The sequence below is a fragment of the Acipenser ruthenus genome, chromosome 54, assembly GCF_902713425.1.
Source record: "Acipenser ruthenus chromosome 54, fAciRut3.2 maternal haplotype, whole genome shotgun sequence".
Lineage (NCBI taxonomy): Eukaryota > Metazoa > Chordata > Actinopteri > Acipenseriformes > Acipenseridae > Acipenser > Acipenser ruthenus.
In genome coordinates this window covers 8,199,562-8,271,650 of record NC_081242.1, presented here as the reverse complement: position 1 = coordinate 8,271,650, position 72,089 = coordinate 8,199,562, and the positions used below count along the sequence as shown (strand labels likewise).

At 38.5% G+C, this 72,089-nt stretch overlaps 3 protein-coding genes across 5 annotated transcripts; 1 reads left to right on the top strand and 2 right to left on the bottom strand.

The window, feature by feature from the left end:
• The first annotated feature begins 4,335 nt into the window (after positions 1–4,335).
• Positions 4,336–15,133, top strand: LOC117969051 (uncharacterized). The gene is made up of 3 exons (XM_059016952.1): positions 4,336–4,424; positions 5,015–5,075; positions 11,706–15,133. The coding sequence occupies exon 3, from the start codon at positions 11,723–11,725 to the stop codon at positions 13,781–13,783; it is 2,061 nt and encodes a 686-aa protein (XP_058872935.1). The 5' UTR covers positions 4,336–4,424; positions 5,015–5,075; positions 11,706–11,722; the 3' UTR covers positions 13,784–15,133.
• Positions 15,134–21,865: 6,732 nt separating this feature from the next.
• LOC131723312 (uncharacterized) lies at positions 21,866–32,323 on the bottom strand. 2 transcript variants are annotated; one of them, XM_059016927.1, is made up of 2 exons: positions 30,689–32,323; positions 21,866–24,508 (listed from the first exon to the last, which is right to left on the bottom strand). In XM_059016927.1, exon 2 carries the CDS (start codon positions 24,285–24,287, stop codon positions 22,650–22,652), a length of 1,638 nt encoding a protein of 545 aa, XP_058872910.1. In that variant the 5' UTR covers positions 24,288–24,508; positions 30,689–32,323; the 3' UTR covers positions 21,866–22,649. The 2 variants fall into 2 exon arrangements, with proteins under 2 accessions (XP_058872910.1, XP_058872909.1); XM_059016926.1 differs by lacking the exon at positions 30,689–32,323 and adding an exon at positions 25,234–28,311.
• Positions 32,324–43,912: 11,589 nt separating this feature from the next.
• LOC131723319 (uncharacterized) lies at positions 43,913–48,092 on the bottom strand. Of its 2 annotated transcripts, none has more exons than XM_059016942.1 (4): positions 47,961–48,092; positions 46,366–46,484; positions 45,209–45,687; positions 43,913–44,999 (listed from the first exon to the last, which is right to left on the bottom strand). In XM_059016942.1, the coding sequence occupies exons 2-4, from the start codon at positions 46,461–46,463 to the stop codon at positions 44,491–44,493; spliced, it is 1,086 nt and encodes a 361-aa protein (XP_058872925.1). In that variant the 5' UTR covers positions 46,464–46,484; positions 47,961–48,092; the 3' UTR covers positions 43,913–44,490. The 2 variants fall into 2 exon arrangements, with proteins under 2 accessions (XP_058872925.1, XP_058872926.1); XM_059016943.1 differs by having other exon boundaries at positions 46,366–46,499; positions 47,961–48,090.
• Positions 48,093–72,089: the final 23,997 nt, after the last annotated feature.

The window sequence follows — 72,089 nt, the reverse complement described above, 5'->3', positions numbered from 1 at the left end:
GCCATTTTCTATACTTTTGAGGCATAAGCAATTAGGAAATAACACTTACTACCCAGGAACAAAAAAAAAAAAAAAACATTTGTTACACAGTGTAATCAGTTTTGGCACAGTGTTCATGACTTGTGGTAATTCTTATCTTCCTTAGTCAACTGGAACCAACCCTGTGGTATCTTTGACACTGTTGTTTACCAACTTCTCTCATTGGTTGAGTTTTAGTTGCTATGGGGTGTCTATCAGGTCCCACAAAGTTGATTCCCCTAATACATGAATAACAATCCATATATGGTAATATTAACTGAGTAACTGGGGGGAAAAGAGGAATTATCACTGTCTCAAAGTGTTCTTTGTATGTCTATCATTTGAGACAGTGTCCTATTTTCATGTCGCTGACTCATGCACTCTTCTTTAGACAAGGCTACTGCTCCTTGGCCACATTCCAGCATGTTAGTTCAACATTGTAAATTTAATACCATGTTAACATCAAACTTCATATAATATCATAATTCAGGTTATATAAATCACAGAGATCACCCAAACACATTAGATTAGAACTCTTCGTGCGATTATTCTATTACATTGCGATTATTCTATTACAGTACAAACCAATATGTTTAACTTTTTAATGCAAGATATTTACATGAAATAATGACATTTTAAAAGGAACTCCAATTATAAATGTCTGCTAATTTATCTAAACTAAAACCACCTAATATAATTTGGTTCAAATACGTTATTTGGTTTATTCTTTAATTTGTCAATTTTTGGACATGTTTATAGAGCAAGTACTTTTTCAAACCTGACTTTTTGTAACTCACATTTTCATCTACACAAAAGAAGCCCTGCTGCTTTCACCACAGACTGCATCCCCCATTGCAATTGTTACATAACAGTAATCCTTGAGAATAAAAAATGCTGCACATAATTTACTGCAACACATTTGCAAAAAAAGAACATTCTATACCCCAACAAAAATAGTAACCCTGTCAGGTGTGGCAGAAATACCTGGGTTATGCTTTGTGAACAGTTACTGTATTTTGGATTGTTACTGTTTCATTCATCTAGATGACAAAGATGGAAATAAGACTCCCACTGCACAGCAGTTGGAGCCATTTTGTGTTTTATGAGCTGCAGACTCTTGTTTTTTCTGCTTCTTCAGTACAGTTTATACAAGGACCTGCAGTCAGTAAAACCTAAAATGGACCAAACAGGTATGCATTAGGGGTCTTATTTCCACCTCTGATCAGATGTATAAATATATTTTATTATATCTCCAGTTTGAACATATTTTCATGAAATGACACAAATTGAAACTAGCAGAAACCTATCTGCACAGTTCAAAACGGTTTGGCTGTTTGCAAACAAAAGCAACAGTTTGGCCAGGTATATGTACAAAAACACATTTCTGCTGTATAACACAACTGTCCACTGCAACAAGATGGCCCAACTCAGGAGAAACTGGGAAAATGTGACTTAATCCTATGTTTAATGCATTATCAGAACATTAAAGGTTAAATATTCAGATTAAATTGTGCCTCTATATGGGGTAAAATACAGAGTTCTCCAGTTTATTCAGTTTATTTTATTTATGCAGTATTCACCTGTCTACCAGGATTGGCCCTTATAGGTACTGTTTCATTTTCAAGCCTATCCAGGAAAACAGATATCAAGCACCTATTACAATGACATGATAGCAATTTTCTCTTTAAAGGGTTCTGCTCTAACTAAAAATAATAACATTATTTTTAAAAAGAACTGTGTGCAGTAGCCACATTTTGTTAAAGCTGACTTCAGTCACTTTTTTGCCCTTTAGAATAACAATAATCTGTGGATCTCATGAAGAATCTGAACTCCAGTTGGAACAAGTGAAGATAATGACCCACAATTTGTCACAGTTGAATTATATGACCTCTCAAAACAATGACCCAGCTAATTACACAGTGTAACAATTTTTTTTTTTTTTTGGTTCCTGGGTAGTAAGTGTTATTTCCTAATTGCTTATGCATCAAAAGTATAGAAAATGGCTATTATTCCCCACAAACTTTGCTTTTGTGACCAGGACAGTGATATTTTGAAATGTACAGCAGTGTGGAGTAGTGGTTAGGGCTCTGGACTCTTGACCGGAGGGTTGTGGGTTCAATCCCCAGTGGGGGACACTGCTGTTGTACTCTTGAGCAAGGTACTTTACCTAGATTGCTCCAGTAAAAACCCAACTGTATAAATGGGCAATTGTATGTAAAAATAATGTGAAATAATGTGTTATCTTGTAACAATTGTAAGTCGCCCTGGATAAGGGCGTCTGCTAAGAAATGAATAATAATAATAATAATAATAATAATAATAACAAAAATTGTGTTACATAGTGTTATACACATGAAGATTCTGAAGAATGTGACTGAGGGAAAGATTTTTCATGAGATCCTAATCTATTACAAAGTTCCAACTTGCCTTCCAGTGAAAAACATGGCAGTTTAATTTTTGAGTATTGTTGTATAGTTGTGCTTCAGATTTTAAATAAATGCACACAAGCCATTGTGCCATATTGGGACAAACAATGACTCAAAATTAATGCACATATGGTAAATACATAAACAATAAAATGTAATAAAAGTGATAGGAAATGTTTTTTTTGTGGTCAATAGACATGAGCAGCCAAACAAATATATTTAACAAATATGACCTGATTATTGGGTAAAATAAAATGTTAACAATTTGAATACTCTTAAGTATCTGACTAAAACCGAATTGTGGTTTGTCACACTTGTACTTTGCTTGAACAAAAGTTATTGTATTTCTTGCTCTTATTGTATTACTTGTATTGTAACACTTGAAATGTATTTGCTTACGATTGTAAGTCGCCCTGGATAAGGGCGTCTGCTAAGAAATAAATAATAAATAATAATAATAATAATAAAACAACTAATACCTTGTTTCCATGGACAGCCAACTCGAGTGCACTCGAGCTGAAATGACTTCTTCCAGAACTCATTGATGGACAACTTGGGTTGGTTAGTTACAATGACTTTCCGAGTTACTCGAGTTATCATGTGAGCTTGGCAGGTTTATTTACCAGAAATAATTGGGGTGAGCAGGTGTAACAACCCTGTCCTTAGCAAAAAGGTAATTTTATAATTCCCAATTGAAAGAATACAATTACTTCCTGGAGCCAATACATACATGTTAGCACCAGCAGAAAGATTAACTGATAGTAGGTCCGCTCAGTTGGACAGTTTTTAAAGTAAATACAAATACTACTAAACTGTAATATATATATATATATATATATATATATATATATATATATATATATATATATATAAATAACAACAGTTAACGTATGCGCCAAAAGATCAAAACAGTAATTTAAGTTAAAATAATAAAATAAATCGACCCCTTTTGGGTGTAATGTAAAATCAAAACTCTGTTTCAGTCATAAACCTTTACCTTAAGTGAGCTTACAACTACTTCCATACAAATCCACTTTCAATGGCTTAGCCTTGATGCAAGGGCTAGGAGTAACATTATTTAGTGGACTGCATAAGAAAATAGATTTTAACGCTTTGGTTGCTGCACTTTAAAATATTGTCTATTCACACTTATCAGCCCTGAAAACATCTTGTACTAAGAAAATCATATTTCTCATAACAAAAATATTTCTACACAACGACTCTTGCTTTAAGAAATTGTTTCTTGTCATAAGAAATTACTGTTGGAATTAAGTTCAGTTTCTCACACCAAGAAAAATAAATATGTTCCTCTTGTGTAAATTGGCAGAAACAAGCCTTTGTTCTTTTTACAAGATTTTATTTTTAAAAAAAAACAAGAAGCTCAAGAAATTACTTTGTGTGTGTATATATATATATATATACTCTTGACCGGAGGGTTGTGGGTTCAATCCCCAGTGGGGGACACTGCTGTTATACCCTTGAGCAAGGTACTTTACCTAAATTGCTCCAGTAAAAACCCAACTGTATAAATGGGTAATTGTATGTAAAAATAATGTGATATCTGTATATTATTATTATTATTATTTATTTCTTAGCAGACTTACAATCGCAAGCAAATACAAATACATTCAAGTGTTACAATACAAGTCATACAATAAGAGCAAGAAATACAATAATTTTTGTATAATGTGAAATAATGTATAATGTGATATCTTGTAACAATTGTAAGTCGCCCTGGATAAGGGCGTCTGCTAAGAAATAAATAATAATAAATAATATATATATATATATATATATATATATATATATATATATATATATATATATATATATATATATATATATATATATAAGCTATTTCAAGAGTTGAGAAGGGCAGTTCGGTTTCTGATTGGCTACACTCCTTGATGTCGTCATAGGCACTGCTATATAACAGCACACCGTGCCTTAAGGTTTTCAGTTGAGACACTTTCTTGAAAGGTAAGTTGCTTTTTCTATCTTTGATCTCATCTTTAATTGAAAGTAGACGAATATGTACAATGTCTAAAAACATTGAATGCAAAAAACTTAAAATATTTGTATATACTGTATTTTTTTTTGTTTGTTTGTTTGTTTGTGTGTTTGTTTGTTTTTAATGTTTTTTAGAAGTCCTTCACAAATAGGCTGTTCAAGTTTGCTTATACTTGTCATGCAACAATAGTTACAAAATGTAACGTTAAATAGTATATGTGTTTAATATATAACATGCAAATAGCTGGGTTATAGTATTTGTGCACGTGTACCTGTATGTTCCATTCACAATATAATGCTTCGGTAACATTTAACACCAGAACTACTGAAGGTCCCCCGTATTAAAATTCTTAATGAAGTATTATTAGTGCACGTGACCCCCGCTCGAGTTGCAATTACATTATAAAACAAAAAACAGATAAGCATACTAAACCAAATCAATGCAAAATGCCGTTTATTAAAAATGTTTGAAATGTGGAATATAAAAAGCAACTAGTAGGTAACTTGTTATTTTTCTACATAATGTATTCATTTGTAGTCTCGTTGTTTATTCACTCCAGAAATACAGTAAACCCCGGAGAGTTTCGCAATTGAACAAGCAGAGTCGACATTCAAGCTAAGGTACAGTTGTTGAGTGATTTCAGTAAATTACATTCTGATAGAAACTTCTTAAACTGTTTGACTTTTATTTGCGACTTGCTTACTGCTGGAATGGAAAATGACATTACTCGAGTATTTACTTGAGATTCGTGTGCATTATTATTATCACTTTAATACGACTTTGTGTGCAATAAATCATAAACACACCTTACAGTTGCAGACATAAGGATTGACACCCTGTATTTGAAACAAGATAATAAATGTGTAATAAATATTTTGTGTTAGAAACAAACATCAATTATTATTTATTTCTTAGCCGACGCCCTTATCCAGGGCGACTTACAATTGTTACAAGATATCACATTATTTTTACATACAATTACCCATTTATACAGTTGGGTTTTTACTAGAGCAATCTAAGTAAAGTACTTTGCTCAAGGGTAGAGCAGCAGTATCCCCTAGCTGGGATTAAACCCACGACCCTCCAGTCAAGAGTCCAGAGCCCTAACCACTACTCCACACTGCTGCCCCATCAATTCCTCTGCTGCCTGTGTGGTTGGGGCTGAGAGAAGTTTAAGGGTCTCCTAATATTTCCCCCCTTTAAAACACATTATAGATCTGCTTTTATATTTGAAAAACTATATAAAATAGGTAGTAAAAGAAAAACAAGATAAATCAATGATTTAAAAGAATCAAGTGATTTAAATCAGTGATTTAACCCTAATAATAATAATAATAATAATAATAATAATAATAATACATTATTTTGTAAAAAAAAAACTACTGTACAATAGTAAATAATTTTACTATTGTTTGTATAAAGAAGTGATTTAGAGAAAAAATGTGCACAACAGGCAGTTCTTCTCCACACTGTAAGAAGTAAAGGCTCCAGTAAGAACCTTTCAGGGTTCCTGGGGCTGCCACTGTGGAGGAATCCTTTAAGGTGCTTCCAATAACCTTTTTACAGGGGTCCTACCTATTCTATTGCAGACTTTTTATTTGTCATGTAAGCTATGAAACATGTATTGAAAATTGCAGTTTATAAACAATGTTATAAACCACAATTTACTTGACCTGAAGTAGGGATGCAACGAATCCAGGATTTGGTTTTGGATTCGGCCCGAATACCAACTTTTTGAGCAGGGTTATCGTATATCTGCCCAGACGCACATCCATTTTAGTGTGTGCAGTTCTTATTTAAATAAAAGACACGAATCTGATATTGAACGTCACTGTTGTTTTTAACAAGAACATGATGTTTGATGAACTCTGTCGCAGCTACCAACTCCATATTACTGGAGGCGCACTCACTAAACACGTCATGCAGCTGCTGAATACAAACATTCCCTCGCATGCAACAGCACAGTCACATCACACTTTTCATGGAGTAAAATTATGCAGTACACCTGTAATATATAGTAACGTTAAACTGTTGTAGACTTTTGTGCTTTGTCTATCAAACGTGTTCTAGAGATCATACTGAGATAATAATAATAATAATAATAATAATAATAATAATAATAATAATAATAATAATCGGTGCACAGAAATGTATATATATTTTTGTAACTTTACAACTGTCAAATGTGCAATACGTTGTTGAACAATATGCTTTAGTAAATTAAATTACGTTATTGTAATGTGCCAATACAAGTTGATTTATTTGGGAACTGCTGTGTTTTATTAAAATTATTATTTATTATTATTATTTATTTCTTAGCAGACGCCCTTATCCAGGGCGACTTACAATCGTAAGCAAATACATTTCAAGTGTTACAATACAAGTAATACAATAAGAGCAAGAAATACAATAACTTTTGTTCAAGCAAAGTACAAGTGTGACAAACCACAATTCAATAATACAGCAGATAATAGTGATAGTTACATCAGGATATGATTAAATAGTGATAGTTACATCAGGATATGATTAAATACAAAATACTACAGGTTAAACACTTGGCAGATTACAGTATTCTGAAGTACAGGATTAAATGCAGTAAAATAGGGGGCAGATAAGAGCAAAATAAAGCACATTTAAATGAAGGGTGATAGTGTCCCAGGATACAAACAGAGGAGTTCTACAGGTGCTGTTTGAAGAGGAGAGTCTTAAGGAGGCGCCGGAATATGGTCAGGGACTGGGCAGTCCTGACATCTGTAGGAAGGTCATTCCACCACTGCGGAGCAAGGGTGGAGAAGGAGTGGGCTCTGGAGGCAGGGGAGCGTAGCAGAGGTAGAGCTAGTCTTCTAGTGCAGGCGGAGCGGAGAGGTCGAGTGGGGGTGTAGGGAGAGATGAGGGTCTGGAGGTAGCTGGGTGCAGTCTGGTCAAATATTTTTAAAACTGTTTCGTAGCCTATTTGATATGTGTCACGCACACGGTGCATTTAAATCAACGTGGGTTTTATTTCACTGGGATTCAGGTCACTCATCATAGTAATTTCTTCCTCATAGCTCTCAGATAGTGTTGTCAACAGGCTCCAGAACCTTGGGACACTAGGTTTTTTAACTCACCTCTCTAAACTGCAGTGTATTCGACGTGTGAGCAGTTAAGTTATTTAATTGTTTAATTTGGTGGCGATTCTATCCCGAGAGCCTCGTAACAATTAATCAAATTGCTTTATTTATTTTTTTATAAGGTGTGGTTGGGGCTGAGAGAAGTTTAAGGGTCTCCTAATATTCCCCCCTTTAAAACACATTATAGATCTGCTTTTATATTTGAAAAACTATATAAAATAGGTAGTAAAAGAAAAACAAGATAAATCAATGATTTAAAAGAATCAAGTGATTTAAATCAGTGATTTAACCCTAATAATAATAATAATAATAATAATAATAATAATAATAATAATAATAATACATTATTTTGTAAAAAAAAAATCTACTGTACAATAGTAAATAATTTTACTATTGTTTGTATAAAGAAGTGATTTAGAGAAAAAATGTGCACAACAGGCAGTTCTTCTCCACACTGTAAGAAGTAAAGGCTCCAGTGAGAACCTTTCAGGGTTCCTGGGGCTGCCACTGTGGAGGAATCCTTTAAGATGCTTCCAATAACCTTTTTACAGGGGTCCTACCTATTCTATTGCAGACTTTTTATTTGTCATGTAAGCTATGAAACATGTATTGAAAATTGCAGTTTATAAACAATGTTATAAACCACAATTTACTTGATCTGAAGTAGGGATGCAACGAATCCAGGATTTGGTTTTGGATTCGGCCCGAATACCAACTTTTTGAGCAGGGTTATCGTATATCTGCCCAGACGCACATCCATTTTAGTGTGTGCAGTTCTTATTTAAATAAAAGACACAAATCTGATATTGAACGTCACTGTTGTTTTTAACAAGAACATGATGTTTGATGAACTCTGTCGCAGCTACCAACTCCATATTACTGGAGGCGCACTCACTAAACACGTCATGCAGCTGCTGAATACAAACATTCCCTCGCATGCAACAGCACAGTCACATCACACTTTTCATTGAGTAAAATTATGCAGTACACCTGTAATATATAGTAACGTTAAACTGTTGTAGACTTTTGTGCTTTGTCTATCAAACGTGTTCTAGAGATCATACTGAGATAATAATAATAATAATAATAATAATAATAATAATAATAATAATAATAATAATAATAATAATAATCGGTGCACAGAAATGTATATATATTTTTGTAACTTTACAACTGTCAAATGTGCAATACGTTGTTGAACAATATGCTTTAGTAAATTAAATTACGTTATTGTAATGTGCCAATACAAGTTGATTTATTTGGGAACTGCTGTGTTTTATTAAAATTATTATTTATTATTATTATTTATTTCTTAGCAGACGCCCTTATCCAGGGCGACTTACAATCGTAAGCAAATACATTTCAAGTGTTACAATACAAGTAATACAATAAGAGCAAGAAATACAATAACTTTTGTTCAAGCAAAGTACAAGTGTGACAAACCACAATTCAATAATACAGCAGATAATAGTGATAGTTACATCAGGATATGATTAAATAGTGATAGTTACATCAGGATATGATTAAATACAAAATACTACAGGTTAAACACTTGGCAGATTACAGTATTCTGAAGTACAGGATTAAATGCAGTAAAATAGGGGGCAGATAAGAGCAAAATAAAGCACATTTAAATGAAGGGTGATAGTGTCCCAGGATACAAACAGAGGAGTTCTACAGGTGCTGTTTGAAGAGGTGAGTCTTAAGGAGGCGCCGGAATGTGGTCAGGGACTGGGCAGTCCTGACATCTGTAGGAAGGTCATTCCACCACTGCGGAGCAAGGGTGGAGAAGGAGCGGGCTCTGGAGGCAGGGGAGCGTAGCGGAGGTAGAGCTAGTCTTCTAGTGCAGGCGGAGCGGAGAGGTCGAGTGGGGGTGTAGGGAGAGATGAGGGTCTGGAGGTAGCTGGGTGCAGTCTGGTCAAATATTTTTAAAACTATTTCGTAGCCTATTTGATATGTGTCACACACACGGTGCATTTAAATCAACGTGGGTTTTATTTCACTGGGATTCAGGACACTCATTATAGTAATTTCTTCCTCACAGCTCTCAGATAGTGTTGTCAACAGGCTCCAGAACCTCGGGACACTAGGTTTTTTAACTCACCTCTCTAAACTGCAGTGTATTCGACGTGTGAGCAGTTAAGTTATTTAATTGTTCAATTTGGTGGCGATTCTATCCCGAGAGCCTTGTAACAATTAATCAAATTGCTTTGTTTATTTTTTTATACAGTAAACAATTTCTATCAAAATAGTGCAACACCATTATTATAGATAACTTTGCACTCTTTCATTTAACCTTGTGACAGCAGGTAAAGTTTTTATTTGTTTAATATGTCTTGCTTCACACGGTCCTGCCCAGTCAGAGACTCAGAAAGCCAATCAGCTGCTGTATAGGAATTATTGATGGAAACGATCCTCACAGGCAGGTGTGTGCTTTTGGTAACAATTAAGTAAAACAATTCAATTAATTTAGCGACAGTTTGCACAATTCACACTCACTTTACTGAATACGTTGCAGTTTAGAGGTGATTTACAAAACCTGACTTCCTTAAAGTGTCCCGAGATTCTGGAGCCCGTTGGCAACCCTACACTCAGATCAGACGACACAGGTTGAAATGTCATTAAAGAAAATACTGGGTTATGGCAAAGATGCAGCTCTCCTTTCTTGTAAAGGTAAACTGTTCTGTCTTTTGATGTTTCTGTTGTGGGGGAGGGGGCTAGTGGTAAATTGTGTACGTTTCTAACTGAAATCTTATTCAGGGATATATTTCCATTCGCGAATAAAAATACTATTAACTAAAAGGCTCAAAACTATAGATGTGTGTGTCCCTTGTTAGTAGCTGCCAGTCTGTTTTTCAGTCAACAGTTTCCTTCAGTTTTCTTGACAGATTCTGTAGATTTGGTGTTCGGTTCGGTATTCGGCTGAATCCCAAAAACTTGGATTCGGTGCATCCCTAATCTGAAGGATTCTAAAATGAGCCCTTTGCAGTATGTTATTAGACTGAGGAATGAGAGGTTCCCAAACAAACCCTTACTGAGAAAAAAAAGAATCGGCAATAGATCCCTATGGCTTCCTCAAGGAACCCTCAAAGAACCTGCACTTTTTAGAGTGCACTCCCAAACCACACCTAGATATATTTTGTACTTCCATGCATGTCCCCACTCTCTAAGGTTGATTGATTTCAAGGGAGTCAGCAGTGGGGAGATTGAGGGAAGTCAAGAGCAAGAGGCTTCAGTGCTGTGCAAAGGGGGGTTATTTTGATTGATTTTAACTTAAGTACTTACTCAGGATGTGCCCTATAGCCCGGAGGTCGCTGGTTCGAATCCGGGCTATGCCATCTCCACTCCAGGTGCACAATTGACCAAGCACCACCTGGGCGGTGAGGGCTCAAGTCGGCTGGGTAATTCCTGTCTCACCATGCACCAGCGACGCCTGTGGGTGGCCGAGCTCCTGTGAGCCAGATGTGCTGTCACTGGATCTAGTGCAGTCCTCAGACGCGATGGGTCTGGTTGGCTTCACTGTCGACTTGCTGTGTGAAAGAAAACAGGCGGCTTGACAGCACACGTTTCGGAGGACGCTTGAGTGCGCTTGTCCTTGCCTCTCCCGAATCACTGCGGGGGTTGCCGGGGGAAACAAGGTCTTAAAAACATTTAGATATTCCAAACTGGGAAGAAAATGGGGATAAAATAATTGGCAATTCCAAAAAAAGGATTACAGAACAGCTTAAAAATCCAATGCAGATTCAACTCTATCCCATCCGCAGCGCTGTGTTAAATGTAATGCTCTGAAATACATTGTCCGAAACTGTTCTACAGTAAGAAAATGTTAGCGCTAATCATGATTATTCATAATTATAATTTAGAATGTATTGATTTATATTTTCAAAGTTATCTTTACCTACACCTTTGAGATTTATAACAAATGCTCTTTTTTATTCTTTGTCAAATATTTGGAATTTGGTATTTTTCAACAGATATACAGGGTAAAAATAATTATTCTAAATGAAAATTATAACTAATTTGATCAAAAAATGTTAATGTTTTTTTTTAGACTTGCACAACTGGAAATTACTATTTGAGATGGATTTTTATTGCAGAGCTTTTGGGGTTTATACTAAATTGATCTGTTCTCTATTACAGAAATAAAAACTTCAAAAATGGATATTACAGTGAAAAATGCCGTTCTGAAGATTTCCAAGGCTGAAGCCGTGAGGAAAGAAACTGAACTGCTGATGAAACCTTACGCTAACTGGGAAGAATACCTGATGCCCGGTCCACTCTCTATAGCTATTTTAGGAGAGCTTATCTTTATTTCTTCCAATACAGATTTCTCTATAAATAAAAATCCGCCAAAGGGTGGGTTCAAGTACATCAAATACCCTGATTCGTTCCGAGCCTCTCTCATGCAGGTCAGCAATTCAGGGTGGATCGCCTTCAACGAGGCCCACAAGAACATGGACCAAATCCGACTCCACTCCAACAATGTACCAAGCTACATGAAAATGACAGTGAAGACACTTCTTCAAGACAATAATCAAATCGTCCAGGCGTTACTCCCAGGTCAACTTGAAAACATAAGAACAATCGCCGATGAGTGCACAAGGCTTGCAGAGTCAACAGAGAAGAAATTCACTGATGTTATTCTCCTCATCCAGGAAATATTAGAGGCCTGCTTGAACTCAAAGCAGTGTTACGAAGAAGACGTCAAGGAGGTCCAGTTGAAATTGGAGGAAGCAAAGTTGAAGAAAGAGTCGGCAGAGAAAGCCAAAGCAATGGCAGAAAAAAATTTTGGTAAGATGGACAAGCAACTGGATGAAGTCCATAAACAGTTCACATCAGCGATGGAGTCCATGCCCAATGGTTGGGAAATGATAGGCATGACCTTTGTGGAAGGATTGACAAATACGCTTAATGAAGCTGTGTCTGGTTTTTTGGCAGTATCTTCAGGACCTTCCAAAATGGTGTCTTTAGTAAAAGATTCTATTGGACAGAAGTCAGCAGAATCTAACCCCTTTGCAGCTAACAATGTTTATTCCAAATCAGGGCAACTCCTGAAACTGGCAGAGCAGATCAACAGCTTTGTGGACAAAGACAAGATCAAATGGAGTGAAGTGTATGACCAAAAGACAAGCTCTGCAAAATCCTCCTGGTTGAAGAAGCAGCTCCAAAACATTGAAAGTTCACTTAAAAGTGAAGAAAACTGTCAGGCTAAAGAGAAGTCATTAGTGGTTTGTAAGGATGCCATGTCTATCTGTGACCTCATGACAGAATTCGCACCCAAAAACAACTGTAAACCAGAACAGGAGAAGGATCTCATTACCAAGATCCAGAACCTGAAAGCACAGACTGAGCAGCTTGACTCCGAGAGCAAGGCTTTCACAAATTCTTCAAGCTTTTCTGCCACTCCACCACAAATGGCCCAAAACACACAAAGTGGTGGCAAAAAAAGTGCTGCCCAAATGGCAACAGACAACGCCCGTTTCCGTATAGAGCAAAGCCGAGCCCAGCTGGAGAAAGTCCAAGAGATGTACCAGAAAAGTATGGAAAACCTTGAGAAGAACAACAAGGAACTGTCAGAGATTCTGGTCACAATGAGACGCTGCGAGATTAAGGAAATTGACTTCAATACAGCTGTGAAGATGCTGGTGAAGGGCCTTGATGCAATGGGACGGGTGAAGGAGCAATGGGAAAAAATGGTCCGGTTCTTCCAGATGATCTCCAATTTAATCAACACCTGCCTCAACACGTCTCTGAAGAGGTTTATCTCTACTGCTGATAACATTCAAGGTATACAAGGCTATTCCTCCAACGCCTTTATAAAAGACATGATTTACACCCAGGCTTTCAATGCTTCTAACATTGCCAACCTGGTCTACATGATCTCAGGAACCTACACAGAGGTCTCCAGCAAGTATCTCATGGACCGAGTCAGCAGCCTTGGGAAGCTCATGGCCTTAGACCCCAAAAACCCCACCTTTGAAAGCGAGCGTGCAAATCTGGCAAATGACTGTGACTCTGCACAGAATGAAATCTATAAACTTGTGTTGAAGAAGAAAGAGGAGTTTGAAAGGGACTCAAAGAAGAGAGTTGATATGATTGATCAGGAGCTACTGGCAGTGTTGCCCCCAGCTTCGGATGAAGAGATTAAGAAAATCAAAGACAACGTCCAAACAGGGATGAAGGAGATCACTGCTGCAGAGGAGGATCAGTTTGGATAAAGAGGGTATTTTCAACTGTGCAAAATATAGACAAGCTTGGCATTCTAATTCACATGAATTAGTTTCCATTATACATCTTAGTTATACTTGACACATTAGTTATATAGCTTAGTTATAATTGTACTTTTTATTTTATGCCATGCATTCAGGTCTTCTTCACAACAGCAAATCATATATTCACTAAATGTTATATTTTGGGCAGCAGTGTGGAGTAGTGGTTAGGGCTCTGGACTCTTGAACGGAGGGTCGTGGGTTCAATCCCCAGTGGGGGACAGTGTTGCTGTACCCTTGAGCAAGGTACTTTACCTAGATTGCTCCAGTAAAAAAACAACTGTATAAATGGGTAATTGTATGGAAAAATAATGTGATATCTTGTAACAATTGTAAGTCGCCCTGGATAAGAGCGTCTGCTAAGAAATTAATAATAATAATAATTTTGGAATATAAATGTTATGTTTTATATATGAGACCATCTGGCTCTCCTAAGCTTGTCAAGTTCCCAGTTGCTGATTGATCTCAAAACTTTGTCAGTAGTAGTTTTAGGGTCTCCCTATCAACCTCTATTTAACCTCCCATCTCTGCAACTGCATCCAGCAAAACGCTCCAATAAAAAAATAATTTTGCGATTCCGAAAAATAAAGAAAAGAGGAATGTCTGCAACTAGGAGCACCACTGGAAAGGAGACTAGGCTGTCCAACCACATCAAGAAAAGTGACCGCTCTGCATTAAGAGGACGTCTGCCTACAGAATAGAGCCTGGACTTTGTAGCGAACCTTTGTTTGCCATCATATCCACTCTACAACTGAAATAGTATTTCTGAAATTTAACTAAAGAGATCAAAAGATTATCAACTGTACCCGGGTGGAAAACACAGTAAATGCACGTTAAAGATCAAAGTAAAAGGGTGTCGCCATTAGCTGTTTTTTATGATCAAAAGGGGTAAGGCTTGATAAAATGTATAAGTAATACAAAGACCTGATAGAGGATATAATAAGCTGTGGTGTTTTCTTCAAGAATAAATAAAGGTTGGGGGTATTAAATTGATTTGCCGTGGTTCCAATTAAGTAGGTATCATTTTTACAACCCATTGAGAGTCAAGTATGATTCTGTAATATGTTATCCTGCTGACTGGAATTCACTGAATTATATTCTGATGTTTATTGACTCATATTTACTCAAACTGCAATATTATAAGATGACTGATGAAAGCTGGTGTTTATATGCTGTTGGGATTGACACTAAAGGTTGAGTGTTTTACAGATTGATGTACTGATCTGTGCAGTTTTGATATTTCATTCTTTTATATCTGTGTAGTGTTCTAAAAACTGATTAAAAAATCCCTAAAAGATACTTCAGTGTTGCGTGATTACTGCTCACCTGTTCTTCTCAGGAGCTTGATTTTGATTGGTCTGTTTGTGTTTGTGTGTGTGTGTGTGTGTGTGTGTGTAATCATTTGTGTGTCTTAATTGAAATAATAAAATACAGAAACCTCTCCCCTATCTTTGAAACTCACAACAAAAAGCAATCCATTGAAACCACCTCACACAAACCTGCAACTCTACACTCTACACTAGGAAAACTGGGTGCCTCCTGTTCTTCTGTTTCTAGGATATGCATTGTAAATCAGTGTTGTGTGACCTAATAATAATGTTCTTTATTATATCTGTATTTAAATCCTCCTGCACTTTAATTTGCCTTAACTGTTAACTCTATCTAGTATTTATTAATTGCGCCTGTTTTTAGTCTACGACACTCAGCAGTCATATCTGACCCTGATGTAACTACTGCCATTATCTGCTCTTACTTGAACTGCCCCTCAATTGAATGAGCTCAAACTGCAGTTTAATGATAGACACATGCATGCATAACATATCTATTGACTGTTTATTGATGCATAATTAAACGTAAGCACAAGATTAATTGCATATGAATTAAATACTTATGACATTTAAAATACAACATTACCATTTTTTGTTTTGATACGCTGCTGCTGTTTCAATGTCATGTAATTCTCTGTAAACTTTTGGGTCTACCCCACATATGTGGTTTATATCAGACCTAACCTGAACGGAAGTCCTGCCCTTTTAAAATATGCTCGAAATATTTTTAAAAAGCCCTGAAGCAGATTCTCCCTTGAACCCCAAGTGTGAAAAACAAGTATAATACCACCTGCTATGTAGCTCTGTAATTCTATCAGGCAGGGACAGAATTGTGCCTGAATTTTATAATATATATATATATATATATATATATATATATATATATATAAAGAAATATTTTTAATAATATGCCCACTTCCATTTTTAAGAGTGGCATAATAAAGCTGTCAACATTGAATATTCTCTGTCCCAAATAGCATCATGAATGAGAGATCAGGTTGTCGGTAAACAGGTAAGGTTTGGCGGTGGTGACGTTCTGCTTTACCTTTCAAAAACATATAGGATGGAATGAATCTACTTTGAAAGATGTTGTGCTGTTACTGGCAGCAGGGAGTCAGACAGCGGAGCAGAACGAACGAGTAAGTCTCTTGTTTAATATTTTTTTTAGTTTTCTTTCATTTTGTTTTGTCTCCCGTGTTTTGTGAGTCGTAGTTAATTTTAATTTTTTAAAAATTTTATTTACATGTTGAAGTGCTAATTTTATACGTGATTCTGTCCAGATAGTGCAGCTCTAGTAGTTTGGGAAAGCGTGTAAGCTGACGCAGAGGCTTTGATCAGATTGTATATAAATATAATGTAACGAGCATGCAGGTGTAACTTGTAGTGTAGGTAGGGTTCCCTGGAGTGCCTCCTTATGACTGTGTGATCCACAGACAAGAGTTATTCCTTGAGCCCAGGTACAATGCAGCACTTCCTTGTGTATTTGTATGGTTTCCAATTGCCCCCTGCATGCTACAGGGAGGAGTTGTTTGGTATTAACCCCTTCTAATATTGCATGTCCAATATATTGATATTTATATATTTAGTATCTTTGCATGGTGTATAAGTTGTCCTTAATGTGGCATACATTTAAGGGATGCACCTTTGAGCAGGGTTCGGATACGGCCGAATACATAGGATCCCTCTAGTGTATGCAGTTCTTCTTTAAATAAGAGAAACGATATTGAACGTAGCCTTTGTATTTAATAACAAGAACACGTCTGATTGTTTCCAACCATGTACCACTCTTAATGAGAAGTGTAATCGCTGCTATATGTTGGTCTAATACCCCATGCTTTTAAATACACTGTGGCAATTGGACGGCTTTATTTAATTCCACCTCCCCTTGTTTTTAGGAAAACTTTAATGCATTTTACAGTGGCGGTGTTGGGACTTCTGTTGGGTGCCACTGGGTGACTGCTACACACACACACTAAACACATCATGCAGCTACTGAATTCAAACATACCCATATGCAACAGCACATTCACATCACGTTTACAGCTGTCGGATGTGCAAGCCGTTGTTGAACAATATGCTTTAGTAAATAAAGTTTTACGTTACTGTAATGTGCCAATAGAGGTTGAACCATTTGGGAACTGCTGTGTTATTAATTATTTTTAAACTATTTTGTTGCCTATTTGATATGTGTTACATGAATTGCTTGAGCAGTTTATTAAATGTATTTAATTGTGGTTTGCGATCCTATCCGGAGAGCCTTGTAACAACGATTAATCGTATTGCTTGAATTTTATTTTTTATACAGTAAACAATATCTATCAAAATAGTGCAACACCATTATTATAGATAACTTTGCACTCTTTGATTTACCCTTGTGGCAGCAGGTAAAGTTTCTATTTGTTTAATATTTCTTGCTTCACACGGTCCTGCCCAGTCAGAGACTCAGAAAGCCAATCAGCTGCTGTATAGGAATGATTGATGGAAACGATCCTCGCAGGCAGGTGTGTGTTTTTGGTAACAATTAAGTAAAACAATTCAATTAATTTAGCAACAGCTCGCACAATTCACACTCACTTTACTGAATACGTTGCAGTTTAGAGGTGATTTACAAAACCTGACTTCCTTAAAGTGTCCCGAGATTCTGGAGTCTGTTGGCAACCCTACACTCAGATCAGGTGACACTGTATTTCCATGACATTACCTTTTTGTCCACAGAATCCTAATTAGCAGCTAGTTTTCATGCTGTTGATGAAAGTGTGTGGGATGGAGAAACCCAGTGTATTCACAGGATGCATTAACTAGATAAGAACAGCAGTGAAAGTAAACTTACTGGTAGATCAGCCACCCACCTTGTTCAGGAAATCAAAACTTCTGAAAACTACACATGATCACTACCTAAGGTGTGTTTTATCATTTTAATTCATTTGTAAACATGTCCAGGGATTACATGTGGCACCGAAACAGTTCATTTCTAAAGAACACCACTTGCAATGGAAGTTTATTGACATGACCACAGAATATAACTGCTTTACAAACTGTATGTCAAAGCATGTGGCCTATAACACACATGAGCGCAATATACCAGCTGAGAGGTCAATGTAATTTGCTATTGCTGAGATATGAGGTCTTCCATAATTGTACGGATAGATTCTCTAAAGACTCTCGTGCATGGTTAATGGATTGGTTTTCATAGCTATGATACACAAAGCAGAGCCCTTTTTTAATGGCCTAAACTGTGATGTTCTGTAGACCTGCATCTTCGCCTATCATTAACAGAGCCGGTAGCAAAGCCTGCTGTCACTCACACTACACATTTATAAAGACTGTAAACTCTGTTTAGGGAGTACAAGGTTTAATCTGAGATTTCACTGTAAATTGTCTATATATATATATATATATATATATATATATATATATAAAACAGATAAACAAAACCGTTGACACCATACTACACATCTACTAGAATATTATTAAACTGCGCTTTCTTTTCAGCGATGTATGCTAGCTTTCTATTTTCGTCATACAATGAAAGAATCTGACAGATTTACAATTCCTTTTTCATGAATTAAATGACCTTCATATTACTGAGACTAGACTGCTGCTGGCTTCTTATAGCTGAATTCCTTAAACAATGTTTAAAGCTTAATGAGTGGTCCATTAGTCATGATACATTCACGTAGAGACAGAAACACCATTCTCATGAAGAGCTCTGCCTATCCTGACCTGGAATGTGGGGAAAAAGAAAATCACTTTTTAACAAAGGTCTATGCAAAATCAGGTGTCTAGCCTTTAAGACACAGGGCAGAAGTCTGGCACAGACTATCATGCACCTGACAAAGATATCCAGTCTTCACAAGAGGCCATCCTTCTTGTAATTAGATTACTGCTCATCACACAAAGAAGCTGGTTTGAATTGCTCTACATTAGACTGCACCAGCAGGTTCCTACCATGTGGCTGGCCTGCGTGCTTTCTCTGGATTCATTGCAGCACCACGGCTTCTCTATAGTGGGATTCCACTGTATTTCAGCCCTCCAGACCCCAAGAAACCCTTCCTACATCCAGTGCAAGGATACCATCTCTCTCCTGTGTGAATATGCTGGTGGCCTGTCAATGTTCCTGACTGAATGAAACACTTCCCTCCTTCATTACAGCAATGCAATTTCTCTCTTGTACAAATCTGCTGGTGTCTTTACAGGTCTGTTGACCAAAAGAGAATTCTTCATGGATTCAGTCCAATGGTATGGGCCTGTACTCAGAGAGGCACTCACACAATTGCAGGTAGTGTTCACTCACCCTCCAGCACACAGTGTCACTCCACCTACACTCCATTAGGCAGGGTGAAGAGGCTCTGCCACTTCCAGTTGTGGTGTTCAGGGCTGGGTCTGTTACCCCGTTTTATCCCCCATCACATACTCTTGGAAAAAAGGCATGTGCTACCAATGTGTAACAGCTGGGTGAGATTTGTATTCTTCCTTTAACTTGGACGAATGTTGTGGTTTCTGCATTTGGTAACTGATAAAGCCCGAGGCAGAAGGGTGCGGCATTTTAACAGTGCGGTATTACTAGTCTGCACCCAGACTCACAGGAGCGGTATGCAGTACGCGGTACAGTACAGTTACCAGTTACTATGTACCCGAATATAATTCACATATATGGCCAAAAGTTTTGCATCACCTAAAAGAATATTAATAATGACAACAAAAAAAACCCTTATATGAACATAATTTCAATATTTTATTTAACATCATGCAATCTAAGAAACTACTGGAAATTACAATAGTAGTACAGTATTTCATTTTAGTTTTAACAATGTCACATTTTTTCAATTTCTGGGAAAATACAAAGCGAAATGTAATTTCAATGTGTCAGTAACAATATTAATTCTATAGGGCGTGATGCAAAATTTATAACCTACTAAATAAAAGCACTGGTTTGTTTTTCAACATTGTGTTTCTCTCACCTATAAGCAGGTGTATGAAATGAGAGATCTGAGCTGAGCAAAGAAATGTACAATATGTTGCTCACAGCGAATACCCTACTACTGAGGTGTTAGAAAATATATCCTTTTACAGCCAGTTATTTAGTAAAAATAGTAGTGAACTACAGAAATAATAAAAAAGGCAGGAACGATGTATAAAATACTGACTTGCCTGTCCTTGTATGAAATATGGGAGGGATCAAACACTTCAGGGTGCTTGGGCAGCTCTGTAGTCTACAGTTTATAATCTGTCCAACACCATATGAAAGCAATGGCAGCGATACAGGGTCAAAATGCCTCACGTGCCGCACCGTGCCTGTCTGTCCTGTCACTAAATGTTGTACTCAGTCTTCACAGTTATTACTGCCGAAATTTTAAATGTTGCCATACTCTCTGCATTGGTAGTAAATGCATAACGTTTTAATAAAATTGTTAAACTATGTGTGAAGAGCTAATGATTATATACTTCTGATTTTCAATATAAACTCCACAGTCCTGAACGGACAGTCCGACACTTCTTCCAGACAGTAGTATTAGGTGGCTCCAAGTCACATTCAACATTTGTCCTCTAAACTATCCAGCACATCCAGTTCACACTCATTCAGGGACGTTTCAGAAAACAGGTCACAGTCTCTCTCTCATGTGAATCTGCAGGTGTTTTTTAAGGTGTTGTAACTGTTTGAAACTCTTCCCACATGCAGTGCAGCCGTATGGTTTCTCTCCGGTGTGAATTCGCAGGTGTAATGTCAGCGTTCCAAGCTGAGTGAAACTCTTCCCACATTCAGTGCAGCGATACGGCTTCTCTCCTGTGTGAATTCGCTGGTGTCTTTTCAGATCTCCTGAAGTACTGAAACTCATTCCACATGCATTACAATGATACGGCTTCTCTCCGGTGTGAATTCGGTGGTGTCTTTTCAGCTCCGTTGACGTACTGAAACGCTTCCCACAATCAGGGCAGCGATACAGTTTTTGTCCAGTTTGAATTTGCTGCCGTCTTTCAAAGTGGTCAGAACCCCCCTCTTCAATGGGGTCAGATTCAAGTTCAAGAACCTCTTCTTTAATGATGACCGACTCAATTCCAGGGATCTCTTCATTAACGTGGACAGGATCCAGTCCAGGTTTCTCCTCCTCCCCTTCAATAGATGTCAGCTCTGGAGCCTGCTTTGGACTCCTGCACCATTCCTGGTCAAAGAGCTCCTCTTGAATGGGAACTGATTCTGCCTTCGACCCTTCCTCAGCATGAGGGAGAGCATTTCTCTCTCCAGGATCTGTGTCAAAGAAAAAAATAATTTTCACAGTTATGAACAACCTCCATTGCCAAGCTGTTCTTCTACTAAACCTCACAACTCTCCACTATACTGGACTGCATGGCACCCAATTGTATCAGTACTTGCATCATCTTATACTTGCACTGAACTGCTCCACACTTTGACGTATTCCACTACTGCTCTTAATTATACCTATTTTCTGTGTTTTGTACTTTTATTTTACTCTTAAAGCTATCCATATTCACGTTGTTTGTAACTGCTCTTATATGAAATCGTTCTTATCCATTTATTATACTTACAACTTAATGGAATTTACTCTTATAAACAAAATTTAAGATGAACTGCTCTTAGTTGAATTCCCTCAAATGTAATTATTTACTGCTGTGGTGGAATTTTCTGCATACAACCGAGCAGGCACCGGTCCCGTACCGAGAGAACGATTGAGACAGAGACAAGTCGGAGCAACTCACATTTATTAGTCTGCAGACTGGAGCATTCAACAAAGTAACACAGACTCTGCAAGCAACCGCAAAGAAAGCTCAAAAATACACTTAGTCAAACAGTTCCTTATATAATCAGTTTTTGCACAGAGTTCATGACTTGTGGTAATTCTTATCTCCCTTATTCAGCTCAAACCAACCCTGTGGTTTTCTTGTTACTGTTGTCTACCGACCTCTCTGATTGGTTGATTTTTTCTAGTTGCTAGGGAGAGAGTGTTTGTGAGGTCCCACAAGGTTGATTCCCCGAACATGAGAATACTAAGTGACTGATGAGAAAAGAGGAATTATCGCTGTCCCAAAATATTATCTTTTGAGACAGTGTCCTTTTTCTCATGTCGCTGACTCATGCACTTCTCGGAAAACAGGGCCGCTGACCCTTGGCAATATTCCAGTGTGTTAGTTCAACATTTGTAATTTTAATATTTTGTTAACACCAAACTTCATATAATATCATTATTCAGGTTATACAAGTCACAGAAATCATCAAAACACATTGAATTAAAACTCTTAATAATCAAAACACAGTGAATTAAAACTCTTAGTATGATTAGTCTATCATTCTGCTATCACATTAAAACTCTTAGTATGATTAGTCTATCATTCTGCTATCACATTAAAACTCTTAGTATGATTAGTCTATTTCTGCTATCACATTAAAACTCTTAGTATGATTAGTCTATTTCTGCTATCACATCCCCTCCTTTTGTAAATATTATTACAACTATTGTTAGATAGAATAATTATACAACATCATCATCCATGTCCCTGAAAGGGTCATTATCTTCATTACGCAAGTTCTCAGTAGTAAGCAATGGCATAGTTAGAGCATTATCCAAAATTTTAGTACAAAGCTTTTTCACACAAGTGATTAATATTATTAATGCAATTATCACAACCAGCCCATATATTATCCAGTGAAACAGGTTTGTTCCCCAGAACCCAAATATAGATTGGATCCAGGAGAACGGGTCCCAACCAGTATCATGAGCATGCTCATTGACCAAACGTTCCCGGAGTGTAGACAAATGCTGTACTACTTCGGTTAAATTTGTATCTCCGTCTGGTATGTATGTGCAACAGTGTTCCCCCACTAGGTGGCAGACTCCCCCCTGTTCTGCTAACAACATATCCAATACCATTCGATTTTGCATTACCATAATTCTGATGGCTCTTATCTCAGGCTGCATTATCTGGAAACCTTCAGTAGTTAGGTTAGTCAATGTTTCTAGCTCATACGCTACTTTATCAATTTCATGCGCATTTTGACTCACCCCAAACCATGGGAATAATGCCCCCGCTAGTTTATCCCCTTTTCCAGATCTGCGAGAATCAAGAGGAACATCGTTGGGGGAGAAAAACTGACTCCGCTTAACTCTTTTGTGTACCTTATGTGATTCATTCACCTTGAACACTTTCATAGTGGTATTGAGGGTTACGAAAGCACAACACCCGAACCAATGCTTTGGCAGGCTAAGATAAACCGCCTGTCCACATACCCAATAGTGATTCATGAACGTTCCTGCCCCATTCTCACCAGGGCCCAATTTTATGGGATAGGCTTGTATTAAAGTATCACCAATTTGAAGGGAATCACTCATCTTCGTTTTCTTTAGGAGATCAGTGGTTGACTGTTTTACGTAATGTACGTAAGTTACACAGTTTGACAAACCCATATATCTACCTTCAGCTGTGTTCCCCCTACACCAGCAGAGCGTTCTGTTGGTGAAGGGAGCAGTTCTTGGCATCACTTGGGCCATTGGAGTGGGCTGTGGTGTCTTTCTACTTATCAATTTATCACACCAACTAATATGTATCAAGAGACTACTGTTGTCATAGCAACTTGTATCAAGTGTGGGGTCGAACATAGACAATAGGCTTTTTGAGTTATCGGAACCGGAGGAGAGGCAGGATGAGGTTATGCTATGCACAATCAATTTACAATTATCGCGGTCTGATCCTCCTTCTGCAGTAACAGTTACGACGGCCATAGCAGGGCCCAATACACTGGTTGGGACTTCCACAGGATATAAGGGAAAAGGCTCCTCCGCTGAGTGAGACATAATGGAGCATACATAACAGGGTTCAGTAATGTTCAACGTGTTCCGTACAGAGTGATTAAGCATAGCCCACCACCCATTGTCGGCATGTTTCCTGCCATGTTCATTGCTCCAAACATGGAGTGTCCTTTTTGTTCTGTTCATCCCAGGTTGGCTATCATTACCGTTAATACTGTGGCTACTGTCTCCCGGGAGTTCAGTTATCATGAAAATAAGGAGTACACACAGAATGCCACTGAGCAAAGACACAGTCATGAGTCGAAAACCCCAATCATTCCAGGGCCACGGTCTGTGTGGTCGGGGCTCCAATAGCCGGTACATCCTCAGGATCGTGGGGTACCTTCCTGCAATGGCTGGCGTGTATCCACGTTGGTCTTTCTGCAACCTTGACTGCCGTTGGTGTTGTTAGTAGCACCTGGAACGGGCCTCCCCAGCGCTGTTGGTGCCAGTACCTTCTCCGGAGGTCCTTGATCACTACCCAGTCCCCGGGGCGAATGCTGTGTCCGGGTCCTTCAGCTGGATCCGGCAGGGCAGCTCGCACCCTAAAGAAGAAATCCTTAAGCACATTGTTAAGCGCAACACAGTAATTTACCATTTCGTCGTCACATCCCTGGAGCGTCAGCTGATGCCTGGTAAGAGGTAAGTGATTAGGCATACACATTACTCTTCCTGTCAAAACCTCATGTGGACTCAGACCATGTGCAGCATGAGAGCGTCCCCTCATGTACATCAAAGCCAGAGGGAGAATGGTGCCCCAGGCCAACCCAGTTTCAGCACAAAGTTTAGTTAGCTTGCTTTTTAATGTTTGGTTAGCTCTCTCTACAGCGCCCCCGCTTTGTGGACGGTAGGCACAGTGTCTCTTTAAGTCAATGTGGAAGGAGTCCCCGAGGCAATCAATGATTTCGTTCACAAAATGTGAGCCGTTGTCTGAGCTCAACTTCATTGGTACCCCGTAGCGAGGTATTATTTCTTTGATCAACACACGAGCTACTGCTAGAGCAGAAGCATGTTTTACAGGGAATGCCTCCACCCACCTTGAGAACATATCAATGAGAACCAGACAATACTTCTTCCCTTGCCAGGGTGTCAATTCAATAAAATCCATCATCACGTGATCAAAAGGCTGACTAGGTTTTGGATGGGCTGCCATGGGGACACCAGTCCCTTTCCCCATGTTGTTTTGCATACATATTACACACTTCGAACAGTACTGTTCAGCAAAAGCAGTAAACCCCAAACAATACCAGAATTTATATACATAATTTACCACCCCTCCTTTTGACACGTGGTCAAGGCCGTGTGCCCATTTACACATTAGGGGATAACAGGCTCTGGGTAGTATAGGCTTCCCGTTTGGCCCCAGCCAGAGCCCGGCCTCTATTCTACCCCCCTCCTTCTTCCACTTTCTTTTCTCCTTCTCATCTGCCGAAGCCTGGAGATCTATAATATCCTGTAAAGAGAAAGGCTGATCAACAACAGATGAGTTACACAGATACACAGATTCGCCCGGATCGCCAGATTGTGCAGCAGCCTTTGCTGCGGCATCTGCCCGTGCGTTTCCTAGGGAAACAATGTCAGTGGAGTTAGTGTGCGCTGCGCATTTTACCACGGCTATTTCCCTAGGTCGTTGTATAGCTTCCAGGAGGTTTTTTACCAATTCACCATTGTTAATCGGCTTGCCTGAGGCTGTAAGGAAGTCCCGTAGTTTCCACAAGGCCCCATAATCATGTACGACTCCAAAGGCATAACGGCTGTCAGTGTAGATAGTCACTGTCTGTTCTTCAGAGAGGAGGCACGCCCTGGTGAGTGCCACTAGTTCAGCGGCCTGAGCAGACCAATGGGAGGGCAACCTTTTTGCTTCTATAGTACAACTGTCAGTTACCACTGCGTAGGCCACCAGCCCTTCTCCCTTGTTATTCCGCTGTGCAGATCCATCAACATAGAGAACAAGGTCAGGGTTCTCTAAAGGCTCATCTCTTAGATCTGGTCTTGGTGTGCACGCGATTTCTATTATTTGCTGACAATCATGAGGTTCCCCATCGTCACTATTTGGCAATAATGTGGCAGGATTTAGATTGGTACACCTTTGAATGGTTACATTTGGCATAGTTAGTAACACGTTTTGATAGTGTAGGAGCCGGGCTGGAGTTAAATGTGCGGTTTTGCATTGATTTAATAGAGCGGAGACCGCATGGGGGACCTGCACTATCAATTCTGACATTTGCACTAAATCTACACAACAGCTAACCGCTTCCGACGCAGCAGCCACAGCTCGAATGCAGGCAACCTTGCCTCTAACCACAGAATCCATGCGCTTTGAATAATACCCCACCGGTCGCTGTTTATCCCCATGTCTCTGAGTGAGCACAGCTGACATAAATCCGTCCTTTTCAGACACATACAAGTTAAAGGGTTTTTCGTGGTTAGGGATCCCTAGGCAGGGGTTTGCAGTCAGTCCTTGTTTCAGTTCTTCAAATGCCTGTAAACTGTCAGTAGTCCAAGTAATTGTGTCAGTCATTTTCATTTGGTTAGTATGTATCAAATCCTGCAAAGGCTGTGCCTTAGTGGCATAGTCAAGTATCCAAGCCCTGCAATACCCAGTCATCCCCAGAAACGTCATCATTTGTTTCTTGGTAACCGGCTGCGGTATCTTTAGTATTGCCTCAACTCTGTCTTTACACAGGGACTTCCCCTCAGCAGACAGCAGATGGCCCAGATAAGTTACCTCTCTTTTACAGAGCTGCAGCTTTTGCCTGTTAACTTTGTGCCCCTCTCTTGCAAGAAAACACAACAAAGCCCTAGTATCGATCTCGCTTGCTTCAACGGATTCAGAACACAGCAGTAAATCATCGACGTACTGTATTAACGTACCCCCTCGGGGGGGTATGAATCCTGCTAAATTTGCCTGCATCGCTGCACTAAACACGGCCGGTGATTCTGTATAGCCCTGTGGCATTCGAGTCCAAGTCCACTGTTTGCCTTCAAATACAAACGCAAACCACTCTTGTGACCCTTTTTCAATTGGAACACTATAAAATGCATTTGCTAAATCAATCACAGAAAACCATTTGGCAGACGGCGGAACACCAGAGAGACAAGTGATCGGGTTAGGTACGATAGGGGTTCTTTGGTGTACTGCCAAATTAATTAGACGTAAATCCTGTACAAATCGCCACTCCCCATTTGCCTTTCTAACTGGGAGGATTGGCGAGTTGCAACGGGCTCCGGTTGCGGGTACTATAGCCCCCCTTTTTACTAATTCCTCATGTAGAGGTCGAATGCCATCAATGGCTTCCCTCCCTAGAGGATATTGTTTTTGTTTGGGTCGATGGGTGCTTTTTGGTTTAACCACCAGGGGCTCACAGTCTTTTATGAGGCCAAAATCATTCTTGCTGGTGGGCCACAGCTGTTGGGGGATGTCCTTCAACCAGTCCGGCTCACCCCCCTCACCCATCATCATTAGGTGTTGAGGATCTGGAGCAGCCGATAATTCAAGCATCACCCGGTGACAAACCCAAGTCCCCCTTTTTAACATCCGGTATGCTTGCCCAGATGGGGAAAACTCGCCTTTTGGCACCGTGACCCAGTCCCCCAGCTGCGACAGTTTGAGCACCCAGGGACCCAAATCCTTCCATGCACACCCAGGTCGCTTTGCAAGTGATACATGTGGAGCGCCTGTTTTTACTTCATACACCTTTTGTTGCTCTGAGGTTAAGATAATTGAGAGTGCGGCAAAATCTTCCGACCAATATAGATATTGCGTTTCTAAATATTCTACATATGCTGGGGTGGTTTCAGTGGTTTCAAACCACGTATTTTCAAATTCAAAATCCCTTTGTCCATTTGAATAGAGTGCAGTACAGTGCATTCGTGACGCAGGCATTCTCTCTGGCTCGTGTCCCCATATCTCAACAGTGAGCTGTTCTAGCTGTGCAGTTCGCTTCCCTGGCAACAAATCCCATGCATAAAGCCAATCAGATTGGTGAGTGCAATCTGTGTACATTATAGGTATGTCAACAATAATACCTCCTGGGTTACACTCTATCTTTATGCAGAGGGCTGTCAGTAAATCTCTACCACACAGGTTCACTGGACATAATTGAGAGCATATGAATGAATGCGTCACAACCTTTTTATTGCATTTGACATTGACTGGCTTCGTGAGCACTTCCCTATTAGCTTGGCCTGAGGCTCCTATTGTTAGTACAGAGTCGTCAGACAATGCCAAATGCGGTGCATCTTCCTTTTTTATTACTGATCTTGCAGCTCCTGTATCTATCAAAAAGGTTATTTCTTTACCTTCTACTTCTAATACTACTTCTGGGCTTGTCTGTTTTTTAAACATTAAAGGGCATATTAACTGTGTTTGGCTATCCTGTAATTGTCTCCCTGCCGTTCCTGCCTTATGTCAATTCTGTTTGTTTCCCTCAGTCCCCTGAGGGCAATCTCTTGCCCTATGTCCTAACTTTCCACAAGTAAAACATTCACCGTTATTGTAACCTTGACCCACTGGGCCCCTACCTTGCCATGGCTGCTGTCCCTTTCCACCTCCTCGTCTGCCCGCCCCTCTTCCTCTTTGTCCGCCTGCTTGTGCTTGATAGTACTGTAATTGCACTCCTTGTAGTTTCTTCTGTTCCTTTTCTTTTTCTTCTTTCTTTTTCTGTACTTTTGCCAGTTGTTGTCGGTTTTGATGCACGATGTGCGTTAAAAGGTGTTCCAACTCTCTTGTTTCCCAGCCAATACAGGACTGGGCTACAGATCCTCTGAGATCGGGTTTAATACCATTCATGATAACAGTTTTCAGCATTTCATTAAAGTGGGCATCTGTTGGTTTTAGTCCACTGTGATCTCGATAACATTTTAACAAGCGGGCATAGTAATCATCCCATGATTCGTCGTTCCCTTGTTTGCAATTATGTATCATAGTCCAGTCTGGTAATACGGGCCATTTTTTTATGATCCGCTCTAACAGTTCTTTTAATTGTCGATCATATGCCCCGTCATTAGGGCCATCTGGGTACAACAATCTTGTATCAAAAGTCCCGCTAACAGCCGGCCAGTCCAATCCCAGTTTGCGGCGCAACACCTGCCCTATTTCAGCTGCGCTAGGTCGGTACATTTGAACCAGTGCCTGTACCTGGGTTTCAAACTGACCAGAGTCTTTGCGATGGTCTGGCAAGTCTTTTGCTATTTCCTTCATTTCCCCCACATCCCAGTCTCTTTGTACAGAAATAGTTGGGGTCCAGTTCCCTGCCCCTCCATCTCCTTGTGGTGGTCTGGGCTGTGGGTTAGGATAGGTTACTAAAGGAAACGCCTCGACCTCTTTTTTTTCCTTCTTCTTTTCTTTTGATCTTGTCTTGATTGGTGACGGTTTCTCTTCCTCCTTGCTGGGGCTGGTCGGAGTTGAGGATTCGCCTTCTGATCTGGAACTGGTCGTCACAGTACTACTTGATTCCTCAGACTCACTCTCACTCTCTTCTCGGTGTTCAGGCAGGGGCGGTGCAGAGGGGGAAGTGTGGCTGCAATAGGGAGGGGGTGCCAGGCGTTCTAGCTTCTTGTTCCTACTTGTTTTCTTATCCTGCACTGTCTGCATCATAAGCTCCTTTTTCCCTTTCTCCTGTTTTTCTAACTCTTCCTCCGCCATCCTCTCCCATTTCCTAAAGCTCTCCCAATCTATCCTCCCCTTTCTCTTTTTCTTTCGTTTCTCCCACTGTTGTAACTCATTCTTGCAAGTGGCTAACTTAGTTACACTCAATGTTCCTCCCAAGGGGAAGCTGGATTTAGCGTACCATAAGTCACTCTGTCCCAGGGGACCTGATCCCCATCTGTCATGTAATTTTTTCTGACATCCTGTCAGACTTTTACAGTCGACATTGGTCGCCCTACTCTTTGCCGCACCCATTATCTCACCTACAGATCCTACTATTTTCAGACACGCACTTTCTAATTTTATATTGTTTTGCCAAACTGTAAACCCTCCAATTTTAACACAAATTGCACACTTACTGTAATATTTTTTTTTAGGAAATGAATCTACTATTCGTCCAGTCCACTGACATGAACTTTTTCCTATGGTTAGTTTATACAGTATACACTTAAACACCTGGACCTCAGTCCTCTGCCAAATATTCTCTATACTATACGTATTCTTCTTACACTTTACTACGTTATATCCTGACATATACCCAACAGCCACACACACAAATGCTCGAGCGTGGCCACAGGAGAGAGAAAGAGAGAAAAAAGAAAGAAAAGAAAGAGATTACACGAGATTACTTCACAATACACAACAAGTTATTCACAACTCACAGTAAGACGTCTATTCAATTTGGTTCCTTTCCCTGTACTAGTACAAGCCACTGTGGCTTTCTACGTTAGATCACAACCTGCGCATCCCGTGCAGTGCTATGACAGTTCTCTCATAATCTGTCTCACCGTCGTGGGGGTTAGTGATCACAGCCTCACAGTGCTCCGACTACTTGGTCTCCTGTGTAGCGCCAGCAACAGTTTCCGTAAACTGCTCTGCTCACAGGGTCAGCCTTGTAGTTCTCTGGGGTCTGCCCTGACTACTTGGTCTCCTGTGTATCGCACAGGGTCAGCCTTGTAGTTCTCTGGGGGGCCTGCCCTGACTACTTGGTCTCCCGTGTTTCACACGGGGTCAGCCTTGTAGTTCTCTGGGGTATTTCCTAATCAAATCGCTGGTCCAGATTGTCTCTACTCACCGCCTCAGCAGGGCTGTTTTGTTCGGGATCCTTTATCCGCCTCACTGACGCCCCCAGCCAGATTTGGAGCGGACTCCGCCAACCCTCTCAGTTGCGGGCGTCCTGACCCAAGTTTAAGGATTAGGTCTCACCGGTGATTTACTCCGTTTCCCGGGACGATCAGCGGACGGAGTTTAGGATCCCCTCCTCGTCGCCATATATGTGGTGGAATTTTCTGCATACAACCGAGCAGGCACCGGTCCCGTACTGAGAGAACGATTGAGACAGAGACAAGTCGGAGCAACTCACATTTTATTAGTCTGCAGACTGGAGCATTCAACAAAGTAACACAGACTCTGCAAGCAACCGCAAAGAAAGCTCAAAAATACACTTAGTCAAACAGTTCCTTATATAATCAGTTTTTGCACAGAGTTCATGACTTGTGGTAATTCTTATCTCCCTTATTCAGCTCAAACCAACCTTGTGGTTTTCTTGTTACTGTTGTCTACCGACCTCTCTGATTGGTTGATTTTTCTAGTTGCTAGGGAGAGAGTGTTTGTGAGGTCCCACAAGGTTGATTCCCCGAACATGAGAATACTAAGTGACTGATGAGAAAAGAGGAATTATCGCTGTCCCAAAATATTATCTTTTGAGACAGTGTCCTTTTTCTCATGTCGCTGACTCATGCACTTCTCGGAAAACAGGGCTGCTGACCCTTGGCAATATTCCAGTGTGTTAGTTCAACATCTGTAAATTTAATATTTTGTTAACACCAAACTTCATATAATATCATTATTCAGGTTATACAAGTCACAGAAATCATCAAAACACATTGAATTAAAACTCTTAATAATCAAAACACAGTGAATTAAAACTCTTAGTATGATTAGTCTATCATTCTGCTATCACATTAAAACTCTTAGTATGATTAGTCTATTTCTGCTATCACATTAAAACTCTTAGTATGATTAGTCTATTTCTGCTATCACACATGATCATAATCATGATCATGATCAGCAAGCATGTTCCCTCGAGACACGGAACCCAGGCGAACCCCCGTGCAGCTCCGCGGGGATGAGCAGGTGTTCACCCCGAGCTCGTGGAACTCCAGCGCGGCCACATAACACTCGTGCACCGCGGGGAACAGGGGACCTGCATTTAATTGATGTTCCCTCGGGACATGCACACTGAAGTGAATATAGAAAGTCTGCATTTCTCAGCGTCGCTCTCTCTTTTTACACCTGCGCTTGCGCATTGAAGTGAAATCGAAAGACTGCATTTCCCAGCGTCGCTCTCTCGTGTTACAGCTGCGCTTGCGCATTGAAGTGAAATCGAAAGACTGCATTTCCCAGCGTCGCTCTCTCTTTTTACACCTGCGCTTGCGCATTGAAGTGAAATCGAAAGACTGCATTTCCCAGCGTCGCTCTCTCGTCTTAGAGCTGCGCTTGCGCATTGAAGTGAAATCGAAAGACTGCATTTCCCAGCGTCGCTCTCGCGTGTTACAGCTGCGCTTGCGCATTGAAGTGAATACAGTGTCAGCGTGCGTTCACGGAGATAATTCTGCGCAGATCTTGTGCAGAATGTGACCAATTTATCCAATGACCTTCTATGAACTGGTCAGATTCTGCACTCAAAAATGTCACGTATATACGTGACAAAGTAACACGTATTTACGAGAAATTAAATTATGACGTAACTACGTGTTCAAAAATATCACGTATATACGTGACAACAAGAAAAACGTAATTATTATTATTGTTATTATTTATTAGCCGACTCACTTGTCCAGGGTAATGTCGGTTTACGGATCGAAAACAGTATAGTACAAAACAATTAATAAAAAAAAAAAAACTGGTTCAACCTGGATTTGAACCCAGGACCTCTCGCACCCAAAGCGAGAATCATACCCCTAGACCAACGAGCCAGCTGTCGGTTTTAGCCGGCGGCCGACGCGTGTGTGATACAGTCTCTGGCAGCAAAATAAGCGCAGCATGACCAGAGTCCCGTTCCGTCTGCCGGCGCGGAATGCAGCTGACACCTCAGAGGAGGGGGGCTTAATACTCGCCAACGCAACCACCTTTATTTTTTGGCATTCTTATAGTGCTGCTTTTTTTTTTTAAATTCGCAGCACGAAAACTAGGATTCACATGTGTTTCACGTAACACTTTTTCAATTCATTCATCTGGTCACAGTGTTTTACCGCTACAGCAGGACCCGGCAATGCTTTTAATGCAATCGGCATTAAAAGCTGCCACGTCAGTGAACTGCACGAGTACTCTCGCTCTCATTTCAGACAAGGGGGTTTGAATTGCCTTCTAGTCGCTCTCGCTCACGCCGGGCGCCGTGGCGTGTGTCTGTAATCCCAGCTACAGGGGCAGGTTGAGGCTGGCGGATCGCTTGAGCACGGGAGCTCTGTGCTGCAACTGGCTGTGCCGATCGGGAGTCCGCACTTAGCACGGCATCGACATGGCATATCTGGGGGAGCTCGTGAATGCCAGGTCGTCTAAGGAGGGGTGAACCGGCCCAGGTCGGGAACGGAGCAGGTCAAAACCCCCGTGTCGCACCAGTAGTGGGACTGCTTCTGTGAGCGGACGTTGCAGTGCATCCTTTGCAAAACAACGAAACCCAGCCTCCTTTTTTTCTATTTATTTTTTTGAAGTACATGCTGACTAACTGATCCATTCCTAACATATCAAAACGAAATCCCACCTAAACTACTTTCCTCATTTATAGCGACCGCTTCTCGATGCCCATAGAAATGCTAGCCGCCAGTTAAAGAAGTCAGACGGCCCAAACAGGCAACAGCACACAGCTCGGAGACACGGCAAAATTACAGTGCTCTCGACAGGTACACCCAATAGAAAAACGTCTCCCATCTAACAGAACAGCTAGGTCTGCACTTCTTTGGAAACTCGGGGGACCAAAACAGTGGCAGACACTGGCTCGTTGGTCTATTATTATTTATTTCTTAGCAGACGCCCTTATCCAGGGCGACTTACAATCGCAAGCAAATACAAAATACATTCAAGTGTTACAATACAAGTAATAAAATAAGAGCAAGAAATACAATCATTTTTGTTCAAGTGTGACAAGCCACAATTCAATAATACAGCAGATAATAGTGATAGTTACATCAGGATATGATTAAATAGTGATAGTTACATCAGGATGTGATTAAATACAAAGTACTACAGGTTAAACACTTGGCAGATTACAGTATTCTGAAGTACAGGACTAAATGCAGTAAAATAGGGGGCAGATAAGAGCAAAATAAAGCACATTTGAATGAAGGGTGATAGTGTCCCAGGATACAAACAGAGGAGTTCTACAGGTGCTCTTTGAAGAGGTGAGTCTTAAGGAGGCGCCGGAATGTGGTCAGGGACTGGGCAGTCCTGACATCTGTAGGAAGGTCATTCCACCACTGCGGAGCAAGGGTGGAGAAGGAGCGGGCTCTGGAGGCAGGGGAGTGTAGCGGAGGTAGAGCCAGTCTTCTAGTGCAGGCGGAGCGGAGAGGTCGAGTGGGGGTGTAGGGAGAGATGAGGGTCTGGAGGTAGCTGGGTGCAGTCTGGTCAAGGCATCTGTAGGCGAGTACAAGAGTCTTGAACTGGATGCGAGCGGTGATCGGGAGCCAGTGGAGCGAGCGGAGTAGTGGAGTAGCGTGGGCGAAGCGAGGCAGAGAGAACACCAGGCGGGCAGCAGAGTTCTGGATGAGCTGGAGCGGACGGGTGGCGGACGCAGGGAGGCCAGCCAGGAGGGAGTTGCAGTAGTCTAGGCGGGAGAGTACCAGGGCCTGGACCAGGAGCTGGGTAGCATAGTTTCGGGTGCGAGAGGTTCCCCGGTTCAAATCCCGGATGAGCCCGTTTTTAATTCTTTTGTATTACACTTTTCCAATTACTACGCATTGCCGGTACGCACGCTCAAATTCCATGAACAACAACATCACAGCGACTAAGGGCTGATTGCACAGTGGTTAAACGAGGACTGCAGTCTTTGTTGAGTCTGCAAAGCAACTGCTTATGCATTAAACACAATTCTGACGTAACAGACTATAAAACCATTCAGCATCGAGTTTCTGTAGTTTATACAGCACTGTTTATTTTGGTAACGCATCTGCTTGTATTGTTTTGGTGTGTGGTCTAAAACAACCACAAAACTAGTGTAACAGATGGGCATTTTGTAGGTACAGTTGTTTGTGTACATGTACAATCTAGCACTAGAACGGGTTAATTCATCTTTTCACACTGCACTAGGTGCTGCTAATAGTGAAGCGGGATGTGGGGCTGCTCAATGCCTTGCTCACTGGGTGTGCTTCTATTCTTTTAAACAAAGTAAGGAGAGGAGAGGAGAGGGGGAGGAGAGAGTAAAGAGGAGAGGAGAGAGAGGGGAGAGGGGAGAGGGGGAGGAGAAGAGGGGGGAGAGGGGAGAGGTGGAGAGGGCAGCAGCAGTATTCCTCAGTCCAGGAAGGACAGCTCCATGCACTCCCCAGCCTCGGGGTGAAGCATGCGGGTCGCCAGCCGCTCCATATCATCCAGGCTCAACAAGCGCAGCCTCCGCTCGTAATCCTGAGAGAGAGGCAGAGGGAGAGACACAGAGTCACAACTACACGCTGCTCTACACCTGCATTTCAGAGTGTGTGTGCTGCAGCTGTGATTGTGTGTGCGTCTCTGTGTCACTGTACAGCTGTGTCTGTGTGTGTCTGTATAACATTGTGCATGTGCTGCAGCTAGGATTGTGTGTGTAGCAGTGTTTATTGTGTTCAGGTTACCTTGTGTTGCTGCTCCAGACTCTCACTGTGTGTCTGTGTGTGTGTGTGTGTGTGTGTGTGTGTGTATATAGCAGTGTGTGTGTTTATTGTGTTCAGGTTACCTTGTGTTGCTGCTCCAGACTATCACTGCGTCGGCAGGGCTGAAGTGTTTGTTCAGAAGAGCAGACAGGCTGTGCCACACTGACCCGGGGTGAGGCGAGGCGTGAGAGGAGGGGTGAGAGGAGGGGTTAGGCGAGGGGTGAGAGGAGGGGCGAGGGGTGACAGGAGGGGTGAGGCGCACTGACAAGGTCCACATAGTCTCTAAGAAACAAAAGAATAAATAAGAAATTCAGCCCACTATAACACTGATAGCACTGGAAGCTCCATTCTTACTTTCCTTCTGCAGTAATAGTCCTTTGATAGTAAAAGTCTTTTAAATTACATCAATGTGAGACATTGTGTTGTGCACAACAGAAATTACTGGCACGGAAACAAACATCGTACTCAATATTAATGTTAAAAAATAAAAAATATTTTAATTATATAAAAATGACAATTACTCACGAGTACTCCACATTGAAAACATTACATACCTGTACAGTCCACTACAAGAAGCATGGTGCTTGCTGTAATAATTTTGAACATGGGATGTGTTGTCATGTCATGACATAGATAGTTGAGTCTCTTCAGATATCTCCATAACGACATCATCTTCCAAATCAGTGTCATCAGGCTGTCTGAAAACAGTTAACAAAGACATACATGCGTTGAATGTCAAAACATATTTACCACAGATACAAGTCAACCACTATGTTGTAAAAAGAAATGAGCAATTTAAATTACAAATACACCAGAAAAACAGATGACCTTCCACAGTTTTCAATGTGTTCTGAAAAGGAATTGCATAGGGATATCTTTTTCACACCTCTTGCACTTCTGCATGACCACCTCTTGACACTACAACAAACAAACACACATTACTCCCTTGTGCTACTCCAAGTATTGATCAGCTTTAAAATAAATTTAAAAAAAAAACTTAACTCTAAATACCTGTACATCTAGCAAGTAATTAATACAAATGATAGGTACATTGGTACAATAAAATACAAATCTTAAGTCAACCGGTACAACTGTATAATAAAGCTACTGATGCAACAGCTCATACAGGTCGCTGCAGTAGACGAGGGGAAATTCATTCTTGAAATATTCATTTTCATCCACTTCCCCAGCCAAAAAAAATTAAAATAAAATAGATAACTTGCCTTGATACACGTCTGTCTCTTAATTCGACCAGAATACTGTACCTACTGTAAGAATAATCAAAAACCCATCACGATTTTCCAATACTTACTTTTAAATACAGGTACCAATCCCCACCAACCACTGTTATATACACTATATACTAGAAAACAAAAACAAAAAAACAGTGACAAATGTGGTCTCTATATGTTATGAGCACATGTGATCGAGTATTAATTCTTATACAATAACAAACGAATATAAAAAGAAAACTCGGAAAAAAAAACTCGAACTTGCCTTAATTCAGGTCTATCCGGCATCTGTAACGTGAGCGATGCACCAGGAGGATTGTGGGTCCACAGTTTCCATGGCAACCCTGGTAAACGAATACGGTCTTCATGTTAATGATCCGCACGCAGAATACCATGTTGCATAATCACAATCAGCAAGCAGAATAACATGATCATAATCATGATCATGATCAGCAAGCAGAATACCATTGCGGAAGTGCATCTTAATTTAGGCACGGATCAACCTGCATAAGTATCATGTGACACACTTGCAGAAATTGAATGTTAAGCAACATTAATGACGTGCAGTGGCGAATCATGACCACAAGGTGTCAGTAATAGATTGGATAGTAACCCAGCTAACAATGATGGGCAAGTGAGTCGGCTAATAAATAATAATAATAATAATAATAATAATAATAATAATAATAATAATAATAATAATTACGTTTTTCTTGTTGTCATGTATATACGTGATATTTTCGTTTCATGTAAATATGTGTTTTATTATTATTATTATTATTTATTTATTTTTGTAAGGTAGCAATGCGCTTCCTTAATATTTGTAATTACAGAACCGCTTCTGAATTAACTGCGCTGAACCGGGCAGCTGTGAAAGGGAGACTTTAAGGGTGCGTTCAAGTAGTTCATTATGTGCAGAATCTGACCAGTTCATAGAAGGTCATTGGATAAATTGGTCACATTCTGCACAAGAAGCTGCAAGGATTTTGAAGAGAGAGTCAGAAAGCACAGCCACTGCTGGCTCAGGATCACAGACTGGTACTGGGATGTGTTCACCCAGTTCTTTTAGCGGTTTGTTTAACAACATGCAAACCTCACTAGCTGAAGTACAACAGGGAACCCCTACAGTCGATTCAGGCAGGATTGCCTGCACTGTAGCTAGAAATGACCACATTCAAAGAAATCTTGTGCAGCTGTTTCAGCCATGTGATCGGGCAAGGGGGCAAAAGATGTTCCAGAACACTGGAAAGTGTAAACGGAAAACTACACACAGTGAAACCCGGACACATGATTTCTTTTGCTTAGCAGAGACCAATGTTCAAACTGTGCCCAATGGAGAAGACCACATTGGTTTACAGAATTCAGGCCTTGGTAGGAAAAAAATAACATTTGCAGACAAAAATGGAGGATTTTCTGAACTATGTGAAACTCTGTTTCTGAGAGAGAACTGAGAGTGGCCTGAACCAGGCAATGGCCTATATTCGACCACTTCAGAAAAACCTGGAGAGCATTGCGAAGCGTGAGGCTGAAGAGGTAAGAACAGTTGTCAAAATCTGATCTCCTCTATATTCCTTCTTCTTCGCCTCCCTCTACAGACCTTTCTATCTGAATTTCCCTTGATTCTATCACCCTTTCCCCTTCCTCCTCTGCCCAAACCTTGGTGTCACCTTTGATTCCTCCCTTTCCAACTCTCAACATATTTCTTCACTGGCACGCTCTTGCCATCTCTTTTTGAGCAATATCTATTGCATTAAACCTGCTGGACTATGGCCCTCGACGATCAGGACTGGAGATCACTGGGTTAAGGTGTAAATGCACATGTAACACATACTATAAAAATGAAGCATGTTAAAAATAAATGTGTGTTTGTTTGTTGTAGTGTCAAGAGGTGGTCATGCAGAAGTGCAAGAGGTGTGAAAAAGATATCCCTATGCAATGCCTTTCAGAACACATTGAAAACTGTGGAAGGTCATCTATTTTTCTGGTGTATTTGTAATTTAAATTGCTCATTTCTTTTTACAACATAGTGGTTGACTTGTATCTGTGGTAAATATGTTTTGACATTCAACGCATGTATGTCTTTGTTAACTGTTTTCAGACAGCCTGATGACACTGATTTGGAAGATGATGTCGTTATGGAGATATCTGAAGAGACTCAACTATCTATGTCATGACATGACAACACATCCCATGTTCAAAATTATTACAGCAAGCACCATGCTTCTTGTAGTGGACTGTACAGGTAGGTAATGTTTTCAATGTGGAGTACTCGTGAGTAATTGTCATTTTTATATAATTAAAATATTTTTATTTTTTAACATTAATATTGAGTACGATGTTTGTTTCTGTGACAGTAATTTCTGTTGTGCACAACACAATGTCTCACATTGATGTAATGTAAAAGACTTTTACTATCAAAGGACTATTACTGCAGAAGGAAAGTAAGAATGGAGCTTCCAATGCTATCAGTGTTATAGTGGGCTGAATTTCTTATTTATTCTTTTGTTTCTTAGAGACTCTGTGGACCTTGTCAGTGAAGACCATGTATTCAGTGGTTCTGAAGAAGAGCAGCTGAATAGAGCTCTAGAGGAATTGCTAAAGGAAAGCTTGCATGCAGCTGTTCAGTAAGTGTTGCAAGCCTTATTCATTGAGTCTTGAGGAACAGATGTCTTCATACAACTAAATTAATATTTGCTTGGTGACTGTATATTTTAAATGCATGTTTAGAATTCAATCAATTAAATAACTTTTTGTCATAGAATTCTTTGTCATGATATTTAGGAACACCACCATGTTCTGTGAATGTAACATTGTAACACAATGACCACCACCCATAGGAGAGTAAACACTTTGTGTTGTGCCAGATTATGGGATGGCAGAGGTCGGATTTTATCTTTAGTAATAGCTGTGTTTGATGTGTATTCACATGAAACATTACTCTTTCTCCAATTGACCATCCACATGCAAAAATGTGGTCATTTTAATACTCCCCCTCCCTTGATTTTAAGAAACCTCTCTAACGTATGTGATGTGATTTATTGATTGTTACTTAATTCCTCGAATTTCATCTTTTCCTATATTTTAGTGTGGAAGATATCCTACAATCTCTGAGAGTTGGAATCAATGAAGAAGTCATTCGCTTCAACTTAAACAGAAGAAATGAGTGGGATGGTGCTGTAAGAGCCATGAGGAGGCCAAACTTTTCGTTGATGTGAAATTCATAGATGATGCTGGTGTTTCGGAAGGAGCAGTGGATTTGGGAGGGCCAATGAGGGTGTTTTTCAGACTAGTGCTGCAACATCTAAGAAACAGCCCTATGTTTGATGGCCCACAAAAATCAAAGTACTCTCTCATGCCATGCAGAGTGTAAGTGTATAAATCAATTTCATTTCATGTGCTGAAAACTAAATTATAAAAATCCAGTAGCAGATATGGTGTGCCAAATGTTCACAGTATGTATTTTTCAAAAGAGAACAGAAGGACGTGTGATGACATTAGATACAATTGTTTCTCTGGAGCCGCGCATGATGCAAAGCAAATGTAATTAACCAGCACTATTTCTGAAAATTAAAGCGTTTTTCAGAAGCTGCTTTGGTAGAATGTTGTTTGCATGACAGAAACAAATATATTATACATATCAAATGAAATTACATGATAATGCTGTTATTAACGACCATTTCCATTGAAATCACTGGCATTATGTTACCCCATAGCCAACTATAACATGCAATCCTTCAAAATACATTTGCTTCATAAGTAATATTGATTTTTTTTCTTTCTGGTAGCTTTGAAAAACAGCTATTTCTATGCAGGACAGTTGATTGCTATGAGCATCGTACGTGGAGGACCATCTCCACATTTCTTTGCCCCAGTGTTGTTCCAGGCAGTAGCGTTAGGTCCAGACAACGTGCATGCTGCAATCGAGGATATAACAGACCCTGATATTAAATGTCAGCTGTCAGAGGTAGGAGTGTAGCATATGTAGACAAATCCCGCAGAGGGTCACACCGTGCTAGTCTACTGAAAGATTTCCATACTTGGAAAGAATGTTTTTGACAGTACAGGCCCATTGTTGCATTGAACACATTAAGTGTAATTTAGGATTATTATTATTAATATTATTATTATTGCAGACATTTAGCAGATGACTTTTTCCAAGGTTTATCAAGCAGCAAAATACAATCTACTATAAAACATTACAATGTAACAACTTCACTGTAATAAATTAGCCACAGACAACAGTGGACATTAAAAAATAGACAGTAAATACATACATAAAATAAAGCATGAAAAATATGAAAGCAGATTACAAAAGTGTGGGGGAAATCCTTTATATACACATACCTAATCTGATTAGTTAAAAAAAAGTAATTGTGTATGTGTGTGTGTGTGTGTACAATGTACACTTGTCAAGCTAATATAACAATGTTGTGTTCAGTGCTAATTCTACGGTTTAGTGTGAACAGAATTTAGTATGTGGAATATTGAAACCAGTGAAGTTGATTTTAAGAAGCAATTCAAGAAAATCGAAACCTATAGAAGGATTCAATATGATTGTTTGGTGTGTTTTAACAATGTTTCAGAAATGTCTTTATATTGGAACAGAGGGGTCAGGTTAATCCGAGTCATTTCAAAGGGCTGCTGAGCTGTCCAGATTTTAAAAAGAAATGTTGGTTTGCTGGAACCAGCAGTTCTATTAAATGACCACAAGATGGCAGCATGAGGCCATTTTTTAAGCGCAGCGGTGCCTGAAATGCTGTCCATGTTTAGGAATGTAGGAGGAGCGGGCGCTGCTATTTCTCCACTCCGCGTAGCGTGTACCGTTTTTTTCTCTTTTTATTTCTGTATTTTCTCATTTGATCTTTTCTAAAACTACAAGTCATTCAAGGTGTGCCCTTTTATTTTATTATTTTTTATATTAATAGGTGATTTTGTGTTTGCTGTAATAAGAACATAAGAACATAAGAAAGTTTACAAACGAGAGGAGGCCATTCAGCCCATCTTGCTCATTTGGTTGTTAGTAGCTTATTGATCCCAGAATCTCATCAAGCAGCTTCTTGAAGGATCCCAGGGTGTCAGCTTCAACAACATTACTGGGGAGTTGGTTCCAGACCCTCACAATTCTCTGTGTGATGTTGTACTGGTCTCTCCCACATGTTTTATTTTGTTGCAGTTTGGTAAAATATGACATCATTGACTGGCATTATATCGAGAGGGAAGAAAAAGGCAACATTTTCCCCACCAGCTCTTTGAAAAAGCAACTAGCTGTTTTGTGAGAGTTCTATCCTGTGTATTAACTTTGGAGTTGTATATACAGAAAAGTCAAAAGTACCTTAAAAAAACTATAGTCAACCTTGTGATTATTATTAATAATAATAATAATAATAATAATAATAATAATAATAATAATAATAATAATAATAATAATAATAATTTAATGTATTATCGCAAATCCATTACCTCTTCATCCCTCAACACAAGGAAGCGACATGGTGGTTGAGGTGAAACCTTGCTTTATATATATATATATATATGAGGCTGTGTGGTCCAGTGGTTAAAGAAAAGGGCTTGTAACCAGGAGGTCTCTGGTTCAAATCCCACCTCAGCCACTGACTCATTGTGTAACCCTGAGCAAGTCACTTCACCTCCTTGTGCTCCGTCTCTCGGGTGAGACATAGTTGTAAGTGACTCTGCAGCTGATGCATAGTTCACACACCCTAGTCTCTGTAAGTCGCCTTGGATAAAGGCGTCTGCTAAATAATAATAACAATAATAACATATATATATATATATTTGTTATTTGTGGTATTACTGTTGTTCGATAACAGCATTTTATTTTTATTTGTTCTATCTTTTTATTTCACTAAAATTAAAAATATATTTGTACATTTTTGCTAAGATCTTGCATTTTATTTTTTGCTTGCCAGTCATATTTAATATCAAATCTTATTTTTAATTCAATAGATCCTTCTGATATAATATTGGCATTAATGTGTTCCTCTTCAACACAAAGACAGTTTGAATACCTGATCCTCTCATGGTCATGACAGTGTGTGCATGGCAGGGAGTCTGACATCAAGACAAAGACAGTTTGAATACCTGATCCTCTCATGGTCATGACAGTGTGTGCATGGCAGGGAGTCTGACATCAAGACAAAGACAGTTTGAATACCTGATCCTCTCATGGTCATGACAGTGTGTGCATGGCAGGGAGTCTGACATCAAGACAAAGACAGTTTGAATACCTGATCCTCTCATGGTCATGACAGTGTGTGAATGGCAGGGAGTCTGACATCAAGACAAAGACAGTTTGAATACCTGATCCTCTCATGGTCATGACAGTGTGTGCATGGCAGGGAGTCTGACATCAAGACAAAGACAGTTTGAATACCTGATCCTCTCATGGTCATGACAGTGTGTGCATGGCAGGGAGTCTGACATCAAGACAAAGACAGTTTTAATACCTGATCCTCTCATGGTCATGACAGTGTGTGCATGGCAGGGAGTCTGACATCAAGACAAAGACAGTTTGAATACCTGATCCTCTCATGGTCATGACAGTGTGTGCATGGCAGGGAGTCTGACATCAAGACAAAGACAGTTTTAATACCTGATCAATCAGTGTGAAAGTACAATGGTATTGTATCCAATGCCATCAATGTACAATGACCTAGTATGGTACTATAACGCAGTACAATGGTATATAGCTACACTATACCATGGTACTAGAAATAGTAACATGGTGTAGCGTTGCAATTAGATACCATGCTACTTCTTAGAAATTGAAAAGTATAATACAGCATTGTACATTGATGGCATAGGTTATGTACATACTGTATATTATACAGTACCATTGTACTGTACTTTCACACTGATAACATATCATATGGTACCTTGTTCCAAAATCCAGTGGTACAAGTACCATGGTACATTTTTATAGGGGATGTAACTGCAGCTTTTTAAAATCCAGACATATCAAGCAAACTAGGTTTGGGAGTTGTATTTTACCTCTGTCTGGCTGGCATATGTTTTATATAGATTGGATAGCAGAAAGGTGGGGGTATGGAAATGGGTTGTCAAGCCAAAGTTTTGGGAGCAATCAGTAAAGACACATTTCATTCACTTCCCCAGATAAACCTTTTGAAAAAACAAACAAATAGAGGTGTTTAATGTACTGTTTGTTTCACCACAAAGACAAATAAATAAGCAAAAAGGCCAATAAATCATGTATTGGTCATTCAATTTGCTTTATTTCACATCCTGAACAACAAACATTGAGATTTCAGAAAACTTTGGTGAGACAAACTGCAAGGCAAATCAAGCCTTCCTCAGGGCATTCAGAAGATCACAGAATGAATGCTCAATATAAAGACAGGCATCTAGAATGATTCAATTAATGTGAACACATCATATGAATCGAGACAACTGAGATTGACACAGCAACAAACAAGAACAAAATCCACACACCGATTACAATCCCAAGTATAAAAGTTATTCCCCTTACCAATTCATATTGATCAAGATGACATCAGTACCAAGACACAGCCACTTATTACAATATTTGGGAATTTGACATCCTTAAAACTAACCTAATTTCACTATTTTTTTCATTAAATAATTCTACGCAATTAAAAAAAATCCCTCGAAAATCAGAACCCCTACTTATAACATAAACCTGCACTGCTAACAGTTGCAAAGTTACTCCGCTTTTCACAAAAGCCTAATTTCCACAAAAATAATCAATTAGATTTGACATCTTAAATGAGAAATGCAAACAGCGTAAAGCACTAACAGTACAGGGGAAGCTCTTAGTAAAACTGCCCATCGCCTGTGTTGCAGATAGCTTTGAGTTTAGGATTGTTTTCCTTCAGCCTGTCTATCATGGGTTTGATATCCTGCTGGTAGAGAAGTTGGTATTTCTTGTTCCCTGAGAGCTGGTATATGTGCTGAGATATGTCCTCCAGTATGGTGATCAGAGGATCGAAAAAGAGAACGCTCCTGGTCTGCACCTCGGCCACCTGCACTCTTCCAGCCAGGGTGCTCAGGAAGTGGGTGGCATCTCGGAGCTTCTTCTGCACTTCAGCAGTGGCTGTCCGCTTCTGGGACAACTGCTGCAGCGTGCAATCAATCTCCTGCAAATGGCTTCTGGTGTTGGAGATTTCATTCTGCTTACCTTTTACGAGATCACAGTATCTGGCCACTTTGTTTGAATAGTTGTTGACTTCATCTCTCCACTTATACACAGCAGCTTCTGCATTCCTGGTAACATCCGCTGCATTGTTCATGGCCGTTTGAGAAATGCCAATCATGGTGCCTCCTGTAATGGTGCGATAGAGTACATGCATTTTAACAAGCTGTTTCATAGTCAGTTCACAATATCTAAAGCACTGCCTCCTGCTATTTGTGACAAACAATAATGGTATCCACACAATGGTGGTGGAATACAGACCTCTTTGTCAACATGTTGTGTTTGTCACAAAGATCCTAGCTAACTGGGTGAAAAGAATTACACATCCAAATACTTACCAACTATTGGCCCAAAAAAGGGTACGAACATCAATCCAATTCCGATGTTCCTTTTCTCTTCTTCTTCATAATAATTTGCTCTGGCATTATCAAGGTCTCGTTGTGCAATTTGTTTGTGTCGATTTGCCTCCTCCAAAGCATGTCCACTTTTCGTCAAGTTTTCATTGTGAGATGCAAGGCTGGTTTTCAGATTATTCAATTCTGTTGTCTTGTTGGTTTGTTCCCTTTCTAGATTGCTCTTCTCTGTAGTTAACACCAAATATTTTTCATCAACCTTTGCGAGTTGATATTTGGAAACTGTCTCTGCTTTTGACATGCTCTGGGTAGCTTCTTCAATCATGCTCCTGATTTTCTTATAGTCCTGTTCCATGTGGTCTTTGTCTGCAGTCAGCAGAAACGTTGTGAGTGAATCAATCGAGCCGACCCCTTGTTTCAGAAAGAGGAAAACTGACTCCAGAAATTTTGTTTTGTACTCTTCACTGCAAGAACAGACAAAAGTAAAACATAACAGAATTAATGGCAATGATTAGTAAAGGGTGTGCTGAAGACTTGACCTAAAGTAGGGTTAGCTTGAAGAACACCTGGCACCTTCTCTGTGCTTTCTCAGTGTGATTGGATGTAAATGGAACTAGATTACTTAAAATACCTCTATTCAGGAACCAGGCCATGGACCTGTGCTGTACTGCATGCCTGTGAGAAACACTTTGTTAAATGCAATGGAGAAGTGGAGAAGGCCAAAGAACCATGCACCAGCAAATGGGATGCATAGGTTATAGCTTATGCCTCAGTAAATGCATTTCTCAATGTGTTGGCAATGTGTCTAAAGTAGAAGTGATTACAGCAGTGGTGGGGAACCCATGTTCCAGGAGGGCTGGTGGTGTACCTCTTGGTTTTTGTTCCAACTGTGCCCTAAATTACCTAATTAGACATGTATTTGCTAATAATTGGTCCAATTAAGTAATTTAGAGCTCAATTGGAATGAAAACCAAGAGGGACAGCAGCCCTACAGGACCAGGGTTCCCCACCACTGGACTACAGCATTGAGAACAAGTGAAAAGTCCCATCATCTCAGCCTCACAGCTCTAGAAAGGTAACAAACAGATCAGCCAGTGCTTAATTGTTCAGTTAATAATGAGGAAAAAAGAAAATGAACTTACCTAACTGACAGTGAGCTTGTTGGTATTTCACTCTGGACAGGACAGACAAAGTGTTGCACCCCTTCCACCAGTGAAGCGTACGCAGCTTTGCGATCCATTCCTCAGCTGGACTTGGTAACCTACAGAAAAAATAACTATAAACTCTGCTGCTATTTATTTTGGTAATTGGGTGAGTTAACAGTCAATTATTTTACCCCCCTTTTCTCTTCAATATATTGAAGGTTTTAAGAGAATTTTAGTTGGGGTATTTTCAATTAATTATTTAAATAATCCACTCGATTCAAGATACAATACCTATAAACATTATATGGCCTGAGCAAAAGCGTAAACTTTGTTCACAAACATTACAAGACCTCTCGGCTAACAGGACGTTCAGTAGAAAACGTTGACCCTACTGAACACAGCACCCCTGGCTTCAAGGTTCTCAATTAAAACTGAACTAGGGTTCCTAAATGGGAAACCAGCAAATACCTTTAATCAAGCTGTGTGTGCCCCTGTTGTTGAATTGTTTACAGGGCACTGACTTTTCTAAATTCTACACTGCACAAATGAGGACATTACACACACACACACACACACACACACACACACACACCTGGGGATAAAGAAAAGTTGTTTCAAATACAACGTTTACATGAATTAAAAGTTCACTAATTATTTACAAGACAGTTCCATATTTCAGATATCATATTCTGAATTTTCTTTAGAATGAGTATTGCAGTATTTTGAAATTGCTTTATTTGCTAAAAAAAAGAAAGAAAACCCCCTGAAAATGTGTATGATGTAATCCAAAATTTCAATTAACTAAAGCTCCCCAAATAGATTATTTAACACCTGGGATAATTGTTTAAAATGTACCTAAGCAATGATCCAACAAATGTGCAATAGTAATCTACTTAAAAGTTGATAACACAAATTAATGTGAGTGTTACAGATTTCAAAATAACAAACATTTTGTAATGTTGGGGGAGTGACACATTACTGTAATCTAATAACATTTTCTTTTTACTTGTAACTGTTGTGGTTCCTAAATGTGGCAACACATTACATTTTGTTAAAAAATAAGTTACATTGATAAAAAGGACTACCACTAATGCATAACATGGACATCATAAAGCGCTTCATCAGTGCAAGTCAAAACTAACACCCCAATGCACTTTTTATATCAGCTTACTATAAAATGATCAGGAAAATGAGGCACAAGCTTGATCTTAAGAAAATACTTTGTAAGCGTAAATCAATTTCACTGTAAAACAGTGCCTGAGAAGAAACTCATTGTAACTGTAACTAGTAGTACGTAAGTGCAAAAGTGGTTGCAAACATATGAGAAAAAGACGTACGACTTCCAAAAAAAGACACAGGGTGCAAGTATGCAGATGGTAATGTAATTTCAACCTGTCAAACAAGGTCTGAGGAGACCAACGACTGATTGAGACCAGAAATTGTGTCAGACTCTGAAGTATGAAGCAGCTTTAACTTCCCCAACTCTCTGTACAAAATGAAGCCACATGCAACTAAATCTGGTATAGTTTGCATTCTACATCACAGTAGGCAACATAATCTGGTAGAAATAATAAGAATGCAAGTTAGCTTACCTGTATTGCTAATGAGTCTGGAGTTTGCAGTGAGTCTTGATTGTACAGCTGCTGGTTTCTCTGAAGTGCAGACAATGCAGACAGGAGCTCAGTCTCTGTGTGAAAGGAGTCCAGGCAGACTGAAGCTTATAAAGGGTTCCTCTCCTGCACAAACCTGATTTGGAAACTTCCTTCATGATGTCCAGCCCTTTCAGCATTGCATCAGCATAACTCTTTTACACCAGCCCTTAACAAATGTAGCTCTGCATTATAAATTCAATAGAATTTATATGTAATAGTGGCTGTGATGAAACTCCTGAAAGCCTTTTAAGAAGGCAAAACATATTTTAGCTCACATTTAGAGGATGCCACATGATAAATAATTTGCTTTATTTATGTGTTCATTTAAATTTTGAATGATGTGTTTTGGTATGTAACTATTCACAAATTACTATTTGCAACACCCTAAGAACATTATCAACCCCTACCTCTAAAATGTTTCCATAATTTGAAAAAAAAAATCGATTTAAATCAAATAAATCTGATTTCAAATCTGATGCAGAGGTTTATAGGGTGATTCTCTTGTTCTATGTGACCAGTTGGTTATTACAAAAACCAGAATACACTCCTTGAGGACTAACGTTGATCACCCACTGACATGCAGAGAAGCTGTCTGGTTTGTCTTCTGGGGGGGGGGGGGGGGGCATAATAAGTCTATACTAATTCCTATGGGGCCGTATGACTTATATATATTACTACTAAGATGTACACTGTATATTCTCACATACAACACTAGCTAAATATTCAAAATAAGTAGCTACTCTTAATAAACTAGGCTACTGTTTAAACCTATATGTTTAGGCAATCTTTTTTATACAAATGTATATTTGAATACCACCTAAAATTTCTTACATAACTGCTTCGTTTTTTTTTTTTTTTTTTTTTTACTAATGGTGGATAATTCATTGCTGCAAGAGTTTGTTGCGCTCACATATCAGGTGGTGTCTGGAATGATCCAAATGCAATTAAAACAGCGGTTCAAAGATTAATGTTGCAAGGTGTATTTTTGAGAACTTTTTCTTCACTTAAGCACATTTGGAACGGAGCAAAACAATACTTGGAATTTTCTGTATTCCAGCAGGGCTCTACTTAACTGTAACATATCATCTGGTGTTCAGGTTTGAACCTGCCCCAGACTTCATGTTAAAGAGATTTGTATTTTCTCCCACCTGATTCAGGGCAAGATAAGGAAGGGGTGTCTTTTTGTGCTAGAACACTGACAAAAGACTCTGGGACAGAACGACTCCTGTCTCTCCCAAAAAAACCTTTCTTGTTATACATTCCACTGTATTGCAAGAGGCTCCTGTTTTAATGGCTTCTAAAGACTAGCTTGGGGGTAAGCCACCTTCGCTTCCACACAGGAATGAAAAAAGTCAACATTTCTGCTGTAAAGCGCAGAAGAGGAGCATCAATGAGGTACAAACCAGACCAGGGATGAATATAATTTTAAATATGGTTTGTAAAAAGTATATGTAAAATAATTAAATACATATTGCAAGTAATTGAAAATATTTGAAGACAGAACCCAGAAAGTAACTATTTTACTATTTTATATATATATATATATATATATATATATATATATATATATATATATATATATATATATTTGCAAACAATATTTGAATATTAAAATTAATAATTGCTTCATTTGAGCATATATATTTAAATACTTCAACTATTGGTTGTTTGGTATTTAAAAATAAAATATCAAATACAACTATTTTTGGCCCAGGTCTGTACAAGCACAGCACATTTATTTTTTTGGTTGTAGTATTCAGACCATACATACATAGCCAGGTCCCACGGCTCCTTTCTCTAACATACATATTAGAAGATTAGGAACCAACTATACCAACCAGGTACTTTTTAGATTCTCCCCAAGGCACGTCTATACTGCTCTAATCTCCATGGGCGTCTTTTTACACTAACTTATAAATGGCACACAAGTGTAACAAGAGTGACCATGTCATTTACAGTGTGACATAGCTTACAGGCACCAGACCTGGGTTCAATTATAATTGAAACTTCAATTACAATTAAAAGGCAATTGTTTACTGAAATTGTATTCCATTACAACAACAGTTACAGTTCCCTTTCAATTCAACTATGACCACCAATGACATTATGTATGGGATATGCCTGCCCATTGGGTAGGTATTGATGAGCTCTCTATATCAGAGCAGCCGGAAGACCCCTTCCTGGGATGACACAGTTTTAAAGTTTAAGGCACTTTTGAAGAAATTGCTGAAGCAACATTTTGCCAGTGAGACCATGTTGGCAGTTCAAGATAATGAAGCGTAGGCCCAAGTTTACCATAAATCATCTGATAGTAAGATAAATACAACTGCTTTAAACAAGACTTTGAATTACAAAGACTTATATTGCTATTTCCATTTGCATCTTCTTTTTCATCTGCAGTACATGGATATTTTTCAACAAAGCGTTTGGTCATTTCTTCAATGTCTTTTACTGATGGGGTATTCTTTGGGTTGATGTCTCTTGCAATGTGAAACATGTTTGCAACTTGTTGCAGTACAAAACACTGTTGATTCTGAACTTTTTTCAGCCACTGTGATTTCGGTCGAGATGTGCATAGCTGAAATCGAACAGGATCCGACTGTTTCTTGTGTCTTTGACGCTGTTCTCAAAGGTGTGTTATTTTGGGTGGCATTCTTAAAAAAAAAAACATTGAGGTGATTTTCAAGAACAGGTGTGTGCATACTCAATAACACCATACATGTATATTACAATTTAAAATGGCATCACTCTGCATAGATTAGCATGTTTAAAAATATCGCATTTAAAGCTCAATTTAGAGATATCTGTAAATCATTTTTTTTAAGATATCTCTAAATGTATTTTAGATATCTCCAAATGATTTAGAGATATCTTTAAACATTTAGAGATATCTCTAAATGATCATTCGGCTTGCCATACTAATCTTGAGTGAGTTAACAAACGACAAGCATTGTTCTCACCTGATTCTGTTTAAACCTGCATGTCATTCTGGCTCAGTCTAATTGCCAAATTCAGCGCATTAACTTCCATTGCATTAAGTTCGGGTAGTGCGTTTGTTTTCTGTGTGCTTATTTTAATAGTGTTATACAGTATGCAGTTATGGCTTAACAACTAGTAGGCTAATTATGGTTTAAAGGGAGGTAGAGAAAGCTGAAAAATAAACACAGAAAACTTCAAGCCCCAGGCTACTCATTTTCAATACTGCATTCTTTGAGGATCTGGAGGTCGTACGATGTGTTGATACTTGTTTTTTCAGACTTGGGGTTCAAGGGAGAATCTGCTTCAGGGCTTTGTAAAAATAGTTCGAGCATATTTTAAAAGGGCAGGACTTCCTTTCAGGGGACAGTGCAAATCATATAGGAACTTTTCAAAGTACTGATCAATGCAGTCATTAAAAATTGAGCTATGTAGTTCAGGACAGACCCACGACACAAACTATTGATGATAAAACTATATTGACTTAGGTGTGATATAAACCACATATGTGGGGTAGACCCAAAAGTTAGTTTACAGAGAATTACATGATCCATTCTTTCAGCATCTATTGATTTCTTATTTATTTTTTACAGTAGTTGCTTATTCACCTATAATATATATATATATATATATATATATATATATATATATATATATATATATATATATATATATATATATATATATATATATATATATATTGAAACAGCAGCAGCGGAACAAAACAAAAAATGGTAATGTTTTATTGTAAGTGTCATAAATATGTAATTAATTCATATGCAATTAACCTTGTGCTTACGTTTAATTACATATCAATAAACAGTCAATCGATATGTATGCACCCATATGGAAAGAACACATATTTTCAATATATTATAAATATAGTCATTGTATACTGTTTTATATGTTACCTATATGCAGCACATATCCGTATATTTATGTACATATATTCCTAATGTACAAAAAAGCAAACTGTGAACATATATGTTTTAAAATATGATGTAACTTGATTTGTATGCCATAAATATATTCTACACATTTATTTACAAAAATGTGAGTTATTGCACTTATTCCAAATAAAAACAATGAAAATAAGAACATTACAATATTTTTGATGTTTATTAAGTAAATAAAAGTATCAGTATTTTTATCACACACCACATTTTCATAAGTCGTGTAAAATCACATCTGCTAATCTAAAAAGCATATATCAAATACATACAGGTTACATAAGATACAAGATACCTTAGTTACACAAGGCACAATTAAAGCTACCTTAACACCAACATAATTTAATTTTAACATTTTACTAAAGATCAATCCTCAATAACTATGAGATTTTCTATCAGTTGCTCCAATCTTTTGGGGCATATTTTCAACCTGTTTACTTTAGTCTTTAACTCCTATTACAAATGTCTGCTAATTTATCTAAACTAAAACCACCTAATATAATTTTGTTCAAATACGTTATTTGGTTTATTCTTTAATTTGTCAATTTTTGGACATGTTTATAGAGCAAGTACTTTTTCAAACCTGACTTTTTGTAACTCACATTTTCATCTACACAAAAGAAGCCCTGCTGCTTTCTCCACAAACTGCATCCCCCATTGCAATTGTTACATAACAGTAATCCTTGAGAATAAAAAATGCTGCACATAATTTAATGCAACACATTTGCAAAAAAAGAACATTCTATACCCCAACAAAAATAGTAACCCTGTCAGGTGTGGCAGAAATACCTGGGTTATGCATTGTGAACAGTTACTGTATTTTGGATTGTTACTGTTTCATTCATCTAGATGACAAAGATGGAAATAAGACTCCCACTGCACAGCAGTTGGATCCATTTTGTGTTTTATGAGCTGCAGACTCTTGTTTTTTCTGCTTCTTCAGTACAGTTTATACAAGGACCTGCAGTCAGTAAAACCTGAAATGGACCAAACAGGTATGCATTAGGGGTCTTATTTCCACCTCTGATCAGATGTATAATTATATTTTATTATATCTCCAGTTTGAACATATTTTCATGAAATGACACAAATTGAAACTAGCAGAAACCTATCTGCACAGTTCAAAACGGTTTGGCTGTTTGCAAACAAAAGCAACAGTTTGGCCAGGTATATGTACAAAAACACATTTCTGCTGTATAACACAACTGTCCACTGCAACAAGATGGCCCAACTCAGGAGAAACTGGGAAAATGTGACTTAATCCTATGTTTAATGCATTATCAGAACATATTTTAAAATTCCTGTTCTGAAAGAACCTTCCTAATGCATAGCATTTTCTGCCGCAGCCAAGATCCAAAATTACAAATGTTTCTATTGAGAAAAAAGAAGAATCTTTCAATATAACAGTATAGCTGTTTCTCTTCTTTGCCTTTCTGTATAGTTTTGTGTGAACAATTTCTTTTCCAATAACAATTCTGTCATAATAAGTTGAAATTATTGTTGGATCCACTTCATTAACAAAGCTGTGCAGTGCAAGATAATGCTCCCTTTTAAGAACTCTCTGACAAGATCGTCCCAAAGCAGCTCCACCTTCAATTTCCTCAGCAAACTTAATCTTTCTGTTTGTGCCTATGAAGTAGTTGAGTAACTCCCCTTTAGGTGTCCCAGCCATTTCAGTGGCATGCAAAGGCAAAGCCTTTTCAATCAGAAATTTCCTACAAATTTGCAAAGGCACTCCCTGTGTTCCTTTAATCATCTTGAGTAAACAGCCATTGTAGGATTCATATAAAAAAGCTGAATGTGCCCATAATGGACCCCAGTCTTTGACACTTTTCACCAGATGTAACAGTAAATGTACATTGTAGCTCACATGCTGAACTCCATAGAGTTTTTCGAGTAAAAAAACAAACCGAACTAGTACATCACTACAGTAGTCAAGCTGCTTCGTAAAAATGCTTTCACCAAGCATAACTGAAACTGCCTCTACTAGTAAACACCAATGACTAAAGTACTTTTGAGGCTGAATTCCTTTAAGTACTGGAACACTATAAAAAATCAACCATGCATACCATTCATGGGCTTTCCAATATTTACGCAACGTTACTGAACGTGGCACCCGAGATATGTTACAAGGAGGTTTAATAGATAGAAGTCTAAAATCTAGGTTGTCTATGTGAGCTGCCAAGTAATATCTTTCTGTGTGATACTGTGAATCCAACCATAGGGCCATCATTTGTCTCACTACACCTAGGAGCACACATGCATGTAGTCTGGTACAAAGTTCTCCACAATATCAAATTTTGGTATGTTGTACAGAACACTTGGACCTTTCACACCACAGATTGGTTGTTGAGAGTCTAGTGCTTGTTCAGCACATTTAACTGTTTCTATGTAGTTCCTCAAAGTAGATTCTCTCCGATAAGGATATACACGGACAAATCCTCTACCTTTTGAAACAGTGACACCAGGATTTTTGCAAAATCCACACCCCTGGTACCCATTAAACTGCATCATATTTTGCATTAGAGGTCGAGCTACAGAATCACAGACTGCACAAGTTGTGTATATCTTTGAACAGAATCATCTCTTGAACAGAACCAACTCCTACTTCTTGCCCTGAAAGCTAAACATCAATTAACCAGTGAAGCTTTAACCGACATTATGAAAGTTATAAATGTAATATGTGAAGAAAATGTGGTTGCAACTTCAAAATTCTTATTTGAGAAGCAGATTTCAGATGTTAAAGAAGTCATTCGTGTTTGTTATATATGTAAGAACTGTGGCTCTAATTTAGATAGCAGTGTTACATGAGGAATTTGCAGTGTTTGTGATGAAGTATGGACATCAAAAGATTGTATTGAAAAAGGGAATTTTTTCTTTTACATTCCGCTAAGACACCAACTTCAGAATCTTTTAATGACCCAGCTGTGCACAACAGTTTTTTAAGAAGTGTCTGCAGTGAAACTGATGTGCTTTCAGATAAACATGATGGAGTACTATATAAACGGTTGTTAGTTGATCAAGGCAGCCAAGAAGGACCACTTGACCGATTATCTTTGAGTTTTAATTGCGATGGAGTGCCAGTCTTCAAGTCTTCTTCACCAGTGTTGTGTTCTTTAAATGAGCTAACGCCCACTGAAAGACTGAAGAACATATTAATGGCTTCCTTGTGGTTTGGGAAGTGCAAGCCTGACATGAATGTGTATTTAGAGCCTTTTGTAGAAGAGTGTCGTAGTTTATGGTCAGATGAGTTCAATGGGTAGATCCACTTAGTGGTAATGACCGTATATCAAAGATATACACAACTTGTGCAGTCTGTGATTCTGTAGCTCGACCTCTAATGCACAATATGATGCAGTTTAATGGGTACCAGGGGTGTGGATTTTGCAAAAATCCTGGTGTCACTGTTTCAAAAGGTAGAGGATTTGTCCGTGTATATCCTTATCGGAGAGAATCTACTTTGAGGAACTACATAGAAACAGTTGAATGTGCTGAACAAGCACTAGACTCTCAACAACCAATCTGTGGTGTGAAAGGTCCAAGTGTTCTGTACAACATACCAAAATTTGATATTGTGGAGAACTTTGTACCAGACTACATGCATTGTGTGCTCCTAGGTGTAGTGAGACAAATGATGGCCCTATGGTTGGATTCACAGTATCACACAGAAAGATATTACTTGGCAGCTCACATAGACAACCTAGATTTTAGACTTCTAGCTATTAAACCTCCTTGTAACATATCTTGGGTGCCACGTTCAGTAACGTTGCGTAAATATTGGAAAGCCCATGAATGGTATGCATGGTTGATTTTTTATAGTGTTCCAGTACTTAAAGGAATTCAGCCTCAAAAGTACTTTAATCATTGGTGTTTACTAGTAGAGGCAGTTTCAGTTATGCTTGGTGAAAGCATTTTTACGAACCAGCTTGACTACTGTAGTGATGTACTAGTTCGGTTTGTTTTTTTACTCGAAAAACTCTATGGAGTCAAACAGTTCCTTATATAACACTATGTAACACAATTTTTGTTCCTGGGTAGTAAGTGTTATTTCCTAATTGCTTATGCCTCAAAAGTATAGAAAATGGCTATTATTCCCCACAAACTTTGCTTTTGTGACCAGGACAGTGATATTTTGAAATTTACCTATTTCCAATGAGAAAACGGGCAAATTTGTGTCTTTTCGTTCACATAAAGTCAGAAAAAAACAACATATGGATCCAAATTAACATGTATTTATACTAAAGTAATACAAAAATGACTACAAAAGATTTAGAAGTGAGTAGTTTTTCGAGATTTACAATTATACTGTAAATCACTTTCACGAATCAGCCCCCAAATGTAGTCTCCCATCATGTTCTCGTTATACTGTCCTTGGTAGCGGCATTCAAAGTCCAGTATATCCTGGTGGAAGCGCTCGCCTTGCTCCTCTGAGTACGCTCCCATGTTCTCCTAGAATTTATCAAGATGAGCATCAAGGATATGGACTTTGAGGGACATCCTACAGCCCATTGTGCCGTAGTTCTTCACCAGAGTCTCAACCAGCTCCACATAGTTTTCGGCCTTGTGATTGCCCAGGAAGCCCCGAACCACTGCGACAAAGCTGTTCCAAGCCGCTTTCTCCTTACTAGTGAGCTTCTTGGGGAATTCATTGCACTCCAGGATCTTCTTTATCTGTGGTCCGACGAAGACACTGGCTTTGACCTTTGCCTCAGACAGCTTAGGGAAGAAGTCTTGAAGGTACTTGAAGGCTGCCGACTCCTTATCTAGAGCTCTGACAAATTGTTTCATAAGGCCCAATTTGATGTGCAGTGGTGGCATCAGCACCTTCCGGGGGTCCACCAGTGGCTCCCACTTGACGTTGTTCCTCCCCACAGAGAACTCGGTCCGCTGTGGCCAGTCCCACCTGTGGTAGTGCGCCTTGGTGTCCCTGCTGTCCCAAAGGCAAAGATAGCAGGGAAACTTGGTAAAACCGCCTTGGAGACCCATCAGGAATGCCACCATTTTGAAGTCTCCTATGACCTTGATGCCATCTCAGAAAAATGCAGATATGTATCCACTTAGGCAGCTGGAACTAAACTGAACTGGTGGGCTTAAGGCCCCTGTATTTGTACTACTATTTATATTACTGGAAAGTTCTAGAAAGTTCTAGAAGTTACTCCAAGTTTACTCAGCACTGAATCTATCTGGAATGTTCTGGAAAATAGGTAAATTTCAAAATATCACTGTCCTGGTCACAAAAGCAAAGTTTGTGGGGAATAATAGCAATTTTCTATACTTTTGAGGCATAAGCAATTAGAAAATAACACTTACTACCCAGGAACAAAAAAAAAAAAAACATTTGTTACACGGTGTAATCAGTTTTTGCACAGTGTTCATGACTTGTGGTAATTCTTATCTTCCTTAGTCAACTGGAACCAACTCTGTGGTACCTTTGACACTGTTGTTTACCAACTTCTCTCATTGGTTGAGTTTTAGTTGCTATGGGGTGTCTATCAGGTCCCACAAAGTTGATTCCCCTAATACATGAATAACAATCCATATATGGTAATATTAACTGAGTAACTGGGGGGAAAAGAGGAATTATCACTATCTCAAAGTGTTCTTTGTATGTCTATCATTTGAGACAGTGTCCTATTTTCATGTCGCTGACTCATGCACTCTTCTTTAGACAAGGCTACTGCTCCTTGGCCACATTCCAGCATGTTAGTTCAACATTGTAAATTTAATACCATGTTAACATCAAACTTCATATAATATCATAATTCAGGTTATATAAATCACAGAGATCACCCAAACACATTAGATTAGAACTCTTCGTGCGATTATTCTATTACATTGCGATTATTCTATTACAGTACAAACCAATATGTTTAACTTTTTAATGCAAGATGTTTACATGAAATAATGACATTTTAAAAGGAACTCCAATTATAAATGTCTGCTAATTTATCTAAACTAAAACCACCTAATATAATTTTGTTCAAATACGTTATTTGGTTTATTCTTTAATTTGTCAATTTTTGGACATGTTTATAGAGCAAGTACTTTTTCAAACCTGACTTTTTGTAACTCACATTTTCATCTACACAAAAGAAGCCCTGCTGCTTTCTCCACAAACTGCATCCCCCATTGCAATTGTTACATAACAGTAATCCTTGAGAATAAAAAATGCTGCACATAATTTACTGCAACACATTTGCAAAAAAAGAACATTCTATACCCCAACAAAAATAGTAACCCTGTCAGGTGTGGCAGAAATACCTGGGTTATGCATTGTGAACAGTTACTGTATTTTGGATTGTTACTGTTTCATTCATCTAGATGACAAAGATGGAAATAAGACTCCCACTGCACAGCAGTTGGAGCCATTTTGTGTTTTATGAGCTGCAGACTCTTGTTTTTTCTGCTTCTTCAGTACAGTTTATACAAGGACCTGCAGTTAATAAAACCTGAAATGGACCAAACAGGTATGCATTAGGGGTCTTATTTCCACCTCTGATCAGATGTATAATTATATTTTATTATATCTCCAGTTTGAACATATTTTCATGAAATGACACAAATTGAAACTAGCAGAAACCTATCTGCACAGTTCAAAACGGTTTGGCTGTTTGCAAACAAAAGCAGCAGTTTGGCCAGGTATATGTACAAAAACACATTTCTGCTGTATAACACAACTGTCCACTGCAACAAGATGGCCCAACTCAGGAGAAACTGGGAAAATGTGACTTAATCCTATGTTTAATGCATTATCAGAACATATTTTAAAATTCCTGTTCTGAAAGAACCTTCCTAATGCATAGCATTTTCTGCCGCAGCCAAGATCCAAAAATGTCTCATGTAAATTTGACTTTTGAGCAAATACTTCACATTTCAGTCCAGTTGTGCCACATCAATGCAATGCTTAAGCAAGATATTAATGGAGAAAAGACTGCCTTTGCATAGCTGCTTCCCCAAGTACAGATTTTACTATGAACTGTAGTGTAAGACAAGTTTAAGAGCATACACCAAAACATTTAAATACACACACACATATGTTGTTGATTTACTGTGGCAACTAATGTACTAATGTAACTAATGAACCCTTCTCAAAGATATGTGGTACGTTTTTTAAAAGATTTTTATATATCTATGTTCAAGTCGTTAAATCTATGTGATAAATGTTTTTTAGGGGCTACCTTGAAAAAGTTTCCCTGTACCCCAAAGAGTGTAGTTGGTGGTGCAATTAACAGCAAGATAAATGAACTACGACACAGAATGAAACCAGAGTGAAGATTTGAAGGACCAGATCTGTATTTTTTGTTTTGTTTTCAACAGGGTTGGGGTCAATTCCAATTCCATTTTTAATTCCCTTTTCAATTCAATTCCAATAAAGCCTATGCTGTGAATGCAAAAAGGAATTGTAATTTGGAATTGATTTGAAGGAGGAATTGGAATTGAAGAACAGGAATTGACACCAGCCATGGTTTTCAGTGAGTGTTGTACAAATTGATATGTCAGGGCTTCTGTAAAAACTTTTTTTTTTTGTTTGTTTTTTAAGACAAGCAATTTTTTGGCTGTTATCTTTTTGGGTATTGTTTAAAAAATAAGTTGTAATACTTTTGAATAGCACAGTATTTCAAAGTTATATTACAAAAACTGCATAGGACCATTGTGCTTCTTGTCTGTCCTGTCAACGTTCTTTAGGTGACCCCAATTTAATTGTAAATGGGGGGGGGGGGGGAATAAGAGTAAAGGTCTGAATTCTCAAAAACTGTTTTCTTTTAAAATTGTGATTTATTCTTCAAAAAAACTGTTTATCCTTTAAAAAAAAGTTTGCCGAGTGATATAAGTCATATGTAATGTAATAGTAGTTCTAAACTAAGCATATTACATATGAGCTCATTACATAAAGTAATGTAAATGTTACTTATTTTTGAATAAGTGTTGAAAATAAACAAACATTTTGTGTATAAATCTTGTGTTCTTTTCTATGGAGGAAAAATACCATTAATTATATTTATATGAAGTGTCAGTGTAGCATTCTATTTTCTGGTTACAGTGTGGGGTATGTAAACCTTTGACGACAACTATATTTATAAATGTTGTGTATTTTAATGTTTTCACGTTTTTCTTCATTGGTTCATGGATATGAAAATATGTAGATTTGTATAGAACATTCACGAAATGAAGGGGTATATTTCCATTATAAAAAACAGTACATGTAAAGTATAAAAAGTATACATGCATTTAACTTATAAAAAAATCATATTTAAACTATAAGAAACATATTTAAAGTATAAAAAGAGAATATTTAACTTATAAAAAAGCATATTTAAAGTATAAAACAATCATTAAAAATATATAAAAAAACATTTAAAATATAAAAAGCAACTTGAATAACTTGTAAAATAAATCATATTCAAAGTATAAGACACATATTTAAAGTATAAAAAATAATTAAAATTATATAAAAAAACATTACAATTATATAAAAAAAAGCATATTTAAACTATAAAAACACATATTTGCAGTACAAATAACATATATGGGGAGCAATGTATGTTACATATACAAACACATAAAATCCTTATATTGAAAATACTACAAAAAGGGGCCAATTTTGTGCCAAAACCACATATGGTTTATATATGAACATATATAAATACACATACAAAAGCAACATAAAAAAATAACAGGCATATAAGCTGAACATATATTGCTTTTAATATATGTAAAATATATGTTCTTTCCGTATGGGCATGCATGTGTCTATCATTAAACTGCAGTTTGAGCTCATTCATTTGAGGGGCAGTTCAAGTAAGAGCAGATAATTGCAGTAGTTACATCAGGGTGGGATATGAGTGCTGAGTGGAGTGGACCAAAAACAGGCGCAATTATACATAATATAAGAGTATACTGATCATTAATGTCATGCTGCAACCACGAGATGAACTGGTTCCTACACCTTAGGCACTGGGCATACAATAGCAGCACATTCTTTAGGGAACAGCAGTATGATACAATGACCATTGGTTTGATAATACAAATATAAATAAGATAATTATTTATGAAGCTATCCTGTCATTTGTTCTTCTGTGGAGGTCATATCTACCTGCTTCTGAGCTTGCACTTGGGTCACTGATGCATTGCTTCCTGCTGTCACAGCTTTCATTTAACATCCTTACTTCTGTTCTCTGAATAATACAAACACAAATCCATAGCTAATGAGGAAAACTCATCAATTTTTGCATTTGTACTCTTGTATTTTTGTATTTATTGACATATATTTGTTTTAAACCTCAGGATAAACAGTGAGTGTGGCAGGGTGAAAGTCCTAAATGTAGTGTGTGAACATGAATATTTGTCTCTAAAGTCTCCTTTAAGTTGGATTTCCTCTTTAAGGGTATTGAGCTGCTGAGTAGTTAAATTAAGTGGATTGGAATGCTCTTCAGTTTCTGTCATGCTAAACATATCTGTAGTTTGCACTCCAGCTCTTTGTAAATGTAATATTAAATGTTCTTCAAATTGTTTACCATCCAAAATGTCTGTAATCTTTCATTAATTTCTGGAAGGTACACAGACTGCAAGCATGCTTTGTGAACATCATTATCTGCCTCTAATATACCAATATCTTCTAAATCATAAAATTCTGTGTACACGGGCTACAACTTCTAGGAACATATCTTTCCAAAGCCTTTCTATTCTCTGATTATGAACAGATACTCTAGGTATGTGGCTGCCACGCTGGAGCCTTCTCAAGATGTTCATAAGCAAGGCTACCTGTATGTTTTCTCCACCATGGTGTGACCTCATGCGCGATGGTAGCCCATATTCTGACACTGCTTTGGAGAAAGCCTGTAGAACTGTGCTTGAGTTATTGTTTGTGGCACAATGCAAATATGGAACAAGGCCTTAAAAACCATCTACTGCACCGAGGATAACAAATCCCCACCTACAATCAAAAGTAAACATTTTAAAAGTATTTTTACAGTAATAAGACACGTGTATTGTGAACAATATTTGAAAATATATTTTATTTTCACCAACAGCAGTCAGAACATTTGAACACCAATAAAGGTTAAATATTCAGATTAAATTGTGCCTCTATATGGGGTAAAATACAGAGTTCTCCAGTTTATTCAGTTTATTTTATTTATGCAGTATTCACCTGTCTACCAGGATTGGCCCTTATAGGTACTGTTTCATTTTCAAGCCTATCCAGGAAAACAGATATCAAGCACCTATTACAATGACATGATAGCAATTTTCTCTTTAAAGGGTTCTGCTCTAACTAAAAATAATAACATTATTTGTAAAAAGAACTGTGTGCAGTAGCCACATTTTGTTAAAGCTGACTTCAGTCACTTTTTTGCCCTTTAGAATAACAATAATCTGTGGATCTCATGAAGAATCTGAACTCCAGTTGGAACAAGTGAAGATAATGACCCACACTTTGTCACAGTTGAATTATATGACCTCTCAAAACAATGACCCAGCTAATTACACAGTGTAACAAATTTTTTTTTTTTTTTGGTTCCTGGGTAGTAAGTGTTATTTCCTAATTGCTTATGCCTCAAAAGTATAGAAAATGGCTATTATTCCCCACAAACTTTGCTTTTGTGACCAGGACAGTGATATTTTGAAATTTACCTATTTTCCAGAACATTCCAGATAGATTCAGTGCTGAGTAAACTTGGAATAACTTCTAGAACTTTCTAGAACTTTCCAGTAATATAAATAGTAGTATAAATACAGGGGCCTTAAGCCCACCAGTTCAGTTTAGTTCCAGCTGCCTAAGTGGATACATATCTGCATTTTTCTGAGATGGCATCAAGGTCATAGGAGACTTCAAAATGGTGGCATTCCTGATGGGTCTCCAAGGCGGTTTTACCAAGTTTCCCTGCTATCTTTGCCTTTGGGACAGCAGGGACACCAAGGCGCACTACCACAGGCGGGACTTGCCACAGCGGACCGAGTTCTCTGTGGGGAGGAACAACGTCAAGTGGGAGTCACTGGTGGACCCCCGGAAGGTGCTGATGCCACCACTGCACATCAAATTGGGCCTTATGAAACAATTTGTCAGAGCTCTAGATAAGGAGTCGGCAGCCTTCAAGTACCTTCAAGACTTCTTCCCTCTGTCTGAGGCAAAGGTCAAAGCCAGTGTCTTCGTCGGACCACAGATAAAGAAGATCCTGGAGTGCAATGAATTCCCCAAGAAGCTCACTAGTAAGGAGAAAGCAACTTGGAAAGGCTTTGTCGCAGTGGTTCGGGGCTTCCTGGGCAATCACAAGGCCGAAAACTATGTGGAGCTGGTTGAGACTCTGGTGAAGAACTACGGCACAATGGGCTGTAGGATGTCCCTCAAAGTCCATATCCTTGATGCTCATCTTGATAAATTCAAGGAGAACATGGGAGCGTACTCAGAGGAGCAAGGCGAGCGCTTCCACCAGGATATACTGGACTTTGAATGCCGCTACCAAGGACAGTATAACGAGAACATGATGGGAGACTACATTTGGGGGCTGATTCGTGAAAGTGATTTACAGTATAATCGTAAATCTTGAAAAACTACTCACTTCTAAATCTAAGTCATTTTTGTATTACTTTAATATTAATACATGTTAATTTGGATTCATATGTTTTTTTTTTCTGACTTTATGTGAACGAAGACACAAATTCGCCCGTTTTCTCATTGGAAATAGGTAAATTTCAAAATATCACTGTCCTGGTCACAAAAGCAAAGTTTGTGGGGAATAATAGCCATTTTCTATACTTTTGAGGCATAAGCAATTAGGAAATAACACTTACTACCCAGGAACAAAAAAAAAAAAAAACATTTGTTACACAGTGTAATCAGTTTTGGCACAGTGTTCATGACTTGTGGTAATTCTTATCTTCCTTAGTCAACTGGAACCAACCCTGTGGTATCTTTGACACTGTTGTTTACCAACTTCTCTCATTGGTTGAGTTTTAGTTGCTATGGGGTGTCTATCAGGTCCCACAAAGTTGATTCCCCTAATACATGAATAACAATCCATATATGGTAATATTAACTGAGTAACTGGGGGGAAAAGAGGAATTATCATTGTCTCAAAGTGTTCTTTGTATGTCTATCATTTGAGACAGTGTCCTATTTTCATGTCGCTGACTCATGCACTCTTCTTTAGACAAGGCTACTGCTCCTTGGCCACATTCCAGCATGTTAGTTCAACATTGTAAATTTAATACCATGTTAACATCAAACTTCATATAATATCATAATTCAGGTTATATAAATCACAGAGATCACCCAAACACATTAGATTAGAACTCTTCGTGCGATTATTCTATTACATTGCGATTATTCTATTAAGTACAAACCAATATGTTTAACTTTTTAATGCAAGATGTTTACATGAAATAATGACATTTTAAAAGGAACTCCAATTATAAATGTCTGCTAATTTATCTAAACTAAAACCACCTAATATAATTTTGTTCAAATACGTTATTTGGTTTATTCTTTAATTTGTCAATTTTTGGACATGTTTATAGAGCAAGTACTTTTTCAAACCTGACTTTTTGTAACTCACATTTTCATCTACACAAAAGAAGCCCTGCTGCTTTCTCCACAAACTGCATCCCCCATTGCAATTGTTACATAACAGTAATCCTTGAGAATAAAAAATGCTGCACATAATTTACTGCAACACATTTGCAAAAAAAGAACATTCTATACCCCAACAAAAATAGTAACCCTGTCAGGTGTGGCAGAAATACCTGGGTTATGCATTGTGAACAGTTACTGTATTTTGGATTGTTACTGTTTCATTCATCTAGATGACAAAGATGGAAATAAGACTCCCACTGCACAGCAGTTGGATCCATTTTGTGTTTTATGAGCTGCAGACTCTTGTTTTTTCTGCTTCTTCAGTACAGTTTATACAAGGACCTGCAGTCAGTAAAACCTGAAATGGACCAAACAGGTATGCATTAGGGGTCTTATTTCCACCTCTGATCAGATGTATAATTATATTTTATTATATCTCCAGTTTGAACATATTTTCATGAAATGACACAAATTGAAACTAGCAGAAACCTATCTGCACAGTTCAAAACGGTTTGGCTGTTTGCAAACAAAAGCAACAGTTTTGCCAGGTATATGTACAAAAACACATTTCTGCTGTATAACACAACTGTCCACTGCAACAAGATGGCCCAACTCAAGAGAAACTGGGAAAATGTGACTTAATCCTATGTTTAATGCATTATCAGAACATATTTTAAAATTCCTGTTCTGAAAGAACCTTCCTAATGCATAGCATTTTCTGCCGCAGCCAAGATCCAAAATTACAAATGTTTCTATTGAGAAAAAAGAAGAATCTTTCAATATAACAGTATAGCTGTTTCTCTTCTTTGCCTTTCTGTATAGTTTTGTGTGAACAATTTCTTTTCCAATAACAATTCTGTCATAATAAGTTGAAATTATTGTTGGATCCACTTCATTAACAAAGCTGTGCAGTGCAAGATAATGCTCCCTTTTAAGAACTCTCTGACAAGATCGTCCCAAAGCAGCTCCACCTTCAATTTCCTCAGCAAACTTAATCTTTCTGTTTGTGCCTATGAAGTAGTTGAGTAACTCCCCTTTAGGTGTCCCAGCCATTTCAGTGGCATGCAAAGGCAAAGCCTTTTCAATCAGAAATTTCCTACAAATTTGCAAAGGCACTCCCTGTGTTCCTTTAATCATCTTGAGTAAACAGCCATTGTAGGATTCATATAAAAAAGCTGAATGTGCCCATAATGGACCCCAGTCTTTGACACTTTTCACCAGATGTAACAGTAAATGTACATTGTAGCTCACATGCTGAACTCCATAGAGTTTTTCGAGTAAAAAAACAAACCGAACTAGTACATCACTACAGTAGTCAAGCTGCTTCGTAAAAATGCTTTCACCAAGCATAACTGAAACTGCCTCTACTAGTAAACACCAATGACTAAAGTACTTTTGAGGCTGAATTCCTTTAAGTACTGGAACACTATAAAAAATCAACCATGCATACCATTCATGGGCTTTCCAATATTTACGCAACGTTACTGAACGTGGCACCCGAGATATGTTACAAGGAGGTTTAATAGATAGAAGTCTAAAATCTAGGTTGTCTATGTGAGCTGCCAAGTAATATCTTTCTGTGTGATACTGTGAATCCAACCATAGGGCCATCATTTGTCTCACTACACCTAGGAGCACACATGCATGTAGTCTGGTACAAAGTTCTCCACAATATCAAATTTTGGTATGTTGTACAGAACACTTGGACCTTTCACACCACAGATTGGTTGTTGAGAGTCTAGTGCTTGTTCAGCACATTTAACTGTTTCTATGTAGTTCCTCAAAGTAGATTCTCTCCGATAAGGATATACACGGACAAATCCTCTACCTTTTGAAACAGTGACACCAGGATTTTTGCAAAATCCACACCCCTGGTACCCATTAAACTGCATCATATTTTGCATTAGAGGTCGAGCTACAGAATCACAGACTGCATAAGTTGTGTATATCTTTGAACAGAATCATCTCTTGAACAGAACCAACTCCTACTTCTTGCCCTGAAAGCTAAACATCAATTAACCAGTGAAGCTTTAACCGACATTATGAAAGTTATAAATGTAATATGTGAAGAAAATGTGGTTGCAACTTCAAAATACTTATTTGAGAAGCAGATTTCAGATGTTAAAGAAGTCATTCGTGTTTGTTATATATGTAAGAACTGTGGCTCTAATTTAGATAGCAGTGTTACATGAGGAATTTGCAGTGTTTGTGATGAAGTATGGACATCAAAAGATTGTATTGAAAAAGGGAATTTTTTCTTTTACATTCCGCTAAGACACCAACTTCAGAATCTTTTAATGACCCAGCTGTGCACAACAGTTTTTTAAGAAGTGTCTGCAGTGAAACTGATGTGCTTTCAGATAAACATGATGGAGTACTATATAAACGGTTGTTAGTTGATCAAGGCAGCCAAGAAGGACCACTTGACCGATTATCTTTGAGTTTTAATTGCGATGGAGTGCCAGTCTTCAAGTCTTCTTCACCAGTGTTGTGTTCTTTAAATGAGCTAACGCCCACTGAAAGACTGAAGAACATATTAATGGCTTCCTTGTGGTTTGGGAAGTGCAAGCCTGACATGAATGTGTATTTAGAGCCTTTTGTAGAAGAGTGTCGTAGTTTATGGTCAGATGAGTTCAATGGGTAGATCCACTTAGTGGTAATGACCGTATATCAAAGATATACACAACTTGTGCAGTCTGTGATTCTGTAGCTCGACCTCTAATGCACAATATGATGCAGTTTAATGGGTACCAGGGGTGTGGATTTTGCAAAAATCCTGGTGTCACTGTTTCAAAAGGTAGAGGATTTGTCCGTGTATATCCTTATCGGAGAGAATCTACTTTGAGGAACTACATAGAAACAGTTGAATGTGCTGAACAAGCACTAGACTCTCAACAACCAATCTGTGGTGTGAAAGGTCCAAGTGTTCTGTACAACATACCAAAATTTGATATTGTGGAGAACTTTGTACCAGACTACATGCATTGTGTGCTCCTAGGTGTAGTGAGACAAATGATGGCCCTATGGTTGGATTCACAGTATCACACAGAAAGATATTACTTGGCAGCTCACATAGACAACCTAGATTTTAGACTTCTAGCTATTAAACCTCCTTGTAACATATCTCGGGTGCCACGTTCAGTAACGTTGCGTAAATATTGGAAAGCCCATGAATGGTATGCATGGTTGATTTTTTATAGTGTTCCAGTACTTAAAGGAATTCAGCCTCAAAAGTACTTTAATCATTGGTGTTTACTAGTAGAGGCAGTTTCAGTTATGCTTGGTGAAAGCATTTTTACGAACCAGCTTGACTACTGTAGTGATGTACTAGTTCGGTTTGTTTTTTTACTCGAAAAACTCTATGGAGTCAAACAGTTCCTTATATAACACTATGTAACACAATTTTTGTTCCTGGGTAGTAAGTGTTATTTCCTAATTGCTTATGCCTCAAAAGTATAGAAAATGGCTATTATTCCCCACAAACTTTGCTTTTGTGACCAGGACAGTGATATTTTGAAATTTACCTATTTCCAATGAGAAAACGGGCAAATTTGTGTCTTTTCGTTCACATAAAGTCAGAAAAAAACAACATATGGATCCAAATTAACATGTATTTATACTAAAGTAATACAAAAATGACTACAAAAGATTTAGAAGTGAGTAGTTTTTCGAGATTTACAATTATACTGTAAATCACTTTCACGAATCAGCCCCCAAATGTAGTCTCCCATCATGTTCTCGTTATACTGTCCTTGGTAGCGGCATTCAAAGTCCAGTATATCCTGGTGGAAGCGCTCGCCTTGCTCCTCTGAGTACGCTCCCATGTTCTCCTTGAATTTATCAAGATGAGCATCAAGGATATGGACTTTGAGGGACATCCTACAGCCCATTGTGCCGTAGTTCTTCACCAGAGTCTCAACCAGCTCCACATAGTTTTCGGCCTTGTGATTGCCCAGGAAGCCCCGAACCACTGCGACAAAGCTGTTCCAAGCCGCTTTCTCCTTACTAGTGAGCTTCTTGGGGAATTCATTGCACTCCAGGATCTTCTTTATCTGTGGTCCGACGAAGACACTGGCTTTGACCTTTGCCTCAGACAGCTTAGGGAAGAAGTCTTGAAGGTACTTGAAGGCTGCCGACTCCTTATCTAGAGCTCTGACAAATTGTTTCATAAGGCCCAATTTGATGTGCAGTGGTGGCATCAGCACCTTCCGGGGGTCCACCAGTGGCTCCCACTTGACGTTGTTCCTCCCCACAGAGAACTCGGTCCGCTGTGGCCAGTCCCACCTGTGGTAGTGCGCCTTGGTGTCCCTGCTGTCCCAAAGGCAAAGATAGCAGGGAAACTTGGTAAAACCGCCTTGGAGACCCATCAGGAATGCCACCATTTTGAAGTCTCCTATGACCTTGATGCCATCTCAGAAAAATGCAGATATGTATCCACTTAGGCAGCTGGAACTAAACTGAACTGGTGGGCTTAAGGCCCCTGTATTTGTACTACTATTTATATTACTGGAAAGTTCTAGAAAGTTCTAGAAGTTACTCCAAGTTTACTCAGCACTGAATCTATCTGGAATGTTCTGGAAAATAGGTAAATTTCAAAATATCACTGTCCTGGTCACAAAAGCAAAGTTTGTGGGGAATAATAGCCATTTTCTATACTTTTGAGGCATAAGCAATTAGAAAATAACACTTACTACCCAGGAACAAAAAAAAAAAAAACATTTGTTACACGGTGTAATCAGTTTTTGCACAGTGTTCATGACTTGTGGTAATTCTTATCTTCCTTAGTCAACTGGAACCAACTCTGTGGTACCTTTGACACTGTTGTTTACCAACTTCTCTCATTGGTTGAGTTTTAGTTGCTATGGGGTGTCTATCAGGTCCCACAAAGTTGATTCCCCTAATCCATGAATAACAATCCATATATGGTAATATTAACTGAGTAACTGGGGGGAATAGAGGAATTATCACTGTCTCAAAGTGTTCTTTGTATGTCTATCATTTGAGACAGTGTCCTATTTTCATGTCGCTGACTCATGCACTCTTCTTTAGACAAGGCTACTGCTCCTTGGCCACATTCCAGCATGTTAGTTCAACATTGTAAATTTAATACCATGTTAACATCAAACTTCATATAATATCATAATTCAGGTTATATAAATCACAGAGATCACCCAAACACATTAGATTAGAACTCTTTGTGCGATTATTCTATTACATTGCGATTATTCTATTACAGTACAAACCAATATGTTTAACTTTTTAATGCAAGATGTTTACATGAAATAATGACATTTTAAAAGGAACTCCAATTATAAATGTCTGCTAATTTATCTAAACTAAAACCACCTAATATCATTTTGTTCAAATACGTTATTTGGTTTATTCTTTAATTTGTCAATTTTTGGACATGTTTACAGAGCAAGTACTTTTTCAAACCTGACTTTTTATTACTCACATTTTCATCTACACAAAAGAAGCCCTGCTGCTTTCACCACAGACTGCATCCCCCATTGCAATTGTTACATAACAGTAATCCTTGAGAATAAAAAATGCTGCACATAATTTACTGCAACACATTTGCAAAAAAAGAACATTCTATACCCCAACAAAAATAGTAACCCTGTCAGGTGTGGCAGAAATACCTGGGTTATGCATTGTGAACAGTTACTGTATTTTGGATTGTTACTGTTTCATTCATCTAGATGACAAAGATGGAAATAAGACTCCCACTGCACAGCAGTTGGAGCCATTTTGTGTTTTATGAGCTGCAGACTCTTGTTTTTTCTGCTTCTTCAGTACAGTTTATACAAGGACCTGCAGTCAGTAAAACCTGAAATGGACCAAACAGGTATGCATTAGGGGTCTTATTTCCACCTCTGATCAGATGTATAATTATATTTTATTATATCTCCAGTTTGAACATATTTTCATGAAATGACACAAATTGAAACTAGCAGAAACCTATCTGCACAGTTCAAAACGGTTTGGCTGTTTGCAAACAAAAGCAGCAGTTTGGCCAGGTATATGTACAAAAACACATTTCTGCTGTATAACACAACTGTCCACTGCAACAAGATGGCCCAACTCAGGAGAAACTGGGAAAATGTGACTTAATCCTATGTTTAATGCATTATCAGAACATATTTTAAAATTCCTGTTCTGAAAGAACCTTCCTAATGCATAGCATTATCTGCCGCAGCCAAGATCCAAAAATGTCTCATGTAAATTTGACTTTTGAGCAAATACTTCACATTTCAGTCCAGTTGTGCCACATCAATGCAATGCTTAAGCAAGATATTAATGGAGAAAAGACTGCCTTTGCATAGCTGCTTCCCCAAGTACAGATTTTACTATGAACTGTAGTGTAAGACAAGTTTAAGAGCATACACCAAAACATTTAAATACACCCACACACACATATGTTGTTGATTTACTGTGGCAACTAATGAACTAATGTAACTAATGAACCCTTCTCAAAGATATGTGGTACGTTTTTTAAAAGATTTTTATATATCTATGTTCAAGTCGTTAAATCTATGTGATAAATGTTTTTTAGGGGCTACCTTGAAAAAGTTTCCCTGTACCCCAAAGAGTGTAATTGGTGGTGCAATTAACAGCAAGATAAATGAACTACGACACAGAATGAAACCAGAGTGAAGATTTGAAGGACCAGATCTGTATTTTTTGTTTTGTTTTCAACAGGGTTGGGGTCAATTCCAATTCCATTTTTAATTCCCTTTTCAATTCAATTCCAATAAAGCCTATGCTGTGAATGCAAAAAGGAATTGTAATTTGGAATTGATTTGAAGGAGGAATTGGAATTGAAGAACAGGAATTGACCCCAGCCATGGTTTTCAGTGAGTGTTGTACAAATTGATATGTCAGGGCTTCTGTAAAAACTTTTTTTTTTTGTTTGTTTTTTAAGACAAGCAATTTTTTGGCTGTTATCTTTTTGGGTATTGTTTAAAAAATACGTTGTAATACTTTTGAATAGCACAGTATTTCAAAGTTATATTACAAAAACTGCATAGGACCATTGTGCTTCTTGTCTGTCCTGTCAACGTTCTTTAGGTGACCCCAATTTAATTGTAAATGTGGGGGGGGGGGGGGGGGGGAATAAGAGTAAAGGTCTGAATTCTCAAAAACTGTTTTCTTTTAAAATTGTGATTTATTCTTCAAAAAAACTGTTTATCCTTTAAAAAAAAGTTTGCCGAGTGATATAAGTCATATGTAATGTAATAGTAGTTCTAAACTAAGCATATTACATATGAGCTCATTACATAAAGTAGTGTAAATGTTACTTATTTTTGAATAAGTGTTGAAAATAAACAAACATTTTGTGTATAAATCTTGTGTTCTTTTCTATGGAGGAAAAATACCAGGAATTATATTTATATGAAGTGTCAGTGTAGCATTCTATTTTCTGGTTACAGTGTGGGGTATGTAAACCTTTGACGACAACTATATTTATAAATGTTGTGTATTTTAATGTTTTCACGTTTTTCTTCATTGGTTCATGGATATGAAAATATGTAGATTTGTATAGAACATTCACGAAATGAAGGGGTATAT

Bases quoted from the DNA above. Each gene is read 5' to 3' on its own strand.
- LOC131723319 (XM_059016942.1), bottom strand. From the start codon at position 46,463: ATGGATCGCAAAGCTGCGTACGCTTCACTGGTGGAAGGGGTGCAACAC. The intron at 45,688-46,365 runs GTAAGTTCATTT...CTGTTCTTGCAG, and splicing joins ACAAGCTCACTGTCAGTTAG to TGAAGAGTACAAAACAAAAT. The intron at 45,000-45,208 runs GTAAGTATTTGG...GCACCATTACAG, and splicing joins CTTTTTTGGGCCAATAGTTG to GAGGCACCATGATTGGCATT.
- LOC117969051 (XM_059016952.1), top strand. From the start codon at position 11,723: ATGGATATTACAGTGAAAAATGCCGTTCTGAAGATTTCCAAGGCTGAA.
- LOC131723312 (XM_059016926.1), bottom strand. From the start codon at position 28,311: ATGTTTAAAAAACAGACAAGCCCAGAAGTAGTATTAGAAGTAGAAGGT. The intron at 24,509-25,233 runs GTAAATTATGTA...TTTCTTCTTTAG, and splicing joins ACGTGTCAAAAGGAGGGGTG to GGTGCGAGCTGCCCTGCCGG.